This window comes from Cajanus cajan, chromosome 11 (assembly GCF_000230855.2).
Source record: "Cajanus cajan strain Asha chromosome 11, NIPB_CcT2T_4, whole genome shotgun sequence".
In the NCBI taxonomy this organism is placed as follows: domain Eukaryota; kingdom Viridiplantae; phylum Streptophyta; class Magnoliopsida; order Fabales; family Fabaceae; genus Cajanus; species Cajanus cajan.
Window position 1 is genome coordinate 43,492,676 of NC_138527.1, and position 61,015 is coordinate 43,553,690.

The window sequence follows — 61,015 nt, forward strand, 5'->3', positions numbered from 1 at the left end:
GCTTCATGTTTTTCAAAGTTGGTCATAAAGAATCAAACAATATTGCTAACATATTAAAGACTTTCGAGACTAGCTATAAACCACAAGAAATTTAAGATCTTTTTAGTAAGAACACTCCCCAATCCACCCGTCAAGTCACAATAAGCACCATTGGTGTTAAAGAATGCAACAAATTTGGGTTGTACTTGGAACTACCTTCATTGATTGGATGACAAAAAAGAGGTATCTCCTTCATCAAAAATCGCTTAAGGAAGAAAATACAGTCTTGGAACAAGAAAACCCTTTCAAAACTAGGAAAAGAAGTCATGATCAAAGCGATTCTCCAAGTTATCCCTATGCATGTGATGAGTGTATTCTTGATCCCTCGGTCAATAGGTGATGAGATTGAGAAAATACTAAACTCACATTGGTGGGGTTCTAATATGGTACATAATAAAGGTATTAAATGACTTTGTTGGAAAAAAATTTGGTTATGAAAAAATCTTTTAAAGACCTAGGGTTTGGGAGCTTAGCAACCTTCAACCTTGCTCTATTTGGAAAACAATTGTGGTGTCTTGCAACTATCCCCAAATCCCTCATAAGTTAGATCTTCAAAGGTAGGTACTATCCACACGATGACTTTTTGACTGTAACCATTGGCCACAACCCCAGCTGTGAATGGAGAAGTGAGTGGAATGCCCAACACCTAGTAAAATAAGGATCTTGTTGGGAAATTGGAACAGGTATGAATGTATTTGTTTGGAACGACCCGTGTTAAGAAAATCTACAAACAACAAATGCACCCAACCAAAAAAACTATCAAATTTACAAGAGCTCAAGGTTTGTGACCTCATTAACAGGGAAATTGGTTGTTGGAATGTTGACCTAATATACACCCTTATCAACCTTGAAGATAGAGAATCAAGCTACCATTCTCCTATTTTGAGCCTTAATAAAGAGGAGGAAATGGTTTGTGAATGGAACAATTTTGGTGAATATTTAGTAAGATCATCATATCAGGGCTATATGGATCAATCATATCATGGACATTAAGCACCTAAAAGAAGAAGGAATTTGGGAAGACTTGTGGAAAATCATTGCTCTCCAGAAAGTGAAAGCTTTTGTTTGGTGCCTGTGCAAATATTGCATTCCCACTAGATCAAGACTTTAGGCAAAAGGAATTCAATGTCCTTTCATGTGCACGTTTTGTGACACTCATTTAGAAAATGCATGGCTTCTCTTCACGGGGTGTACATTTACTCATTAGTGTTGGCAATCTACCTACTTCAAAGACAACTTGAATAACTTACTTTCCAAAGTAAATAGCATGAAGGAGTTGGTTTTCAAGGTACTTCATGATTGGGATGAAAGTCAATCTTCAAAATTCGTCATAGTGCTTTAGAGTATTTAGAGGGTAGAAATGCTAAATTTTGGAATAATACAGAGTGGAGTACCAATAATAACATTAAGAGCAAAATAATATTTTACTACATGGTCTCAGGCATGTAACTTCAAAAAACCATCCATGCGGGTCGCTCCTCTCACCTGTCATGCAGAATGGGAACCTCCTGATCAAAGATCTTTCAAGTGCAACATAGGTGTAAGGTTTTTTTTTTCCTCAAACAGATCTATAAGTATTTGGATGTGCATAAGCGATCATTACAACACTTTTGTGGAAGCTAAAACTAGCAACTTTCCATTTTCCCCTACTTTGCACATAGGTGAGGCAATAAGCTTGATGGAAGCACTTTGTTGGATCAATAACCTTAATCTTAGCAATGTTTATCTTCGAAACACATAGTTCATGTTCCATGACCAACATCTCCAAGAACATTGCAAAATCTTTCGAATATGGGGGTATCATAAAAAAAATGTAAAACATTTTTTAGTAGTTTACACAAGTGTAAGGTTAACTTAATCCAAAGACAAACAAATTAAGTTACCCTTAAATTGACAAAGGGTTCAAAATTCACTACTGGTCTTAACACCTATACTTACATAACTCCATGTATCTTACACCAACATTTATAAAATTTATATGAAATAAATTAATTTTGTTTGTACAAAAAAAAAGTATATATGCATATTATAAGGGAGAAACATATTTTAGTAACTACCTTTTAATTTTTATTTATATTAGACACTTTTACTTTTTCATATACTTTGTAATTTTAAAAATTACTTTCTCCATGGTGAATAAAAAGAAAAACCCACTCATTCTCATTTTTCAAATCTTAATCTTTTTTTCACAACCATATTCTCCTAAAACTCTTAAAAAATAAACATAGAGAAACAGAAAGTACCTTTTCCCCCTAATAGTCATTATATAAAAATAGATAAAAACAATATCCCTAAAAACTCTCTTGTAAAATAAAATCAACTAAAAATACTTTCATTAAAGAATGGTTTATAAAAACATCATCATTCAATATAATTATTTAAATTTTTTAATTAAATGACAAGGTTAAATTGGTTTTTAAATGAATTTAAAATCATTTAAATTCACTTTTGGAACTAGAAAAACAAATTATAGTTTTAGTTTTACAATTAACAAGATACTTCATCCTTTTTATATTTTTCTCCACCTTTTTCCACCTGCCACTCAAATTTCTTTTTCTCTTGTTTTTATTTGTTTGAACGTGGTAAAAAAAAAATCAAATTGTCCATCATGAGCCAAAACCCTATCTTATAATGAAATGTAGACCTTAAGCTTTAAATTTTGAGTATGGAATAAATTTAGACCTTTTAGTGAGTTTTGCCTCCAAAAGTCTTTACAAATCAAGTTTTCATTAAACTTAGACCATAATGTTTAAGTTTAAATTTAGTTTAGACTTTTTTCCTTAACCAATTGTAGCTCAAGTTTCACATCAAACCTATAATTAACCTAGCTCAAATCTCACTCAAAGAAATGTAAGATTTGATCTTTAAACTTTGAGTACAAGTGAAATATAGGTCTTTTTAACTTGATTCCATCATGATCTAGTTTGAGTTTATTTTGCAAATAACTTTATAAATTGAATTCTCATTAGAATTACTCCTTATTTCGTAGGTGTTAATTCAATACGGATTTTTTATGATGGTATGGTGTAGCTTACAACTTAAATTAGCCTTGTGATTGGTTCAACTTGAACTTGTATTGATGATAGAGGTGTTCATAACCAATTTAATCCAATGTGAACCGCATAAATCAAACCAAAAATATTGAAAATCAAAAACTAAAAAAACTTTTAAAAAAAATGGATTGGATTGATTTTTGATTCCAATGAAGACCAAATCGAACAATTTCTCTCTCTCTCCCTCGCTCTCTCTCTCTCTCTCTCTATATATATATATATGTATATATCCAACTATTACCTTTTTTGATTTTATTTGATATTCTATGTTGTGGTAAACAATGTATTAACTATCGGGTGCTTAAAAATCTAATGATTTACTTATTTTTTTTCAAATTAGTGATTTTATAATGTTATTGAATATTAATAGATTATCTCAATCTGTCATTTTGTATATTAGGACTTATATTATTATTATTATTATTATTAATTAATTAGTTAATGATATTAATAGTTATTTTTTTCATAAAAATATTGTAACTTTTTTGACCCATAAAAATATTATAACTATGTTTAAAAAATTAAAAATCTATCTAATCCAAATCGAAATATATTTAGATTGGATCGGATTAGATTTAATTAAATTTTTAAACTAAATTAATTGAATAATTAATTAATAAAATTAAAGAAATTAATCATTTATTTTTCTCCTTCAAAATCAATTTAATCCAATTTACAAACACTCCTAATTGATGAATTATTGAACTTGGACTTTTAAATTTTGAAATAAATTAAATTTAGGCCTTTTTTTTTTATTTGGGCTTAGCATGAAAAAATTGCGTGCAAATAAAACATGGAGCTTACTTTTGAATCTTAGATTGAATTTGTAAAATTATATTATAAGTGTCTTAATAAATTGTGTTTTTTTTTAAGAGGACTTTGTTAAAAGTAAATCAGTGAATTGAAAAGAAAAACTAATATTAAAAACTATAAATTTTTTTAAAAAAATTACAAAAATAAAATAATAAATACATTAATTATTAAATTATCCTCATAAAAAATAATTTAATTATCTTAATTTAAAATATAATTTATTATTATAATATTTTTTTTTATAATAGTCATGTCATTGATTTCAACACTAAACAACTTAGATATGTCAGGATTTAAGTAAATAAAATAAAATACAAACAAACTAAATAAAGTTATATTTGTAGGGACATAAATCATATATTAACTCAATAGTATATATTTTAATACAATTTTATTATTAAATATTCAATAATTTATTTAAAAAATATTAAATGATTAATTAAAAGATATAAGCAATTAAGAAAATTAAATGAGAGATAATTATTCTTAAAAGTCTTAGTATTTAATAAAAAAAATCCAAAAAGCTTATCATTGAATAATAACTACAACAACTACTTTTGTGCTTTACAAAAATATTATTCAATTAAAAGTTAAATGATAATTTCTTTTACAGCTAAATGATATAATAATTAACCACATATTATCTCAAACTTGATTTCAAAACTCGGTTGGAAAATGAAAATGTGTCTCTTTTGTATGATAAATGGTTGGACAATGGTTATCTTTATCATCTTGCCCCTTTTGTGCATATTCAAGGCACTTTTCTTCATGTTTATGACTTATACAATCATGGGTCTCAAAACATTAATATTTTGGTTAACAAGATTCTTGATGAAGCCAAAAAGGAACTCATGAACCACATGTTAAATGAAGAGGTGGAGAATACCATCATTTGGAGTCATTCTTTGAATGATATCTACTTATCAAACTCTACCATCAAATGGATCTATTTCGAGAAATCATCGCCTATCTCTTTGACAAACTGGTTTTGGGTTTGAAAATTTAAATTATCAGATAATATCCTTCACTTTTTATGACTTATCTTACATGGTAATTGGTAACCTACTCACCAACATTTTTAGTCTTTAAACATTTGTTTATGGATTTTTCTTATAACTAGTGCAACAATGGACAAAAGTCTTCAACATATGTGTTTAGAGATTGTAGTTATGCTTAGGCAACACTTAAAGTTGGACCAAAACAATAACTTCTATAATATGAACTTGCACAAGTGACTTCTTTATAATCCTCACAATGCAACAACTATAATATTTGCAGTTACATGTTGGATAATATGGAAAATAAGGAACACAACCATCTTTGAAAATATCAACTGAGATGTAAAAAATCATCAATCAAATTTGAACTATCTTTATAGATATTAATAATACTCTACGAAACCTTGAAAACAAGAAAAGTTAGAATAGTTAAATGAGAACTACCAATTTTTCTAGTCGTCAAATTAAGCATTGGTGGTAGCTCACTAGGAAACCCGGTAGGTGATGGGTTTGGAGATATAATTTATAATCAAAGTAGACAAGTAATTTCAAGTTTTTTAGACTACTGTGAAATCTCTACCAATCTCAAAAAGGAATTGTTAGATATTTTTTTATGAATTTAAAAAAGTTTGACACTATGATATTCACAACCTTATTTATAAATCAGATTTTTTTATGACCTTAAAGTTGACAAGAAAAAATGGCATTTTTCATCTATATTACACGCTTATAAAAAAGATTCAACATCTACTTCTTTAAACTAGATTGTTATCTTTAAACATATCCTCTAAAACGTTAATTTATATGCCAATTTCTTAACAAAGGATGTTATACATGATCAATTCATCCAAATTTGGACAAATAACACCCCTTAACTTGCTTCCTTTTGTTAAATGATGCCATGAGTGTCATACATTAGAGTGTATTCTTTTTTTCTTCAAAAATTGCACGGCTTTAAGGACTCGCACTGCTTGGAGTTCCTTTCCATAGTTCCCGTCCGCATAGGTCACACGTTATGCGAGTTTTACACCAATGGTTACACGTTAAAATCCAGAATGCAACAAAAAAAAAACATAGTCTAGAAACTCTTGATGGTTATGGCATTAATATTCTTGTTGACGATCATTTCAGCAAAGTGAGATTGTGGTTTGATATCGAGCGCTTAAAGGGGAATTACAAGGAACAAGGCATCGAGTTTAACTTGAGAAAATTTTCCCAAGACATTTTAGCATAATGGAGTTGTAAAAAAAGAACGAACAGTTCCATTGATGAAATAATTGGATGCCTGCTCATCTGCTCTTATAGAATTTTTCTGATAGTCTATTTCAATGAATCAATTAAAATCGAGAGTATTTTCTGCCTCTTCTTTTCTTTCTTCTACAAAATCATATACATAATGCGATAATTTCTCACATGTCCCTAATAGTTTTACCAAAGTCTTCAATCTACAATTGAATTAAATGAATCTAGCCAGAACAGAGCTTGCATCTCAACTGACACCAGGTCAAGTCTACAAAAGATGAAAATGTTGTTGCTGTTAGTAGTTTGATCTCCCATTCAGTCAATTTTCCCTTCACCTACTCTGGTGCTTATAATACCTTCAATGTAGCCACACAAAAAAAAGGTGATTCCAGTGAACAGTGTTGAAAGTTAAAAGTACAAGTATCTCTGAAAATATCCATCATGCCCAAAGACAATCACAAGAATGAAAGAAAACGTGTTTTTACTTTTACTCTCAATTCAATCAATCGCACAAAACATTGAATTACACAAACGATTTTAGTGTTTAGTGCAAGAAAAATGCAACTAATTAAACCCAATAAGTTGTGCCGTTAACAGTTTTGTTCTCAATTTTTAGGTAAAACTTAAAAGTCTGTACAGATTGTATTAGTAACCTCTGCTTATAATTACAACTGGAATAGTAGAGAAGGTACAGCTCTTCTTATCAAATCATAATGAAGCATTTACTAACTCCCCCCACTTAACTTTTTTATTAAGGTTGTAAACTAACCCTAATCAGACTGAAAGATAACATGATTAATTCCATCTAAGCTATAGAATAGAGAATGCAAATATAGGAAAATATAAAATCCATTATATTATACTGTCCACCAACCTACCTTTAATTTAGAGGTTCCAGTGATTTTTAATGCATGCCAACACCTGCAGAAAAGAGAAACCTAAAAAGAGAAAAGGTACATAAGAGTAAAAAGGAAAAGAATCACCATAGCAAGTGACTATTTTTGAGAAGTAGCAATCATATAAAGACAAAAAGAAGAAAAAAAATTGAGACTAACATTAGCAGGCTTGAAAAGTAACTTTATTAAAAGCGCCTTAATCCTTTTCTATCAGCTTCGTTTTCCTGTTGACAAAATCCAGGTACCCCTAGAAAATACCAACATATAAGTAGATGTAAACTAAACTGAATTACCTAGCTCAACATACAACCTAAAATGCAAACAAATATAAACAATGTTAACATAGTTCGGATTAAATCTCCGAGTCCCTTACAAATATAAGAGGGTCTATTCGATCAATTGTGTCCTTCAACAAATTCTATTTTTCAATTGAATCTAATTCCTAACAGAACCATGAAAACCAGACAGAAAATACTGGTGTAGCAGTACATAAATAGTCTCAGATGGCCCTAGTAGATGATGTCACCCAATAATCGCAGAGATGGAAATCACTTATTAATCAGTTCAAGGCTCTCATTGTCATACATATTCCTTATAAAGAATTGAAAAAAAAAAAAACGATTTCCTACTTCAGAAAAAAAAATGCACACATCAATTTGAGGCCTCACTGGTTTAATGGATTCTTATTATGCTTTCAGTACAATTGCAAATGAAGAAAACACATTGTCTTTACTAAAAGGACTAACATGAGAAGAGAAGTATAACAGCAGAATGGTACATTATGTCAACTGTCAAGAAGCAGGCCATAGAACTCACCTGAAGTATTCCTACTGCAGCAAACTTGTCTAGCATAGTCTTGGACAGAGATGGATGATTTAAGTTCAAAGGCTTTAGCAGCAATTCCACATTCTGCAAAACAAATTTAACTTCAGATTTTGTCTCATTATTTTGAGTTTGTTTAGCTGAATCAGATAAGTTTTCTTTCAATATACACAGGAATTACCACATAGTTCGAAAAGAAAACTTTACAAACAATGTGGCATGCAATTTCAATCCAGTTTCTCAATTTTCTTTCATTCATTAAGTTAATCTTTCTCCACTTATATTTAATCACATTAGTTTGTACAGATTCATGTAAATCTTCTTCTGCCATAAAGCAATATTCATATTTAAATTCAATATACAATACTTAGTTCACACTTCATAGATATTTAACTCTGTTGGCAGAGGTAGTCGCCAACAAGAGAAAGGTTGTAGTCATGTTGGAAAATCTGACACGAGAAAGATTTAAATTCACAAAGTTTCATAAAAGAAATCAAGTTAATTCACCTTTGACGTGAAGCACTCATTCCAATATGTATACTTTACACCTTCAAGCATTTTTGTTCTACAGAGGAGATCAATGAAGAGCTTCACTTGCACAGCCTGACAAAAGTAGAAAAACGTATTGAGTACAGAAAAAAACAGCAATACATGGTACATGGATGGTCAAAGAAATGAAACTCACATCAGCAGACAGCCGATGTTTGTCAAAAGGGATGCCAATAACAAAGCCCTTTAAGGAATATTTAGAGATCTGCATAAAAACAGCTGAAGTCATCATAACATGCTTGGGAGTACACGGTTCAAATCACTACTAGTACAGACATGAATAAGAAAGCAAACTGAAAACAGCTTCATCTTTTTTTCCCCTCAAGCAGCAACACTGGTGATGATTGGTTACATTCAAGGTAAGAGCCTCAACTCAAGTAACATATTTTACAAATATAAGTTTAAATTGGATGGAAAGGGCGGAAGAAGCTCACCAGACTCTCAAAATCAGAAGCCATTAAACAAATATTTGTCTTCTTCCTGACGAGAACGCTGAGGCATTAAACATAACAGAGCAAGCGTATTCGTTATTTACAGAAGAAAAAGAGAGAGAGAAAACAATAAAGTATTATTTTGCGTATGAGTAGCGTACCTGAAAGGTGAAGCAATTTTGTTATCAAAGTCAGAAAGAGCAAGGCCAACATATTTATCCCCGACATCCAAACCAAGCAACCTTCCGCGTTGGTTTTGGGTTGTATTCATCAAATCACGAAACAATTGCAAGGGCTTTATGTACCTCATTTCATCTGCGCATAAATAAAACCCTGGCTATGAAAATTTGAAACCTAATGTAGGGCATTTTAATGGATGAGATAAAAGAAACCTGTTGAAGATCTCTTCGTTCGGTACAGCACCGGCGTCGCACTCAACAACGAGGTCGAGTTATGTTCTATTCACCCATCATATAGCGTCTTGTTAATTAATATACGCTAAATAAGTTATTGCGTAAAAACCTATTTTGGTCCCTTATAATTTTTTTTGTTTCAATGTAGTCCAACTTTTATTTTAGGTCTCAATTTGGTCCCAAATTAATTAATTGGTATCAATTTAGTCCCAAATTAATTAATTGGTTTCAATGTGGGATTTCCGTCTAAATTATTTAAACGGAGTTAACTTTTAGCCACGTGGATGCCACGTAGATGCATACGTGGCATTCACGTGGATGAGAATTTTTCTTGAAAACACCTGAACCGGAACGGCCCGTTCTGAAATCGGAACGGGCCGTTCTGGTTGCAAAATTAAAACACCATCAGTGAAGCAGAACAGGCCGTTCTGACAACCAGACCTCCCCGTTCTGCATTCAGAACGGCCCGTTCCAAAACTGTGAATAAAATATTCTTACTTAATTGTATTTTTGATATTTTAATTATGCAATTTTGATCTCTAAAGTTTTAATTGAGTAATTTCAGTCCTTAAAAAATTATAGTTGTGTAATTTTAATCTCACAATTTTTAATTGAACAATTTTAATCTCTCAAATATCATAATTGTGCAATTTTAGTCTTTTTCATTAAAAATTTAATAATTTTAAAATTTTAATATATATATATATATATATTATTAATAAATAAATAAAATTTATATATTATTAGTATTTTAATATTACTGATAAATTAATATCAATAATATTTTTACTATATTTATAAATAAACTAATAATTTGATAAATATAACTTAATATATATTAATATATTTTTATAAAAATATAAAAATATATTAATAATATATTAATAATAATTATTGATATAATAATTTTTTCTTTTCTCTTTCTGTTTGAAGAAATATTTAAATATCACTTTATAATTTTTTTGCAACTTATTTAAGATTAAAAGAATAAAATGATAAAAATTAATAAGATAAACATAATAAAATAAAACATAAAAAAATATTAATATATTTATTTTATTAGATATAATAATATAATTAATAATATATATTTTATAAAATTATTAATATTTTTTATATAAAAATATAAAATAAAATCGGAACGGGCCGTTCTGAAACCGAAACGGGCCGTTCTGGTTGCATTTTCGGTGTGTTAATTTTGCACCTGGAACGGGCCGTTCCGGATGCAAAGTTAACACACCAAAAGTGCACCCAGAACGGCCCGTTCCGATTTCAGAACGGGCCGTTCTGGGTCCAGGTGTTTTCAAAAAAATTCTCATCCACGTGGCATCCACGTATGCATCTACGTGGCGTCCACGTGGCTAAAAGTTAACACCGTTAAAGCAATTTGGACGGAAGTCCCACATTGAAACCAATTAATTAATTTGGGACTAAATTGAAACACATTAATTAGTTTGGGACCAAATTGAGACCTAAAATAAAAGTTGGACTACATTGAAACAAAAAAAGATTATAAGGGACCAAAATAGGTTTTTAGCCTAAGTTATTTTACACCGAAAATTAATTATATATTTTAATTTTACTATATTATTATTAAAAGTAAATGTGTTTATTTTTTTTATTGGTTCGTCCTTGAAGTATCCACCGTCAATAACAATGATTAATGGACATCTCAAAAGGTAAGATAGCTGACCCCAAGATTTAACGCGACTGCATACACAAGGTAGGATTCGAACCCCTAACCTTGCTTAAACGTGGATTAACCCCTATCGCTAAACCACACGCTTGACACAATTAAAAAATATAATTAATTACCAGTATAAAAAAAACTTTACACTAATAATATACAGGTGATTAATTCGTTAATAATTACACTCATAAATCATATTTTAGAGACATTCTCTTAATACTAGTAGCAAAAAAGCCATCCCTTCCCTTCTTAAAAAAAATGAGAAAATCATAAATTTTTTGTTAATTTTTATTGTTTTAATATTTATAACAGTTTTTTTAATAACTTCTAAAGGTAAAATAGATATATAAATTATAAACACTAAAGAAGAGAATCTCTTTTATTATTGATATAGATAATATAACAATATTTTTCGTAATTCATAATATAAACAATTTTAGGGGATAGAAACAGAAAATTTGAATACGTGTGAACAAAGGAAGTTATCAAACTTTCTACAAAACTTTTAAATTGTAACCAAAAAAAGAAATAATCCTTCGACGTGGTCTTTTAAAATTTTTTGGGCCCAATAAAAGGTCACATTCTCCAAACAAAAAATTCTGGCCCATTGATTTTAGATATTTCAACCATAAAAAAATTTACCTCCTTACGAATTAAAATAGTTTCACAAGTGGGCAGAAGGTTTTTCAACCTACTGCAAACATCTCCATTCTTTTGTCTCTTTCCCTGAATTTGTTCACTGTTAAAACTCTGCACATAAGGTCAATTTTATGTTTCCTCACACAGTTTCTTTACACACAAAGCTGAAATTATTCCTATTTAGAAACACTCATCTTGTCGCTTCTTTTTCGCGGTCTTCTAAGTCTTCGGTACCGACCGAATACTATCTCCAAAGGGTGGAGAGAGTACCTGCAAAAGCACTCCAACGCTCAAGTAAGTATTCGGTATAGAGCAATAAAGACTTTTATATGAGATAAATCATACCTGCTTTATGTCCCATCACCTGTGTATTTATAGTGACGTGTTTGGGCCTGGTGGGCCTTCTATCTTGGGAGATGGGTAATCGTTCGATTAGGCTTGATCTTTCTTAATTAGGTGTGATAAGCACTGTGTAATAGATAACCTAACTTACCTTTTTCCTATGTGGGTTTACACTCTTTTGAGTTTTCAGCCAAACTTTTGGCCGAAGGGGTATTCGGTTATTTTCATCTGCTTAGGTGTTCGGCCTTCCTCAAGGTCGAAGGGGAGTTCGGTCGAGCTCGAAGCTGAAGGGGTCTTTGGTAACATTCGAAGCCGAGGGGGTCTTCGGTCACGTTTGAAACCGAGGGGTATTCGGTTTCATTCAAGGCCAAAGGAGTGACTCAAACGTTTTCCCTTGATGCTCTCTTGCCCATTTTCGGAATAGTCCTTTATCTTTCCTTGCGGGATAGGTATTCGACCATTCGTTCGGTCGAGGAGGGGGTTAGTTACCTTTCGGCTGTTGTCCTGGCCGAAAGGGTGTTTGGTTTGGATGAAGACTTGTCGGTTGAGGAGCTTCTCTCGGCCTCTTGTCAGGCCGAAGGTACCCTTCAGCCTAGGATCTAGCTGAGGGGGGTGTTTACTAGTACAGAAATCATTCATTCACGGAAGTGAAAACATTTCTCGACTTTTCAATCATCGATGATAATGTGTTGTTGTGTTGTTCTTCACTTATGCAAAACCAAAAGAAAATTTTGTTGTTTAAATTCTTCTAATCAATAAAAGGAAAAAAGAAACACGAAATATATACACAAATCATCGGTCTTGGGTAACCTCATTTTTGTTTTTGAAATTTGAATTTGAATTGGATTCAAATGAAAACCAAATAAATCCCTGTATATAACTCGACAAAATCATGTGTATTGCATGAAACCCTAACTCTGTCTGGTGTAGTTTTCCCTTTTGATTTCCTTCTGATAGTGTTTACTTACGTTATGGCTACAAACTTCAACTTCAACTCTGTTGTTGAAATTTCTCCCAAGAAAGAAAACTGCAAAATCATGGTAAGGGTGGTTTGACTTTGGATGGTTCGTGATTTTGGAGGCCAAAGATTACTAGTTTCTTTGGAATGGTGTTGCTCAAAGGTGATTATATTTACCCAATACATTTTTTGCATAAATTTTTATTGTATTTATAATTGATAAATTTATAGTTTTTTTATTTAATCTTTATTTATCATTTTAGGGGGATAAAATTCATGGTTTTATAAGAAGGACACCCATCTTCAAGTTTCGAAAAGATTTGAAGAAGAGTTTTGTATAGTATGTCCAATATTTTTTTTGTTGATAAAAATAAGGATATATATAAAACTTGCCACTATAATCACAAAACCAATTTCCTGTATTCAACTAAGGTAGCATTGGTCAATAATGATTCATTCCCTACGATAACCTACAATTTTACTACTATTTTTGATATTATTGTTGGTAATGTTGACATCGATTATTTAATAGGTAAGTTTACATGTCTTTTTCAAAGTTTATTGAACAATAAACTTTACAAATTTACCTATGTATCATATTGAATATTGGATATTTAGTTTAATTAGATGTATTAGACTATTGACCGATGTGGGAACTCAAAGAGAGCATGATACACATACTTGGAACAAGATAAATATGAATATCATTTAACTAGAGAATGGGGTGTAGAATTCAATTCCAATATTTTCTTTGTTGTTATGTATTGAACATAAAATTCTAAAAATCTCTTATTATGTGGTTTGTTTTGATTTTTTAAAAGGGATAGGATTGATAATACTTTGTCCGGGTCATATGTTGATGAACTGAATGTATTCATTGTTGTCGGAGATGTGAAAAATATAATTGTAATTATTACTTTAATAGAAGTCAAGATCTTCCAAGATCATTCATCTATTAATTTTCTTCAAAAAAAAATTTGTCTTACTAATTTGATGCACTTTTTCATTTTAAACTTAAAATGTGTGAAATTTAGTTTTAATGTGATAAAATTTAGTTTTAATGTAGGTCAAAAATTGGGCTAAAAAATAATAAGGAAAGATGAAGAAGAGGTAAAGAGAAGGAGAAAAAGTTTAAAAAGAAGAAGAAGGAAAAAAAAGTGGCACTAACACTGCCAACAACTTAAAAAGTATAACTATAATGTTAAACCATTATAATATAAGATTTTGTTTATATAATAATAATGACGTATAAATAGATATATGTTAATATAATTCTTTTAAATACCTAACACAACTAAGCATACAATTCTATCATAATTGCTATCAGTTTTTTCTCTCCCTTTTTTTAATACATTAAAATAAATTAGTACACTGAAGAACTTAAATAATCATTAATGGTTACTTTTGAAAATTAATGTGACTATTATATAACATTTGCACGAGTATTTTGAAACTTAATCAATATTCTAAAGATTGAATGAAGCTCGTAGAATCCAATCCCTAATATATGAATTGATATATTTTTGTATAAATGAAATGTATACAAATACGTTTTGTCATACACTTTCAAATAACATATGTTGTTGTAGTTGTAAATTCTTTTTATATAATCCAAAGGAGAATACGTTCTACTATGTCAATATTTTTAATTTATGATAAATTTGTACGGTTAAAAGTGATTGACTATATAATTTTTTTTAAAAAAAACGTAATTTAATTTATTAGATTAAAATAAAAAAATTTAATTTATAAACCCCAATTTTCTTGCTTGCGTTTTGAGTGGAATTCTTTTCAATTTTCTACGTTCAAAAAGTCTGATAGTTTTTACCTGTTGTTGTAAGTCACTTTGTTCAAAAGAATGAGAGATGTACAAAGAATGAGATACTTATTAATCGAGAGATCCTATAATGTATTTATAGTGGGTATATACATTAAAGTGCACCAAACTCATCACGGTTAATAAATATAATCAAGTTTTGATAAATGATAATTTGTATAAAGAAACAGAGCGTGTACGGCATTAAGTGCATCAAATGGATGTAAAGGTTAAAAATAACAAAAGAGACAAGAAAAAAAAACTAAAAAAAGTCATGTAACATATATTCATTTATTCTAAAGACTAAGTCTACCTAAATTTACTCTATTTAATAACTCATATTTTACATCAAATTTCAACGATCCAACAATTAAATTTAAAATTTTTAATACATAGATCGAATTTGCAAACTTTAAAAAAATTAAAAATCATTTAATATTTCATTTAATTAATATATAAATTAATTTAAGCAAGTATGAGTAACCCACGAACCTGAACTAATCCAAATCAATCCAATAAGTTCAGATTAATTTTTTTCGATGTTCGGAACTCATTAGAATGACTTAGATCAATTCGAGTTCACAAGTTACCCATACCCGCTTACACATCTAATGTTTAACACCTAAATTTTCTAGTGTATTATTTTAAACAAAATCTGTTAAACTCCAACTTTAATTATCATAAATTATATTAACCTCCATCTTGGAAGAGGCCAATGTTATCTTATTGACTAACGCTGTCAATATAGGTGTCATCTTAGAAACCATTGTTAAAAAATCCTAAGTTTACATTTATAAACGATAGTTTTGAAAAGGACCTTCAGATAGAATAATCTAATTTCTATATATTCGGTATAAAGAAAACTTACATTATCCACCATTCAGAAATCATCATTGATCAAATATTTATGATAATTATCATAAAAATCAGCAAATTTGCCATCCATAATAGTTTATGATTACATAACCTTAACCAAATTAGATATGTATGGTTTACAACTGATATGGATCATGGATGAATGATCCTTACCACTGTTTGTCTGTTTCAATTAATTTCCACCATAGAAACTAACTCAATTCTATCAAAACCTACCCACTTATTTCAGCTGTATAAAACTTATGCTTTCTACCGTTAATTCACTCCATCTTTATCCTTATTAAGATAAATGGTGACAAGAAAACGACAACAAATCAAAAATTTAAATTTCTCATTAAAGGTGGATTAAAAATGGCTGAGATGACATCATAAAAATCAATTGAATCAATTTAATGACCAATGACTGTCTACTATGTTTAGTTAAATCGTTGTATGCATAGAAATGGAGAAATACTTCGAAGTTCAACACGTTTCTTAACTGCTCTTCTGAAAGGCTTTCGATTTTGCCACCTTAGACATTCTATCCCACCCGAATACCTAAACTCACTATCTTCATTCCTGGTTGCGAACATGTTGCAAGTGAGACTGGGTACGTCTCTCTTCTGTTTCTTTCTAGGGTTTGAATGCCTGGGAGATGGGGTTTTAGGCTCCTCAAATTTACCACTAGTTAATCTGCAAAGCATAACAGATACTAACTAAAAATACCAATAAATAAATAGATGAAATAACAGCCTCAGGCATAAATACTAGATTTCAGCCAGCATAAACCTAACAAATTTTATTAAGAAATGTTTCTAATTCCTATAATGATGCAACAGAACGTGCTTTTCTGCTGGTAATCTGGACCTCAACTAATTATCCTTTGAAATGGCTGGCTAAAAGCCTAAAAGGTAACATTTTGATAATCTCAAGCAAAACACACCCCTAAGCCAATATACAAAGCTACTCTCAAACTAATTAGAGATGCATATGATAAACTGACCTGTCATGGTTTGAAGGAATTCCTTCTGTACACGGGTTACATGCGGGACAAATGTAGATCTCTCTTGTGCATGGCAATTTCATGCAATCAAAGTGATACCACTCATTACAATGATAACATGCAATCATCCTTTGTGGATCAAAGGGCTTTCGACAAATGCAATAAAGCATGCATCGTGCCCTTAATATCTGTTGTGATAAAAAATCAATACTTCATTAGAATCATACCAAAATCATGATGCAAATAACAATCTCTTGATTTTAATAATACAGAAATGATAATCTCTTACCCTTAGTTCCTCGTTCACATCAACCGGCAAGTTTTCACCTTCCACTATAATTTCAAAAACTTTATCCAGGCTGAGTGCCCCAGAATCGGTTGCCACCTGTTCACAATATTTAAATATTAAAAGCCAGCATGAGCAAAGAAGGACATGGAGGAATTACCCAACAAAATCAGAACCTTTTTGGCTAGTTCTGCCCATTGCGAACCCAAGCAATTCACATTTGTAAGTTTCAACATATAATGATCTTCAGGTGATATGTCCATAGCCAGTCCCTGTCACACACTTAGACATTTCAGTAGGTTCATAGTTGTTTGCATCGGCAATAAATTTTACAAAAAGAGAGAAGTGAATAAGCACTTGAAATAAATAAGGAACAAATTTATCTTGATTTTGCAATGCACCCACAAAAACAAATAAACCTAGCCAACTGTACATACCTCCTTCAGATGCTTCTGAATTTGTTGGATAGTGGGCTTAGGTACACCATTTAACAATCTATTCACTTGAGTTTTCCAAAAGTTTTTTGCTAAAGCCATCTCAAGGTCACGAGTATCATTCTGATCATAGACAACAGCCACTTTGCTAGCCTAAATTCAATAAGCAAAATTAACTCAATTGTAACAACTGTACGTGAAATAATACAATAAATAGACATATATGAATCTATACATGCCTTGACAGCAGTGGCCAATTTTTCAGAGACAACACTAATATCTTCGTCAACATTAGCTGATGCAAATTTCACAATTTCTCTCAAGCAAGATTTGCATGAAAGGGCTTTCTCAACAAGTTGACTCAAAAGATCTCTTTCATCAATCCTGCACATAAAAGATACACAAAACAGATGAATTACAATTTTTAGCAATGTTCATAAATCTACAATGAAGACTGTTAAAGGTAAAGAAAACAAGAGACAGACGATGGAGTCCATCTGTCCAAACGCACAGCACACTTCAATTATAGACCAAAAAACATAAACACACTTAACATATTTACAGTAATTACATGATTTTGTTGAGGCTATAAACATAAACACACTTGTCATATTACAGTAATTACATGATTTTGTTAGGCTATATATATCATGAACCTAAACACTATTTACATCTTCGAACAAAGATGAAGTCCATGACCCTTATAGAACACTATCCACTGGACAATATAGAAAAAAAGAGAAAACCATGAAAGAAACTGCAGAAATGTATGTAATTTCATGAGTGGCAGTTTGAAGAGCTCACTCTAATATGATCCAAAATGAATGTTGTCATGCGAACTGTTTCTGCTCTTTTTTTTTTCTTCTCTTTTATGTTAAGATTTTATAGACAACACAAGACATGGTACATAAATGACATTAATGGATGATGACCAGCGCCAATGCTTGGAAAAATGATACAACACTTACAGGTATTTCTACTTCTGACTAAAAATGGAAATTAAACTAATGGTTTGCCAGTCTTAGCATGTTACATTTAAATTAAGGGTTCATGAGAGCAATAAATCTTATGGAAGAAAATTGAGGTCATTTATACATTCTGTACATAAAAATTTAATATGAACCAGATTACCATAAACAGAAATGTTCAGCATCAGACATGAGTTCAGTAAGAACTTTCAATTCAATTCGCTTCTTTCTAAACCTCTGCAAAAAGCAAAAAAAAAAAAAAAGGTAGGCAAATGAGTTTCTGAAAATGAGAGGCACAAGCACACACTAGTTGACTACTGCTAAAATGACATAATACCCTACCAGGAGGGCACCTCCATTCTGATAATGGAAATCACCCCTCAAAATTTCACAATAGGGGCACGTGTAGTTTCCAATTTGTACGTCTTTCTCTGTTAGTCCAACACACCGCAAATGATAGCTGTCCATAAGAAAGATATTGATACACAGAACAAATAAATCAATATAAATTCTTAATAACGAAATAAAAGAACAGAACCAACAATGAAATTGGTTTCAGACCAAATGGCAATTGTTTCCTTAATCAGAAAACTAAAATTGTAAAGAGTAGAATTCAATCTTATTATTCTTTACTGTTGAAATTCTGTGGTTTTGGGATGGAGCAAGAGAGACAAAAGAGAATGAAACATTAATTGATATTACATGTACTACAATGTAATGATGTGTTTGACATGTTGATAGAACCAATAGCATGAACCCCAATTTATACTAAAATCATAATCCTAGCTAATTAGGGAAACAAATCATGACAAGATAAGGAAATACCGTAACTAATTTTAAGAAATAAAGTGGAAACAGGAAAACAAATCCCAGATGATAATTTGAGATATTTTAAGATATAATACAATATTTTCATATATTCCAACATTTCTTCTTTCCAACAATATATGGGCTCCTCTAAAGACAGAAAAGATTGTTAAAGAAACTTTGGTACGAAGACATTGGAGAGATTGGGATCAAACCACAATTGGGACAAAAGTCAGGGCCAAACTGCATCACGGACTAAAACTTATACAAAGGTCGATGTCAAATCAACTAGGATATCGACATCCAGGACCAGGGTGATACTTTGGGATTGTTTGGCTGAATCTTTGGGACAACCATTGAATGAGGACCCCCTCCTGCATCTCCGGCCTCTCCAGCCAAAACAAATACATAAAAAAAACAAAAATAAAATAGATGATATAGAAATAAGAGAAAAGTAGAGTTAAAAGAGAGATGGAGAGGGCTGGAGAGGATCCAGATCAGACAACCATCAGGCCAAGGATGATTCCTTGGACTGCCCTGGGGCTAGAGCATGTGCCAAATGGTGTCTGGGACAAAAGATATGGCTGAGCCCCTTCCACCTTTCTCCCCCTCAAAACTAGCATCTCCCATGATAGACTAGAATACAAGCCAGGTACCAAAAGAAGCCAAACAATCATTGGACACATAAATAAGTGAATGGAGCGAACAAATCATGAGATTGATTAGAATCCTTTCTTTGTAGTTGAGCTTGATGCATTAATTGCAATTGCTGTCACTAATGCAAAATGAATCTCACCAAGATGCAAAATTTAAAGATACTTGTTGAGATCCCACATTAACTAGAAATATGGCTAATATACTCCTTGGGAGCATTTGATACATACTAAGGTGCAGTATCAAAGCCTATCCTAGATCCATTATTGGGTCATATGTATCTGTCTATGCTCTAGATGTTCATTACTAGGCGTGATCAAGTGTGTTGAGATTCCATGTCGATTAGAGATATGACTAATGTATCCCTCATAAAGCTTGGTCAGTGCTCATCTTATTGAATTAGGTCTTAAGCCAAAATTCTAAGAATACTCAAATAAGAAAAATCCATGCTTACTACAATGGCTTGTGGTTATTAGTCCTGTAAAGGGGAGGACAGGATGGCCAATAAGGAAGTTGGAAGAAGTGGTCAAGAAAGATCTCATGGAAAATAACATTGTTGAAACTTTGGTCTTAAAAATAGCCAAATGGTTGTGAGATTGATGGAGACCAACAAATGCTGAATTTGAGATACATTATGGGGTTCTTATCAGAGATCCATGTTGCCAACCACACAGTGGCATAAGGCTTTTTTGTTGTACTTCAAATTTTCTTGTGGATAGGGAAGAAATTCAATATCTTTGGAGGCCAAAGACATAGCAGGATACTCCAAATGAACACAAGTAGAATGGTATAGGTCATGTGACAAAATTTGGTGACCAAACGATAGTGAGAGGCTTTCATGGCAAACAAAAAGATGGGCCAAATTAGGTTGGATGACTCATGGTATGATTGCATATGAAAAAAAATGTCGACAGAGACGGCACACACAAAAGACAAAACAGTGGAAACCAGCAGAGAGAGGAAACTCAGCAATAGCAGTAACACTATTCTGTGTGGATGGAAGGTTTGATGGACCTAAAACCACTTGTGTTGGAGCCAGCAGGAACAGGCAATCCAGATCTGAGGGATTTCCAGCCAGAAACTCACTGAACAGCAGTAGATGGTGGATGAAGAACCATTTTAGACTGCTGAAAATAAAAAGTACTTGATTGCAACTGTAGAAGCATTGAAGAAAAGAAAAGGATGAACTTGGGCAGGTTAGACGACTACATGAATTAAAGAAAAAAGATCATTGGACACATATATATACTACTTTTAGAATTGTTCCCTGATTAACTTTAGATGTGGTCATATGTAGATAAAACCTATAGCGTTGTTAACCCATATATATACTAATCATAATCCTAGCTAATCAGGGAAGCAAGTCCTAGATTATAATCTAAAAGATATGATAAGATATTTTCATATATTCTAACATTTACAAAGTGACTGGAATAATAGAAGCAACCACTTACATGAAGATTATAAGCTATTGCCTGATTTATTTTTCAGAGCTATGGAACTGCTATTTTTAGAAACAAGGCAAAGATTACTTTACCAGTCCATACAAGTGGAACAAGTAAGAAATTCCTGATCTTCAGAATCAACAAAGCAGCAGATACATAGGTGTTGTTCCTTCAGATCTTGCAATTTTTCATGTATAAACAACGATCTATCCAGAGTCTGTTTTATCTGAAAATGTCAAGCTAGGACCTGAGTATATGTAATATGCAAATGGGTTATACGAAGGAAAATAATTTAAAATCAAAACCTTCTCCAGTGCATGAAGTGGCGACTTTCCATTTTGGACTAGTGTTCCTAGTTTATCCATGCATCTTTTCTTCCAGTTTTCCACCTTCTCAACTTCAGATAAAACCAAATCCAGTTCGGGGCAACTGAAGGCAATGGTATCTCCATGTACCTGAATGTAAGCAAATAATATCAGGGTTATGCAAGTGATCAGTGATATGTCAAATGTCAAGTCCTAATATGATAAAACAAACCAATAAAGCAAATAATTGTGAAAGCTTTCACTTTTTCAATAACGATAATCACAACTAAGTCACTGACGAATGAATAAGCTTGATATTCCTTCGATCTCAAGAATATAAACAAAATTAAAACAATTGAAAGAAAATGCTTAAACAGAGAGGTTCTGTAAAATACAAGGGACAAGTTATTAATGAAATCAAAACAAACTTGAAGGCTTTAAAAGTAAACTACAGTGAGAGAAAATGAAGAAAGTAAACCACCTCACTAACAATTTGAAGAAAATACAAGAAAAAGCCTTACCACATTGACTAGTAATGTTTTTTCAAATGGCACAGCAACAAAGTCATACAGAAAAAGAATCATAGCTGTGTAAGGCAGCCTAAGTCAATCAGTTGATCAATAGTCACATACATAAAGGTCACCTACTATACATCCAGAAAATTTACCTTGAGCTGCAATATTGAAGACCAAGATCGATCTCTAGAACTTAGACCAAAAAATTGATGCACTTGCTCTTTCCACAACCTAAACAGAAATAAAATACAAATAACTAAGCACATAAAAAATTTAAACACAAATAATTGGAATGGCAAGTCTTCATTCACTCAGTCAACAGTGTCCTACATGATTAAGCAATACATTAGATGATGCAGGAAGGGAGATAGATGCAGTTCAGAAAGCAATATTACAAGGCATAGAATCAATTTGAAAATGGCAAATAAAATCATAGAAAAAAAATTCAAAAGTGTAAAACCTAAATATCTATAAATTTAATTGAAATGTTAATGAAAAAGGAAGACCTTACAAGTTACAATAATAGAAGAGACCAACATAAAAAGAACAGCAAAAGAAGGGTAAATCGCCATTCAAAAGACTAAACAAATCAAACCAACAAAAAAATATAATCTTAATTCAACAACCAACAAATAAGACATACTTATGTTTTCCAATGGCATCTTCAAGTTGACAATTTACTGCTGTAAAGGTCATATTAATAGTCTGCAGAAAGAAGTTGTAAATGTAAGCTGAATGTGCCAAAAAAATTGAAGCATATCTTCAAGTGAGCTATAATAAACTGATTTATTTTAATAATATAACTTCTCCCGAGTATTCAATGCTTCGCACAGGTACACATGCTAGTTAGGTGAAAAAGGAGTAAACAAAAAGTCTCTGATAATATTAACTCTGACATATGATTGATAAGTTGACATGTTGTTAGCTTGTTATAATGCAAAACCACTAGCACCCATTGAAATTTGGGAAAAAAAATATGATAAAGGGCCCGGTAGACAAATAAATTTAAATAAGAGAAATCTAATTATCAAGGAGCAGCACATAGAGGCCTAACAAATCAAAGGATCTCAACAAGAATCAAGCCAAGGAAAAATCAGAGTTGATAACCAGAAATACACCTCCATTTTCCTCGCAGTTCTTTTCCATCAAAAACTTAATCTAAGAAAATCCCAAGTCCCAACACCTGATTTGATTGTAAGCTTTATCCAAAACCAACTTAAAAACTAAAACCACACATTCTCCTTTTGAAATATTTCAAATCCTCATTCACTATACTATTTCTTTTTTCTACTAAAAAAGGGTAAATACATATGAAGGATACTCGCTTAGTTTTACTGTTGCATTCTAACCCTTTTCATTTTTTTTTTTATAATTTTAAAATTTGCACAAAACAAGCATTTACCCACTTTATTTAATATATCAAACAAAACAAGAAGGATAATCAATTGTTAAAATAAAAAAAATAAAACAAAGAAAATAATATAACCTAGTACCTGATAATCGGTAATAATATCTTGTACGTCAGTCAATTTGCATCTTCTAGAATTGCGAGGTCCAGAAACTGCCTCTAATGCTTTTCTAAGCCATTCAAATCCATCAATCAATACTTTCAACAGAGCACCAGAAAGAGATGAATGAGAAAGACCTTCTGCAACCTCCAAAACGTCCTACATTATAAGCAAGCATCCTTCATCAGTAAGTGCCAAGAAGAACCATTATTTATTTTTTTTCGATTAAAAAAAAAAGAATTTCAATAAAACGCAGAGGAAAAAGTTACAAGGATAACCACTGGAAAAATACAGAAATTAAATAGAGCAAAGATGCTCAATTCCTGAACATATCCTTAGTGAAATCCATCAAAAAGGTCATGTGTAATTTATTAAGAAAAGTCTTTAAGGTGAAAAAAATTATTAAGCAATGAACCATGTAAAGAAAAATTGAGATCGTAGCAACACAGCACAGTTATTCATTTGTAATTGAATGGCAACAAGAAAATAATGATATGATATGAGCATAAAACCAGGTATACTATAAGACATCCAGATTAATGAGGCTATATAACCAGTGACAAGAGATCGAGTTAATACCATACTCTTAAAATTTTGCCAAAATGAACCAATTAGGAGGACACTTAAAATTGTGTAGTGGCAAGGGTATATTTGGAAGAAGAATGTATATGATAAAGGCAGCAGTCAAACACTGAAAGGATGGGTGGAGTAACGAGGCATACGCTTATGTCAAATGAAGTCAAGAAAAGACATTTGAGAAAATGCATCACTCCAACAGAAAATGCAAGTAGATAGAAATAGTAACCTCTAAAGAAGGAGAGCAATTGCAGAAGGACAGGGCCCTTTTGCACCATTGCAGTGTAGAACAACATGCTTGGAGTTTTGAAATCTCATTGAAGTCAAAACCAAGTGATACACCAGATGTTATGGCATATTGGATTCGTGCAATCAAATCATCCACTTTACATATTAAACCATTGTTTATTTCATTTAGAAAGTCATCCAGTTCAAATAAGCACCAAGCATCATCTAATAGAGAACATGCTTTATACTCCCACATTCTGCAGTCCTTCAAAATTAATGCAAGTGACCCTCTTTCTTCCAAAGATACTTTAAGATGCTTTGATTGAGAAACCAACATCTAAAAGTAGAAAATCAAATTGTCATATTCATAGCAATCATGTTTTCAACAAATGTAAAACCACAAAACAAAAAGAACAAAACATGAACCTGCAAGTCCTCAACTTTCCGCACACAATTTGAAGCACACAGAGAAGAGACTAAATATGGCTTTGAATTCCGTAACCAGGAATTAGCTTCTGATAATGCATCTTTGACATCATTAAGTGAAGGAAGAATAACAAATATATTTTCAGAAGCTCTGTAAAAGAAGCCAAAAGCAGAAGTTATCATCAGCCAAAATAACCTTGCTGAAGTTATAAACATAAAATAAATATCTCAAGCATTGTTGAACCTGATCATGTCCTCAAAGTCCGAAATAGAAGCTTCATGTGAAAGCATCTCTCTAGCCCTTTCCTCCCAAGGCATCGCAACAGCAAGCACATGAGATAAATTGACAAATTGTTTCTCTCCCTCAATTTGAAGCCTGAAGAACCAATAACAAAAGCAAATGGTTGAAATAAATAAAAACCCAATGATGGGCCAGTTCAGATGAGGAAAGGAGTTAAAAATTACATAGTGGCCTCCTTCAACAGTTGCTGAATGAAATCCAAAGGCATCTTCAAATCATGTGCCTGTACCAATTTCACATATAAATTTTAATTGTTACAAGAATTGTCCGAGCATGTAATATGACAAAGTTGATTAGCCCCTGCATACTAAACCTTATTTTTTAATATTTAAGCAAGGCCGAGAGAGATGAAAGAACAGCTTTAGTATGAAAAAAAATAATGACTTACCTTCACAGCCCTTTCCCGACAATTAGCCTTCTTCAGCTCAATCTCAACTAATGGTAACTCATCAACTGAAAAATATAAATCAAACCTTGGGGCAGTGTAAATTAACAAGAAAATAAACAAATGCATGGTTTTTGGAGGAAAAAATTCTTAACTCTCGTAAAGATGAGATATTTGTCAATACCTTGAATTTTCAAAGATAAACCTTGTTCAAAAATGCTCCTCAATTCATCAACTGCATTATGTTGATCTTCCAGTGTGTGAACTCTCCCTAAAACATCATTAAAGTGGGAAACCCATGAAACAGCATCTGAATGATATTGCCTTAAAAGCTTCAGCTCTGCTACATCAACTGCAAAAGTGCCCCATTCCTTAAGCAGCAAACCAACATTCTGCAAGGTTCCTTAGTTAATCAAGTTATTCTTTTTAACCATCAAAGAAAATTAAAAGAGGTGAAAAAGATTCGCAAACCTTGAGATTCATAGGACCTTCTAACATATCATGACATTGAGCACTACAAGATTCAGCTTGACTTAATAGATTCTGAAGCAAATCTATCTCCGGGAGTTGAACTTGAAGATCCACAAACTATTGAAAGCATGAATTTCATATTATAACCTCTGTAACTCATGTAATGCACAATGTCTGTGTTCTGTCTGTGTATGATGTATATTACATAAATGCAAAACACATGAAATAATTTAACAATACATAACTTGTCTGTGTAATTAAATTTATCAGTCACTTCATTGTTACATTATAGAAAAACAAATGCCAGTTAATATATTAATTTAATACATAAGTAATAACAATTATATTCCTCTATTATTAATAATTGCCCTGTCACTGTCACACATGAAATTTTAAGCCTTTGCTTTTAGCATTATAAACAAACAGGGAAATTTATGTTCACAGGAACTGGGCTTGAGATACTAACAAAGCCAGATCAGTTTCCAGAGTTCTTATTACCTCTGCTTTTAACTTGTAAAGAACATCAATGTGTAGTGCAGCAGGCTGACTTGCTGAGATGCACTTTCTGACGCTATCCAGCCATGCCTGATGGGTCACAAAGAAATCATGTTAGCAACATGAAAAATAAAACAGTGCACAAAACAAGTTTAGACCCTGGAATACAGCACAACTGCTCAAAAGCACATAAATTGGGGCAGTTAAGAACATGAGCCAAACTCTAGATTGTACCCAGTAATAAACTCTTACAAAATAGCAATTACCAAGGACAAAATTCAGGTGAACTCTTTCCACATCAATTATTAGCTCCATATATTTTGAAAATAAAAAGACTACTTCAATGCGTTCATTACATGGTATTTTTTAGGGTTTAATCACATTATAGAGATTAGAAGGTAATGTTGATATTATTGCTGTCCTTTTGTTTTTACAATTTGCATGACCTGCTGTTTATGGAGGAGATTTCTGGCCCTCCTACACATAATTCTATTTTCTCTAAATAATTATTTTTTTAGATAAAAAAAATAAGACTTCAATATATTTTTAGTTCCTAAAATTTAGGATAAGTTTGTTTTTGGTCCCTCAATTTTAAAATTAATCTTTATAGTCCTTATAATTAAAAAAAATATTGTTTGAGTCCCTCACAGCTACCAATAGCATAACTAGCAATGAAAAATTGAGACAATTATACAACATCAACCGGATTTAATATGATAGTTTTAACTAACAAGAAAGAACACTAATAGGTGAATTTTGTATGATAGGTTTAAGTGAGTTTTATTACATAGGTTCACTAAGGACATTTGAGCAAAGGGATTAAAATAACATTTTTTTAAAATTACATGGACTGAAAAAAATCAATTTTAAATTTGACGGACCACAAAAACAAATTTACCTCATATTTGAGGGATTAAAGACATATTTAAGGCAAAAAAATAAATTAAACTAAAGAAAGCAGAGAATGAGATAATCATTCCCAACATGAACATAAATCCCTCTAGTCTAGAATCTTCCAAACACCTTTTTCAAAAGTGCAAAAAGTTTGATGATTGACCTAATATTTGACAAGTTCTTAAAACCAACAACTAAGGCCCCACTATAACTTGGCAAGATTTAAGAATTAAAGGGAATTTTTATGAAGGCAAAATGCAAGATCTTCAGCACAAGATTCACATCCTTAATCATTCCCTCCTAGTCCTAGGTGATTGTTAACAAAAATATGTCCAGTCACGACCCTCGTGTTTATATTTGACAGCAACCAAAACTGAAAATGCGTAAAAAATGCAATGAGTTGAGTTTATCCTAGCTCCCACTCATCACCATACTAGGGAAATCATTCCAGGACCTTGAATCTCAAGCCCCACAGGCTTCTAACCAAATCTATTGATTTCCACCAACTAGTTCCATTCACCGGATTCCCTACACTTTTGATATTCCAACTCAAAGTCATTATAATCATATTTAGCCAATCCCTCCAATCTTTCAAGGCACAATAATTCACTTAAGTTTCAAGTCATTGAAGTTTTTTCTTGAAGCTGTTTTCTCTCTCCTGTTAACATGAGAATTTGGAGACTGATAGGAACCTAGTATTATTAATAAAAGAGTGGGGAAGAACTCCACAATTTACAGAATAGAACACACTGTAGAACTTCGAGGGTTTGCACCTCCAAATGCCCAAAGGTCCCTTTTCCTAATTTATAGGCAATATGCTTTATTTCTTTTAATTATATTGTAACTAACTACTAATGGTTAATTAACATATTGTAATGGTTAACATCTCACATTGACTAGGAAAAAGACCAGTGTAAGCATTATAAGGTTTGGGTAGTTCTTGCAATCCAAGTTGATTTTGTGGGGTTAAATGACCCTGAGCAAAAATTCTGAGATGGTTTCAGGACCTATCCTAGATCTGTCATTGGGCTACCCACATTTGTTCACACTCCATGTCTAGTCCTAAGCATGAGTGGGTGTGTTGAGAATACATCAACCAAAGATATGAACAATGTAGTCTTTATAGAAATTGTTATTGGGCCACTTGCATTTGTCCATGCTCCATATGTTTATTTTTGGGCATGAGAAGACATGATGAAATTCCATATCACTAAAGATATTGCCAATGTAGTCCTCATAAAGCTTAGGTAGTGCTCAACTTATAAGTTAGTTTTATAGAGTTAAGTTAGGTCCTAAGCCCAAATTCTGAGAGTAACTAACTATTAATAGTGGTAACTTTCCAGATCCAATTTAACTTCATTCCTGAGAAATCATATCCCCCATGTTCAAGAAAATATACTTCTGTCTAATTTTCAATCTCAGAAATTTATAACAAAAATAGGAAACACCAAATGCAATCTCTTTCCTAAACCCAATCCTGGAGTGGAGGGGAAAGATAGTTTCCAGTACTATTTTAAGTTGTGACAAATAGATTCTGATCAAACTGTGTCTACAGATTCCTACTTGTAAATGAAAAAAAAAAATGCCATTTTGGAGAGAAAAAGTAGTTTCAAAATATAAACAATGTAAATGGAAGATTAAGCATTGAACCAGCAAAGTAAAAGAATGTGCCAAATTATCATGTGTAGCAACATCTACCTTGATTGAAGAAATTTTTGCTTCTAATTTCTTACTTTCTTTCACATGGATGGGTAAGCCACAAGCTTTGGAGTATAAAAGTTCCAACTCAGACATCTGGAATAAATAATTTTAGTCAAATTTAATGGACTAAAAAGAATAATCAAAAAGGTACCACGTGCCATTATAATTGGCAAGAGCATAAATTGTTACCAAATGTATGTACTATCAATAGAAAGTTATGAAGAAAAGACATATGATGAGTCTTGAAGAAAGTACATTTGAACACATTGACCAAGAAGTATCAATCTCCTGAATTAACAACCTTGCTTCCTCTGCATAGTCCTGCATCAACATAAATTAACCAAATTAAAAAAAAAGAAAAAAAAAAGCAGACAATTGCAACTACCAAAGGAACTATTAACAGTCTGTTAAGAAAAGCACCTTCAATTTATGATAAAGGGGCTCATTGCATGGTGCAGGACTAAATCTCAGTAACTCATCAACGAATTCTAAATTAACTTTCTTGACACTCAAGTCCCGACGACACAACTCAATTTTTGTAAAGCAATCTCTTATCCCTTCTGCCCATTTCTGAGCTTCAATCAAATTCTTTACCATGTCTCGAACCTACATTCCAAAAAGAAGCAGAACATAGTTAAGTATATCATAGTGTTTCTAAAGGAGTATGTTAAAAAGTAACAAAATAGAACTCACATAATCCATCTCAGAACCAGCCCAAAGAAATTGTTCAGCTTCGCTTAATGCAGTAACAAATGCAGCATGCAAAAAAACGTTTTGAAGAATAGTACGTGATTGCTGAAGCCATGCTTCAGCAAGTTGGGCAAAAGAAATGGAGCCACCTTTCACCTACATGCATCCAGTAGTCTCAGACGACAATAATGAACTTTATAAACACAAATGTATAGACAACAATACAAATGCTACATAACCATAATAACCTTTACAGTATAGCAGCACAGTCAAAGATATAGAAGCATGAGGTCATCATATGTTATGATTGTAGAAAGATAAGTAAATCTAACAATTGGAAACAATATTATAATTTGGAAAATTTGGATGATTGATAAGTAATATGTATATATGACCTTTTTGGTCAAAGCACTAAGACATGAAGACTGCCTTTTCACATTTTTACAATCAGCTTTGTCCTTGGGAGTATATTTGTCCAGACAAATTGACAAGTCATACAATTCTGCAAGTGAATGACGATAGAGAAGTCGTAGTTCTACAGTTTTGCACTCACAAAGGTGTTCCCAGTGCTGCACAAGAGAAAACTAAATTCAGTCAATCAATAAAAACATCACCGTAAGGGAACAAACCAATTGACTTCTACAAATGAATCTGTCCAATTGACTTCCAACCACAATAATATCAAAATTACAAATATTCTCTATTGACTCTAATGCCATATGCCTATTTCTACTTGATACATATATTGATCGGGAATCTTAAGCATGTGTGTATGTTCATAATGTCCAGTTCACCTTGAAAGAACAAACAATCACCAGGTACAAAAAGGCAGTGCTAGCTTAGGTAAACAAGAGACACAGGAAAAGGAGGAGAAAAATAAAAACCACAAGAAAGAAGCCAGCCACATAATACAATAAATCCATACTCAACTGACCAACTTATGCAAATCCAAACAGTCATAGTGATCCTTATATCTGTCATGTCATGCAACAATATTTATTTCCCTTGTCAGCACAAGTACAATCTTGTAAGGACACAAACACAAGTGTATAATACACATTACTTATTTTCACTTACACAAGACATAAACAGACAACCCATATCCTCTTTTCTAGGGACAGGTTGATTTTCTGATACATTCACACTGCACATAGGGCAGAACATTGAAGAGAGCCAGAGTACTTAAATTGAGTAGCCATCTTAAGAAACTAAAAACTATCGGGTACCTCCAATCTTAAGTTGAATGATTCAACTGTGAAAATGGATATAAATACACTCTCAAAGCCGGTACACACTTTCTTTCATAGTAGTCAATCCCGGATAGCGGAGCGGAGCGGTCGACCCTAAAAATGGGATAGCGGGATGACGCGGAGCGGGATAACCGCTATTTTAATATTAATTTATATATATTAAATAATGAATAATATATATATATATATATAAGCTAAAAAAACAAAAAATAACTCTAAATTCATGCATTAAACATTTTTAATAATTAAAAGTTCATGGTACTCAAACAATACATAATACAAAATGTCTTCAAAACAAAGTGTTAAAGCTCTAAGTAAAAAATTAAACATTATAGTTTAATTTTCTTCCTCATCAAGATTAAAGTCTTCCTCTCCCTCAAATAATAAATAGTGGGATACCATTATTCTATTTTTTTTTAATTTATATATATATATATATATTAAATAATTTATAATACAAATAATTAATAATATACATATAAAAATAGAAACATAACTTAATTTATACATTAAATATTTTTAATAATAAAACTTTATAATAGTTAAACAAAATAAAAAAATTTAAGAAAACAAAATATTTAAGGTCTTATATTAAATTTTTTATTACTTAAAATATTATCTGAATTAATAATAAAGAAAAGTTACTTTCTAAATAAAATAGTGAAGTAAAAGGCCCTTAATCAAATCAAAAGATAAAACAAAACTTGGCCCATCGGAGAAGACAGAGCCACCATCGAAGAAGACAGCCGCTGTCGGAGAAGACAGATCGACGGAGATCTGCCGAAAAAAGAAGAGAAGTTCCGTCACCCACCCGCGATCGCGCCGCCACGCTCCGCCGCTTTCGCAGCCGCTCCGACCGCTCCTTCAAAGCGCTCCGCAACAAACTTTTTGAAGCGGCACGGAGCCGCTCTGCTCCGACGCGCTGCAATTGCGGCCGCAACAACCGCTATTGACTACTATGCTTTCTTTAGCATTGACATTGATGCAATGAGGAAAGATGAATTAATGATGGCAATTACATATTTACATTATTTGAATATACCTCAATGGCTCAATCACATTCATTTACCTCCAAACAAACAAAAGTAGATGGCCTGCAACCACATACAACCGCAGAGAGATAGAGATATTGCTGGCAAATAATGCATGCTGGATCCTACAAAAGACATCGGTAAACACAATCAGTAAAGATGGGAACAATGAATTATGATTTTCTAATACCATAGGTTAAATAAATCATACTTCTTCAGTTCCCACATATTGGGGACATTTTCGAGGAGTCATGCGAGAAGACTTGATAATACCACTTTTCCAAAGTTTCTCTCTCCAAGATTTTTCTTTATCCGATATTCTCAACAATTCCTTCTTTAAATACGAAGACACTCTGCCATCAACATCACCATACTGAAAATGATGAAAATCAACATGAAAGAGGGTAAGCAAGAAAAGTCAACAAGTAAACTTTAAAAAAGTATTAGTGCACTTTTTGGAGTAAAAATAGAGTACTAAGAATTCCTCTTAAATAAGAAAGTCTCAAAACAACATAAACAAGGTTGCATTTTAAGGGACCATTTGGTTTGAAAAGAACATTTTCTATTTTCACTATAAATTACAAAAAAAGTCACCTAGTTTTCACTCTGTTTCCTTTTTGAAATTTTGTATAAGAAAAAGTAAAAACATTTTATTATTTTCATTGTTTCCTGCTTTCAAAAGTTTGTACAGGAAATGTTTAATTGATTGTACAGTACAGGTTTTAGAAAAGTGATCGGGGGCCCATAGTTAAGAGGGTCTATGTTAGGAGGAAAAGAGGGGACAATTAGTTATTATGTTAACTAACTGATAGCTGTTCTGTGGAGGCAGTTAAATTGTATAAATATGAGAGAATCATAGAAGTAGGTAGGAAAATAGTGGAACAAGTTTGGAGAGATAGGCAATCTCGAATTTGCCCTGTATCACTGTATTCTTCCCTTCTAGTTTGCGTTGACCAGCAAGGGTTCAAGAACAATTTTACAACAGTCTTTCGTTTCTTTCAAAATCTTCCTTAATACCCAGTTGAGATCTATCAACTGGCATCAGAGCTGGTTGCGAACCTGAGGCGATCAAGAATGGAGAAGAAAATGGAGATTCAGATGGAACAGGTGGAAAGGGGCTTGCAAGACATTCAGAAACGCGCTGCGGAAGAAACAGAGTGGCGTTGCAACATAAAAGGAGCGATGCGCGAGATGCTGGACCAATTAAAAGAGTTGCACTCGACAATGGGGACAGCGGCAAAAAATGTGCGGGAGGGAGACGAGACGTTCTCGGGGTCAAGAACTGAAAAGAACGGCTAGAAATGGCGAAACCTAGAACTTCCTCTGTTTTAGGGTGATAAAGTGTTGGGTTGGGCAGGAAAAATTCAGAGGTATTTCAAATTGAAGGGGGTGTTGGAGGAGGAGAAGGTAGAGGTTGTGATGGTGGCATTGCAAGGGAAAGCGTTGGCATGGTTTCAATGGTGGGAAGGAAGAAATCAAAACCCTTCTTGGTTGGGTTTCAAGAATGCCCTGTTAAGAAGATTCCAGCCAGCGGTGGCACAAAACCCTTTTGAGGTGTTGTTGGGTCTAAAGCAAGAAGGAAGCGTTGCTGAATATAGGGAGAAATTTGAGACAAATTCAGGACCTCTCAAGATTGGAGATACAAATTATTTGAAGGGCATTTTCTTGAATGGCCTTATAGAGGAAGTTAAAGCTGAGTTGAGGCTGCATCAGCTTAGTTCTTTGGAAGAAATTATGGATTTAGCCCTCTTGATAGAATCTAGAAATTCTATTTTGAAGAAGGAGGTGGGAGGACCATCAAATGTCTCGAACAGAGGAGGGTGGACCAGGAGCATTTATGGTAGAAGGAGGGATGAAGGAAAAAAGGGGAATGATGAGAAAGCTAAGACAAAAATGGAGAATAGTAGGAAGATAGAAGGAAAGCAGAATTGGAGAAATATGATTGATGTAGAATACCAAGAAAGGAGGAGAAAAGGAATTTGTTTCAAATGTGAAGAGAAATTCTCACCTGGGCATGTGTGTAAAAACAAGTAAATCAGAATAATGTTGCTTGAGGAAGGAGTGGAAGAGTCCGAGGAAGAAGAGGAAATTCAATGCAGTGGTAAGCATTCCACCACTACTTTAGATTTTCGGAGTATGGTAGGTGTGACTTCCAAGCACTCTTTCAAATTTTGGGGAGAGTTACGAGATAACCCAATTTTAATTTTGATTGATTGTGGAGCTTCCCACAATTTCATTGCTGAATTGCTTGTGAAGAAATTGAGGCTACCAGTGGAAAGAACATAACAATATTGGGTAAAAGTAGGAGATGGTCATAGTGTGAAGGCTCAAGGGATGTGTGCAGATTTGGAGCTGGTGGTGCAAAGGGTTCCCTTGACACAAAATTTTTATTTGTTCGCTTTGGATGGAGTTGACATGATATTGGGAATGGAATGGTTAAGAGGATTGGGGGAAATCAAGGCTAATTTTGATAAATTAACCTTGAAAGTCAAGGTAGGGGGAGAAGTCTATCAGATTAAGGGAGATTATTCTTTGAGCGTATTAGAAGCCCCATTAAAAGGTACCCTCAAACACTTGAAGGTAGAGGAGGAGATTTATTGGGTAGAGTGTTGTTTGGCTGCAATGGAACCAGAGGAGAGGATGAGAACAATTCCAGATTGCATAAGACAGATTCTGGAAGAGTTTGAGTCTGTTTTTCAAGAACCCCAAGGGCTACCTCCTTCAAGAAGGCAAGACCATGCTATCAACTTAAAGGAGGGGGCATAGATTCCGAATCTAAGGCCTTACAGGTATCCTTATTATCAAAAGAATGAGATTGAGAAATTGGTGTAAGACATGTTGAGAACTGGAATAATTAGGCCTAGTGTTAGTCCCTATGCTAGTCCTATTATTTTAGTTAAAAAGAAGGATGGGAGCTAGAGGTTTTGTGTGGATTATAGGGCTTTGAATAAGGTAACTATACTGGATAAATTTCCAATTCCAGTCATTGCTCAGTTAGAAATAGAATCTATGGTCCTTTCCAGGTGGTGGCTAAGGTCGATATAGTGACTTATAAGTTGCAGTTACCAGAGAGCAGTAGAATTCATCCGATATTTCATGTCAGCAAGTTAAAGAAGGCCATTCCACCTGAAACGCAAGTGCAGCACCTTCCGATGGAGCTTTCTGTTGAATGGTATAAGAGATAGAAAATCAATAAGAAACAGAGAATTAAGAGAGAGAGTAGGCAGAGAAGAATTTGTGTATTATTAGAGAAATAACAGTTGTAATATCTGAAGGATATCAGTTACATATATAGGGCTAACAAACCTAACCAACTTGATGAGTTGGCAGTACTAACAGAAAACAGAAAATATACAATATTAGTACAAGAATAATAAAAGTATTTATTATTCTAGTCTCTTCTCTAATACACCCCCCACAAGCTCAAGGGGGATGAAGCATGTCAGACGGATCAGCAACATTGAGCTTGGAGCGCAGAGACAGAAAACGCTTGGGAGACAGTGCCTTGGTTAATAGATCTGCATATTGGTGCTGAGAAGGAATATGCGAGACAACAAGAGCTTTGCTGATGACTTTTTCCCGAACAAAGAAGATGTCAAGTTCCATATGCTTAGATCTGGAGTGAAGAACCGGGTTGTGAGATAGTGCAACTGTGCTTTGATTATCACAGAGTACCATAGGAGTGTTGAAACGAATTTTGAGTTCTTGAAGAAGGGACTGAATCCACAAGACTTCAGTGACAGCTTGAGCTAAGGCACGATATTCAGCCTCAGTACTCGATCTGGCAACAAGCAACTGTTTCTTGGACCACCACGACACAAGATTAGGCCCAAGATAAATACAGGCTGCCGAGGTAGAACGTCGATCATTGGGATCAGCAGCCCAATCAGCATCAGTAAAGGCAGTAAGGTTGAAGGAAGAGGAGGACCGAGCAGGCGTGAACACAAGACCATGTTTGAGAGTGCCTTTGAGATATCTTAGAATCCTTTTAACTACCTTCCAGTGTTCTTCCATAGGGGAACACATGAACTGACTTACCTTATTGACACTAAAGGCAATTTCAGGCCGTGTAATGGTTGCATATTGCAGTGCACCAACTACAGACCTATACAAGGTAGGATCATTAAACAGAGTTCCGGTTTTGGCAAGTTGTTGACCTCCAATCATAGGAGTGGAGATGCCCTTAGAGTCTTCCATTTTAACCTTGGTGAGAAGATCAGAAATATATTTATGCTGAGACAACAGTAACCGGCCATTAGAAAGAGACTTGACTTCAATACCCAAGAAGTAGTCAAGTGTGCCAAGATCTTTGAGAGAGAAGGTGGCATGAAGGTGATTAATAAATTGTTGCATTAAGGAGGAGGAATTGCCAGTGAGGATGATATCATCCACATAAATGAGCATGTAGACAATGGCAGAGGGAGTAGAGAAAATAAACAAACTAGGATCACACTTGCTTTTGTGAAACCCAAGCTTGAGCAAAACCGAAGTCAACCTGTCAAACCAGGCACGAGGGGCCTGTTTGAGACCATAAAGGGACTTGTGGAGTTTACAGACAAGATGTTTGCTATTGGGTTCAATAAAGCCAGGCGGCTGAGACATGTAAATGTCTTCCTCAAGCATTCCATTTAGGAATGCATTATTAATGTCAAGTTGGCGAAGTGGCCATTGAAAGGTTACAGCAAGAGAGAGCACAATCCGGATGGTGACAGGCTTGACAACAGGAGAAAAAGTTTCAGAGAAATCAACACCCGGTTGCTGATGGAAACCCTTGGCAACAAGTCGGGCTTTGTACTTGTTGATAGAGCCATCAGGATTTTCTTTAAGACGAAAAACCCACTTACAACCAATGGATTTTCTACCAGGAGGTAAATCAACTAAAGTCCAGGTGTGATTGTCATGTAAGGCCGTGAGTTCAGCTTGCATGGCAAAGAGCCAATGAGGATCCGTGAGAGCAGACTTGACAGTTTTGGGTTCAACATTAGACAGCAAGAGGGTGGGGTTAAGTCGAGGTTGTAGAATGCCATTTTTTGAGCGAGTGATCATGGGATGAATATTAAGAGGAGGAGCAGAGAGTGAAGGTGATGAGGATGAAGCCGGAGGAGAATTTGTAGAACTGTTGTCAGGCATGGAGGGGAGAGAGAAATTGGATTCAGAGGATCCAGAATTGGTGGGAACAGTAGGTGATACAAGGGTAGAGGAAGATGGATTGTGGGAGCAGACAAGGGAGGGAAGTGTGGAGACAGAGGTGGCAGGGATAGAATCAGAAGTTGCGGTAACAAAGAGATCATGATAAGGAAATCTCCCTTCATTGAAGATCACATCCTTGCTGATGTATATACGGCCAGATTTGCTTAAACATTTGTAGCCTTTATGAAGAGGAGAATATCCCAAGAATACACATTCTTCAGACCTAGGTTGAAGCTTGTGTTGATTGTAAGGTCTTAATAAGGGAAAACAAGAGCAACCAAAGACTTTTAGAAATGTATAATCGGGATCCTTGTGATGAATTAGTTTGTAGGGCGACTGAAAACCAACAGAGGAGGAGGGAAGTCTGTTGATTAAGTAGGTAGCAGTTAGAAATGCATGATCCCAAAAGTTTAGTGGTAAGGTCGAATGATGAAGCATGGCTAAGCCAAGTTCAACTATGTGTCGGTGTCGTCGTTCAACAGTTCCATTTTGATGATGTGTATAGGGACAAGTGAGTCTGTGAAGGATGCCTTCTTGTTGGAAGAAGGATATTAAGGCGCGAAATTCACCTCCACCATCTGTTTGAACAGATTTGAGAGGCAGTTGAAATTGTTTCTCAGCCAGGGCTTTAAAATTTTGGAAGTTGGAGAAGACGTCCGACTTTCTACGAAGAAGATAAATCCATACGTATTTGGTGCAAGCATCAACACACGTTAGAAAATACAAATAACCGCAGCTAGATTCTAAAGATGCTGGTCCCCAAACATCAAGAAAAACAAGTTCAAGTGGTTTGGAGTAAATCGTAGTGGAAGGGTGAGAGGGAAGCCTATGAGACTTTGCAATACAGCATGAGTCACAAAAGTCAGAAATTTTATTTACTGTAGGAAGACGAATATTACAAGTTTGTAGAGCTCTAGTTAGGGAATCATGATGAGGATGCCCTAACCGTAAATGCCATTGTTTATATGTATTGGGAACAACAGAATTACATTTTTCAGAAAGGAAAATACACGGGTCAGGTTTAGAAAAGATTAAATTCTGCTCAATGTTAGTATTAGAAGAGGTCTTCGTCGCCAAATGCGGATGAAAGTGATAGAGACCATCTTCACCAAGGTGCCCTTCAAGAAGAGTCTCGTTCAAATCCTGTGATTTGACAAAACATGAATGAGGATGGAAAACGAAGTAGACATTGTTGTCTTTGGCAAATTTTGAAACACTTATAAGATTTTTGGTTAAAGAGGGAACAAGTAATAAGTCTTTGAGAGATAAAATTGTGGAGGGATGCATGGGGGACCGAAACATATTAGAACCTACTGAGGTAATGGAGGTACCTTGGCCATTGGCCATTGCAATGTGCTCGGCACCAGTGAATTGAGCACTCTGCAGGAGATACTGAGGGTCCGGGGTTGCATGATGTGAGGCACCAGAATCTGGAATCCAAGCAGTGGCAGTGTTTAGTGTAGGAGCAGCAGGTGGTGCAGCAGATGCAGATGCAGTACGTGGTCGAGGTGGTGGATTAGCTGGTGCTGTAGGATAAGTGAACCCAGGAGGATGAAAAACAGAGCCAGGAAGGGAGCCACCCAAGGAATAGGGAGACCACGAGGCTAGACCAGGATGGCCAAGCATGTTAACTGTTCCATGATAGGGAACAGCAGAGCCAGGGTGCTGAGACACATACGCATGTTGAGAGTTGGGGCCATAGGCGGGGTAAGGAGTAAACAATGAATGAAAGGGTAACTGAAAACCTCCCAAGGCAAGACTATTAGAAAGCTGATAACACGTGGAGGCTTCATGGCCACGTTTGTGACAAATCTGACATTGAACCTGAGACCCACGATTTCTTCCTCCACGAGATCCACGACCACGACCTCCATGATTATTAAAGCCAGCTTGAGGTTGAGGCGAAAAATTCTGAACAGGATTAGGCTGAGAGTTTGTCATCAGAGGCGGCTGAAAAGCCAAATTGACATTGGGGACATTGGTTGGAACAGAAGAGGCTTGAGCAAGGTTGATGGAGAGGGGTTCTTGAATAGCAGCAGTCTTTGCTTGGTCCAGTCTTGCTTCCTGAGCAAGAATCATGGTCTCAAGTTCGGCAGGGGAAAAATGATCATCACGGCTGACAAATGCAGTGACAGTGGAGATTAGGGAATCATATTCTGGTGGAAGACCCCCAAGAATACACTCAGCATGTTCACGAGGTGAAATGGGACTGCCAATAGAGGCAAGGGTCTCAACGATGGTGCTAATGCGAAGGAGGTAGTCAGAACACGATCTTGTTCCTTTCTTGATGGTGCGAAGCTCTAGTCGTAATTGCGTGGCTTTGATCTTGGTGAGGGACTGAAAATGCTGAAAAACTAAATCCCAAATCTGGTAGGAATGACGGCACGAGACAACACGGGCTTGGATGGATTCAGATAGGGTTGCAAGAAGCCAAGAAACCAACAGCGAATCTTTGCGGTCCCAGGCAGTATACTCCGGATTAACAAGATTAGCATCACGATCCTCAGGGGTAAGGAACTTCAAGGGAATTTTGGGGTTGACGACAAAGCGTTCAAGATCATGGGCACGGATGACAGCTGTAACTTGTTGCTGCCAAGTCATAAAATTTCTTTCATCCAGTTTACATGTGACGGATTGGGAGAAGGTGTGGGAAACAGAATTGCTGGACATTGCGGAAGCGGAGGCCAGACAGAGAAATTAAACACTACGAACAGGATTAGCACAAGGAAAGACAGGGTTACCCAGAAAAGTGCGCAGGAAGCAAGCCACACGAAGAATCAAGATTACGGGCGCAGAAACAGAATCGCAGAAGGAATCACAAGCGCGGATAGCAGAATCGCGCAAGGTGAGGGAGGGCGCACGAAGCAAGCCACACGAATCAATCAACCAGACAAGGAATTAGGATCGTACCGAGCTCACGATGATACCATATAAGAGATAGAAAATCAATAAGAAACAGAGAATTAAGAGAGAGAGTAGGCAGAGAAGAATTTGTGTATTATTAGAGAAATAACAGTTGTAATATCTGAAGGATATCAGTTACATATATAGGGCTAACAAACCTAACCAACTTGATGAGTTGGCAGTACTAACAGAAAACAGAAAATATACAATATTAGTACAAGAATAATAAAAGTATTTATTATTCTAGTCTCTTCTCTAATAAATGGGAATTGCAGCCACAGCCAGCACAAATTTTATCCTACAGGTATAGCAGAGCAGGGGAACTAGAAGTTCTTGTCCAATGGCACAACCTACCAAAATTTGAGAACTCGTGGGAGACAGCTGCAAAGATGATTACCACATTTCCACAATTCCACCTTGAGGACAAGGTGATTGCGCTAGGGGGGAGTATTGATAGGGAGCCCATAGTTAAGAGGGTCTATGTTAGGAGGAAAAGGGGGGACAATTAGTTATTATGTTTACTAACTGATAGTTGTTTTGTGGAGGCAGCTAAATTGTATAAATATGAGAGAATCATAGAAGTAGGTAGGATTGTAGGAAAATAGTGGAATAAGTCTTGAGAGATAGGCACTCTCGAATTTGCCCTGTATCATTGTATTCTTCCCTTCTGGTTTGCGTTGACCAGCAAGGGTTCAAGAACAATTTTATAACAGTCTTTCGTTTCTTTCAAAATCTTCCTTAATACCGAGTTGAGATCTATCAAAAAGTTTTTATTCTTTTCACTGTTTCCTATACAAACTTTTGAAATTGAAAATAAGGTGAAAAGAAAGTGACATTTTTGCAATGGAAAAATGAAAACAATAAATGTTTTGTCAAACCAAATGACCCCTTGGTAACAAAGTCAAGAAATCACTACTTAAACAAATGTAACAAAGTCAGAACAATGTGCAAACCTGGGCAACTACACAAAGAAGCTCGTCATGAGACAAGACAGCAGTTTTATGATACCGTTGATAGAGATCAGCTCCAAAAGCACCATATGGTAGCCAGTCAGCAGGAGCAAAATTGACTGCTTCTGCACAATTCAAACCTGAGAACACAAACAAATCATACAAAGCAAAGCATGAAATACTTCAGATTGTATTTAAGCTGGTAATTTTTTATGGAGACAGAAATAAAACTGCTTACCAAGATTGAAACCTCCATGATAAGATCTGGGGAAGGTAATAACAAAATTCCCAGGCTCCTGGCAAAAATCAAAATGAAAACCATGTCAAAGATTAATTATGTAAAAGGATAAGCAAATAACAAGCAAAAGCAGTAATACTAAAATGGAAGACAAACAGAAATTCTTTACTGGTCGATTTTTCCCTGGATATTCGAGAGATCTAGGTCTCTCCGTAGTCCATATTCTATTTTACCAAATGACTGTCTTTTCTCAAACCCTCTTCCTATTTATCAGCTGCTACTTGTATGCCATATGCTAACATAAGTCGATCCTTAATGGGCATATTCTATTGAAGACCCTTTCCACTAATTACTAATATAAAACCTATCAATACCCCCTCCCCCCCTAAACATTCACCTTGTCCTCAAGGTGAATAGCTATGGAAGCTATAGATAAAGCTCCCACGTCAATGTTCTAGTTGTTTGAAGAGTGAAGGACCAAGCCAACCAAACAATTGCAGACCAAAATGAACTTTGGATCCTCCTGGAGTCCTGGATCAAACACAATTATGTGATTGCCTCCATTCTTCTTTAATGCTCTGTTTCTTGCAGTATTTTTGCCTATAAAATAAAGTGGCAATGCTGATGCAATGTTGATGAGGTCCTATTGCTCCATTCCATTCTCGTAATCTTAGAAAAAAAAATCACTTCCTTTTCAGATTCCTTATTCTTCTCTTTAATCAATTGGGATTGATCCATGAATTAAGAAAACGATTTCAACCCCTTCTGTTTTCTATAATCCTTCATCCATATATCTGACTCTAGCTTGATACTAGCCACCATATGAGCACCAAAGTTTGGCAGTTCAAACAGTGGGAGCTTGGACAACATGTGTAAAACCTCAAACTCCGTCACTGCTGATGACCAACTGCTCCCATGGCTCTAATGGTGGTGATGGTCAACTGAATTTGGTTCTGGTTCACTGAAGGTCGTTTCTTCTCCAAAGTGGTTCTTGTTTTCCACCTTCCAATAGTCATTTTTGCTTCTGTTTTCAAATTCTTGATCAAGAATGTTGGGTGGTTGTTGTTTTCTAGCTTCTCCGCGGTCAATTCTCCCTCTTCACGTTTCTTTCGATCTTTTTGATCTTGCATCTCTACTTGTTGGGTTTCTCCTTCTTGGGATGCTTCCTTTTTCAAGATTTCCGCTCCTCCCAATTCTTGCTTCTTTTTTGTATCTATTTCTGACTTCCTTTTGTCATCAGCTTCTGCCCCCTGCTCCATTGATTCATAGAAGTCCTCTTAGATACAAAATATCTGAATCAAATTCTGGCTGGAACTCTTTGAGCAAAGGCTTCATGCATTGCCACCATGATGCACTTGGATGGTTCTCTTTCCACACATACCACCCAAAATGAAAGCACGTCCTCGCATAGCCTTCCCAACAATTTTTATCTGACTCTAGCTTGATACTAGCCACCATATGAGCACCAAAGTTTGGCAGTTCAAACAGTGGGAGCTTGGACAACATGTGTAAAACCTCAAACTCCGTCATTGCTGATGACCAACTGCTCCCATGGCTCTAATGGTGGTGATGGTCAACTGAATTTGGTTCTGGTTCACTGAAGGTCGCTTCTTCTCCAAAGTGGTTCTTGTTTTCCACCTTTCAACGGTCATTTTTGCTTCTGTTTTCAGATTCTTGATCAAGAATGTTGGGTGGTTGCTGTTTTCTAGCTTCTCCGCCGTCAATTCTCCCTCTTCATGTTTCTTTCGATCTTCTTGATCTTGCATCTCTACTTGTTGGGTTTCTCCTTCTTGGGATGCTTCCTTTTTCAAGATTTCTGCTCCTCCCAATTCTTGCTTCTTTTTTGTATCTATTTTTGACTTCCTTTTGTCATCAGCTTCTGCCCCCTGCTCCATTGGTTCATAGAAGTCCTCTTAGATACAAAATATCTGAATCAAATTCTGGCTGGAACTCTTTGAGCAAAGGCTTCATGCATTGCCACCATGATGCACTTGGATGGTTCTCTTTCCACACATACCACCCAAAATGAAAGCACGTCCTCGCATAGCCTTCCCAACAATTTTTATCTATTCTTGCTTAGTTATGCCTAAGGCATCAAAATGCTGCTCGGTGTTAATCAGCCACCAATAGGTTTCTTTACCTTCAAATTCTGGAATCATCATCAAGAATTGATACCCACAGCTCCAAGATCAGAGCTCTGACACCAGTCAACAGAAACTGGATCAAAAATGGAAGACAAACAGAATTTCTTTATTGCTTGATTGTATCTCTACAAAGAATTCCCTGAATACTCATGAAATCCAGGCCTATCCCTAATCCCAATTCTATTTTACCAAATGACTGACTCTTCTTCTCAACTCCTCTTCCTATTTATAGGCTGCTAATGATATGCTAGCATAAACCCACCCTTAATGGGCTTAATGAGTTGCAGGCCCATTCCACTAATTATTATTATAACTAACTGACCTATCATACTGCTGTATAGATTTCCTGATATGCTAGCATAAACCCATCCCTTAGTTGGCCTAATGTGTTGCAGGCCCATTCCACTAATTATTATTATAACTAACTGACCTATCATACTGCTGTATAGATTTCCTGGAATATATTGAGTGGAGATACAGTAAAAAAGACCTATCATATGTTTGGACGACATATGAACTCATGTAAGAGTGGGGGGCAGCTGCCCCCACTTATTTCTTTTGTCTTTTGTAAATATAATATACTTATAATTATAAATTATGTATATAATTTATATTATAAATATCGGTCCCACTAATTTATTTTAGTCTAGATATTTCATTTTTTAATTAGATATTCTTAATATTATTTCTCTTTTTCTTTAAATATGAATTTTACACATTAATTTTGTAACTAAAAAAAATTCTCTTTCAATTATGTCAAATTATATTTCCTTTAACTTTATGTGTATAAATAAATTTTTTATTTGTCTAACCTTTCAATTTATTATATTTTATCTCTTTTTTAATTATTTTAATATTTTTTTAAAAAACTGTCAATAATTAAAAATAATTTATATCGAAACTTAAATTACTGAATTATATATTCAAAACTTAGTTTATATATTTAAATATATTTATTTAATATTTTAATTATAATATAATTTAAACATTAAAAATATTTGTTAAATTTTAGTTATAAAAATGATTTTTGCTTATCATATATAATGTATGATTAAAATACTAATTTATATATATATATATATATATATATATAAATATTGCTCCCACCACTTAAAATTCCTAGATCTGTCCCTATGTTATATAGGCTTTTATTGTAAAAGAACTGCAACCAACAATATTCCACAAAATTAAATTACAAGTATCCACTTACTCAGGAGCGGGCTTATTTATCTTGGATATAATATCATTTGCAAAAATTTAACACATTTGTCTTCTGATTTTACCATTTCAATGAAGTCATGCATTTACAATAGCAAACTATTAAGAAAAAAGTTCACCAATGATAAGCCAGCTAAATGAAACCTGAAGTATGCTGTAGACAGGAACTCCATTTTCTTGCAAGACAGATGGGTTTAGCATAGTGACAAGCTGAAAAAGCAGATCAGGTTGTGCATCAAAAAGATCAGGAAGACTGCTTCTCATCACCTACAAGGAAGTAGATCATTTTACTGACATTGTCAATAAATATTTCTCCACTAACAGTTAGAACTATGAATTCTTAAAATAACAATTTATGAAATGTTTGAATTGTGGGCTTTGGCGGTAACGGAAGGAAGAGTTAGTGTTTCAACTTTCAATTTTCGATTGAGAGTGATAAAAAAAATTTTTGAAAAAGAATAATGGATGATTGGATGGTTACATGGTAATACTTCCTTTTAAAAAATGTACAAAATTTCAAATAATAAAATATAAATTCAAATTGAAAGATTAACTCTACCTTTCCTTCCTATAAGTGCCTCCATCTAAAAATTAATTTTAGAAAACCACCATTTTAAGTGATTAATACAAATAAATATAACCCAACGGTATATATTTTTTTTTTCTTCAGATTTTAGATTTCAATATGGGAGATTAAAAACATAACATGTAATAAACAAATAAATTCACATAAAACGAAATGTGATCAATACTACCAAACCTTAAATAAAAATCATAATGATCTCATAAATTCTAGCAATAATAATTAACAGAGTTATCTAATTGAAAAATCATTTTCTAAAAATTCCTAATGTTTAAGAGTTTACACTTAGCATAACTGTATTTTATTTCACGGGAGACCACTGGATAACATTTTGATAATATATTATATAGCTGCCCAAATGTAATAATCTCATTACATGAGTATTAGTTTGTTTATATAATTGAAACTTCAATAACATAGTAAAAATTATGCAAAAATAAAACAACAAATTCCAATCATCACTTGAAAGCTATTAATTAAAAAATTCCTCTACATAGAAACGCTATTTACAAGTATCCATTATTTGGAAAAGGTAGCCAAGAATTTTATGGTTTTATTAGTATTCCACCTATTCTCTTGTTTGTTTGTTTTTTCATTTTAGACAAAAAATAACATGATTTTTTAATAAATGAGTAGAATCAATTTGAGCTATTCCCTCTTTTTTTGTTTATCAAAAAGAATGTTGCTTCATTGTCATGAACATACATCATTTTCACCCACAGTTACAGTGTGCATGCAAATGTTTAAGTGCAAAGACACTACAATACACAGGTAAATAAGCAGGCTTCATTAGCAAGTATAACAAAATAATTTTAGCTGATTCTGCTGGAAATCTTTAATACCACAAGTGCAAGGTTCGAAGAAGCAACAGAATAAAAAGTCCATTAAATATTTTGTTTTTAAAAAAGATAGAAAAAGTAATAGTGTAAAGATATAACAAGAAACCGAAACCTACCTTCTCAAAAGTACTGGCCTGATTACCAGGCACACTGTACCAGCACTTTGCCTCTCCCCTAGAACAAAATAGAAATCAGAACCAAAATTGCAGGAAGAAAAAATAAAGTGAGGCACCTAGCACTTATGAATCCAAATATATATTTAAAAAAATAGATAAGATAATAAAACAATTGCAAATTCTAGCAGTTGAGGTTTCACACTATGGCCCGAGGATAAGCAAAACCAAAGAAATGTGGAGAAAATAAAAGAAAAGAAGAGAGAATAAAATGCCAAATTCATGAATTCTTTGATCTGCAAATAAATGTTGTTAGCCAAATTTAAGTCTTGAGCAAACCAAAGGTCCAAGGCTGAGTATACCACAATTTTCTGAGCTTTCCAAAGAAAAAAAAAAGGTGGCTTAGTCTAAACGATTAGAATTTCACATTCGAATGTAGAAGCCATACAAAATTAAACAAGAATCATATATTTCTGCAGGAGGAGAATTTGAAACTAAAATGGATATAAAGATATCATCGAAAAACTGCTTCTTTTCTTTTTTCGAACTAAACATCAACATTAATTCAATGAAGGTAAAAGTTGATGATTTACTTTCCCATTGCTACAAAATTTTGGCGAGTTGTATCTTCTGTATGTAACAAACTATGCTCAGAAAAAATGTGGGATAGTCTAAATGATTATAATTTCATATTAGAATGTAGAAGAACTACAAAGTTAAACAATAATCATATATTTCATTAGGAGGAAAGACTATCCAATAGAAAATCTGAAACTAAAATGGATACGAGGATATTATAGAAAAACCATTTGTTTTTTCTTCGTTTTTAGAGCTAAACATCAACATTAATTGATCAAAGGCAACAATTCATGATTAAAATTGTTTGCTTTCCTGTTGCTATAAAATTTTGGCAGTTTATATTTTCTGAATGTATTAAGTTATGCTCAGAAAAAATGAGGCATGGTCTAAACGATTGGCATTTCCCATTTTAATGTAGAAGCAATACAAAATTAAACAAGAATGATATATTTCTGCAGGAAGAGCAGACTGCCCAAGAGAAAGTTTGAAATTAAAACATAAGTGTAGATCGTCTAAAGTAAAATGGTGAAGTATTTGGTAAAGTAACAAAACAATTGGCCCAATAACAGTTACACTACAGAACGTGTCACACCTAATCTTTTCTTTATATAAATTTATATTGTTTTTATTTTATTTAGGTAAAGCATAACTCTAATATTTTACTTTACAAGATCTACTCACTGTTTAAAATTATAAATTCCAGTATTCTATTTTTAATTAAAACATGGAAATATTTAATTCGTTGTAAAGTAAATATATTTAAGTATTAAAACTGAATTAAAAAAATAAGAAAAAAAATAAATGTATATACACACTTGCAGATATTTAAAACATATATTTTTATTATTATATCTGTAATATTATGTATATATACTAAGTATATATACTTATATAATAAATAAATAAAATGTGTGTGTATGTGTGGTTGTGAGTAACATATATATATACATATTATTTTCAAATATACACACACACATTAAAGATTTAAAAAAAAACGAGAATATTTGAAAATATAATTTATAAAATATTAATTAGAGTTATGATTTATAAACCCTAAACCCTAAATTTGCATAAAGAAAATATTAGGTGTGGTAAGTTTTATAGTGCAACTGTTATATGAACCAATTATGTTGTTACTCTACCAAATACTTTACTATTTTACTTTAGTGGATCTGCACTCTCAAAACACATACAACAATATTATAGAAAAACTATTTGTTCTTTTTTTTTTTTTAAAACTAAACATAAATTTTAATTGAATGAAGGTAACAGTAGTTGATGTTTTAGTATCCTGTTGCCACAATATTTTGGCAGTTGTATGAAGGTAATAGTCATGCTCAGAAAAATAAATGTTAAGTAATTGCTCCAATCCCATGCAAATGAGAATGGGATTCAGGTAGACAATTTGTAGGACTGTTACTGGTTTTTGGTATAAGAGACTTTGGCTTGAACTAATATGGAATGCAAAGAGCACTTCTGTAGTTCTTCTGATATCATATTTTGCTATGTAAGTTTCTGTGTTCTCAAATAGATGATATTATAAAATCACTAGGATCGAGCTAGTGGTAAGGGGTTTGGATAATTTGCTACAGTTCATAACTTCATTATCACTATTGTACTGCAAAAAAATAGAAGATATTGCATTTGTAGACCTTTTTTGAACTCTTCATGATTCTTTTCATAATAATTTTAACATCAAAAGTGCACATGATTAGTAACAAGTTTGATACAGTTAAATCTTCCCTAATACAACCAATTCTTGCTCCTTTGATCATGTTATTATTCATTGAACATGTTAGCTTAATAAATTGCTGAGATTCCAACTCTATATGGCCATAAACTATCCTATTAACATACAAAAAACACATAACTCATCAAAGAAAGGGTTTTATTTCGTTTGAAAACAAACAAGAGTTGATAAATTGATGGCATTCATGATTAATATATATTACAGAAAAAAATACAATAGTATACGGACAGCACAAACAAATAAAAGTAAGGCATACCAGTGTAGATAATTCATTGAGTAAAAGCAGTGATCTTCAAAATGCCAGCAAAAAGATGAGAATAGCATCCCAATATATAGCCAGGGTACCATGACACCAGTGATATTGTGATGAACAGCTCGTAGCATTGAGCCTTTCAACTTAGGCAAGTTATTAAGATTCCATGGGTTAGTTGAGTATTCTTGCCATACTTTGTCATCAATAGATTGTGGTTTCTGGTCAGTTTCACGTGGGAAACCACTCCCATAAACAGACGTATCCAAATCATTTCCATACATAACCTCAACCTCACCAACCAATCCCTCCACAATATCCCAAAATTTTTTCTCTATTTGCACCCTTGAAACAGGTCCTGATCCAAACCATCTCCTCCTTGAGCGATCCGCTATGCGTCTAAAAGCTTCCAATGAATATTGCTTCCCAGGCACAAAACCAAAGCTGTCCCTGTCAGAATTCAAGCAGTTGAAACAATACCAATTCCCCGGAGGAACTTGCTTCAGTGGTGGGGAAAGACAATAAGTATGCCAGCCCTTATCACACCTGTCACACAAAAGCATGACTTCCCCGTGCAAACCACTTTTACATTGCTCACAAATCTGATCATGCTCCTCTTGCACTTTGCTATCCTTCCGTTTTGAACCATCCACACTCTTGTGATTCCTCTTGGATACCACAGCTTGCACTCCATGATCACTCTTGTGGTGGTCCTCATGCACGCCTTTCTTACAACTCTGAGCCGTCCCTTGATTCATCCTATTAATAAAATTCTCATAATCATACAAATGCTCCCTGTACAACTGACACAACACATGCTTAGCACAATCCGAAATCTTCCCAGACCTCACAAACCGAGCAACATCCCCCCATTTCTTCCCATCAACAACCTTATCATACCCGCCAAAGCGCTTCACGGCATTGAACAGCTTACACAAGTCCAGCTCCTCGCCCTCGAACACAACCCTCTTCCTGGACTTCTTACCACACTGCTCCCTCAAAAACCTAGAGTACTCCAAGTCAAAGGTCTTGGAGTCTGAGGCAGCAGGGCGTGCCTGGAGCTTGTGAATGGCCTGAGACTTGGTAGGGAAAGTGAAAGTGTCGAGATCCAAAGCAAAAGGGGGTTTCCAACCCTTGGGAGGCACAATCTTACAAATTCCATAAGGCTCAGCATCGGGTCTAATCTTGTAAATATACTCTAAAGGATCCTTGAATTCGTCCTCAGTAGGGTAATACACAGGTCCCGCAGGTATAGTGGAGGACGTAACACTCAAACTAGGTCCTACCACACCTTTCTCCACTGCCCTAGGTTTTCCCTTCCCCATCTATGAGCACCGCGAGTTCATGAATGTGCACACTTGGAATATAACTAACTTAGTAACTAACTAAGCACGAAGCAATAGCGAAGAGCAGAGAGACGACGAAGTTGAGTTTACCTTTTTGGCGAGGTGCGGTGCAGTGCAGTGAAGTAAGGATGATGGAGTTGAGTCTTGTCTTTGTGTACAGTGCTATGGTTTGGTTTCGTCAGATATTAAATAGCTTCTTACTGTGTCGTATCGCACGGGAAAGCTTCTTTGGAAAGATAACTGATCATCTAGATAGTTTGGTTTGGGTTGGTTAGGTTAGGTTCTCTCATTAGTGATCCACTGAGGCCCAAACTTCTTTCTTGGCCCAATTTTGTCAAGCCGGGATATATAAATTTTGGATCCTCACGTCAACCGGGCCGCGTGCTGTTTAGTTTTAAATTATTAATAATTTCTTTTAAACATAATAAAATTTAATTTAAAAATAAAGATTAAAACAGTATATTAAGGAAGACAATAAATTTAAAATATCTTAAAAATACTCTAATTAGTAAAATTTCAATTTTGTTATTTTAAATTACTACATTCAAGACAACTATTCTAGTTTAATTAATAAACTTTCCATTTTTTATGACCAATAATTTTAATTTGTGCAATACATAAAATATGTTTTATTTCATTTAACTAAAATTTATAGAAAAGATGTATTTCTGAATATAAAATTTATGTTGTATTTAAGAATTTTACCGAATTATATTTTAGACTTGTGATAAATATTTTTTATCATAATAAAAAAATTTAATATTGATAAATTATTTTTAAAATATATATAATTTATAAAAAAAAAATAATAATAAAAAAGAGAGATATAGAGGCGACGTGAAGAGTTATCCCGATAGCCGATAGGAGAGGAACATAACACTTGTCGACCAAATTACATGAGATAAGCAGAGTCATCAAAGTGAGGTGCCCCTATCATGACACGTGTAACTCAACGGCAAAGCTGTACCATTTATATACATTGCTTATTTCAAAGTAATGGCAACAAGTTTCCTTCACTTTTCCCTCTTGTGTTGGTTAGGCGAAATGGGAGTCCTAAATGGGTGGGGATGGATGGTTTTGGGGTCAGGGTCAGGGTCAGGGTCAGGCAATGATGAGTTAGTGTACAAAGATAGAGGCAGGAGACGAGGGCAAAGAGTAATCGTTGGTACGGGACCAGCTGTTGATCATCTTCCTCCACTCGCCACAGAGGCTCCCTTGACAAAAGATGATCTTATTAACTTCTTCCTATCTGGTTGCAAGCCCAAACAAGACTGGAGGTTACCTACATAATTCTATCCTATTTTATCTATAATAACCCCCATTATTTTTTTATATATAAATTTTAACTTTTTTAAGTGGATCATAATTCAACAATTTTTTTATACTAATTAACAAGTCATAATTATTTATACATGTCTGACTCAATACAATTAGATTAAATTTTAAAAAAATAATTTAAATAAAAAGATATAACTTAATACTAATGATAATTTTAAAAAATAAATTAAAATTTAATACATTTCTAATAGAAATTAAAATTTTTCTAATAGAAAAATTAAAATTTAATATATCGACATATAAGTTTTGCATTTGTAATATTATTTTTTTTTTGTCTTTTGTCATCTTTGAAATCTTATAGATGAAAAGAAAAAGAAGGAAAATAAGTTAAATTTTATTTTTATTCATAACTAAATATAATAGAACAAAAAAAACTATATATAATAAAAAAAATCAGTTAAATTTCATTCTTTATTTCATTTATATAACATATAAATATATATAATATAATAGGACCAAATATATATATATATATATATAAATGAAATAAGAATGAAATATATATAACATAATATATATATATATATATAATATAAGTTAAAATTTCATTCTTTATTTCATTTATATAATATATTGCTTCTTTATTTCATTTATAGAATATATATAACTATATATAATAGAAAAAAAAAGTAAAATAAATTAAATTTCATTCTTATTTCATTTATATAATATATAACTATATATAGTTTTTCTTTATCTTCTTTATTTTAATTTATTTACTCTTATCTTGTCCCTTATTAATAGAATAATTGCTAACGTGTCAAATTCAAAAATTCAAAAAATATATTTTTTCACTAAAACTGAACAATAATAAATTTTAACCAGTTAAAAAAACTTATTTAGGAAAATGATATAAAATAATTTATAATTTTTTATTATATATTTTCAATTTAGGCTAATTTAATTTAACGGTTATATAAAATAATTTCCTTTTTATATATTTTTAATTTAGAGTAATTTGGTTCGATATTTAGAACAAAAAATAAAATTCAAAATAATATAAGTTAGTTTGGCCAAACTTAAAATTATCATCTGATGTGTGCAAATCGACTAATCCAAATCATTTGACAGTTCTAACTAGTACAAAATGACAATACAGTGTGTTGTATTTTTGTACTTCATTTAAGGTTCAATGCCACGTGTATGTATAGAAGATCTTTGTTTATCTTTATTTTATTTTTCTTTAACGAGAAAGGGTTATTTAACATGGAGTGAGTGAACAATGTGTTCTGCTTATTGGCTGAAGGGCAAATTATTCTTTATAATGTTTCAATCTCCAAGCCTCCTGCCATAAAATTTTTTCATTATATCATATTAGTTTATTATATTATGTACGATACTTTGAAATTGACAACGTATTCATATCATGTTCGTGCCGGATAATTATATGTCTATCTTACTTTTTAACTTCTTAATACGTAGATATAATGATATGGCTGTCTTAATTTTGAACTTATTGACATGCATTTTTTAATAATAAAGGAATTATTATCATAAAATAACATTTTTATTTGAATTTAATTACATTTATACTATTTCGAAATAACTGTTTCAAGATATTAATTAAAGACGAAAAATAATTCCATAGTAACAATAGATAATTTTCTTTCTTAAACAATTGATTGGGAGTTAATTCTTATGTTAATTCCAATCTCAGTACTTATAAGAATTAATTTTTAGCTTTTGATCAAAATTTTGTTTTTATTTTGGTTTAAGTTGGCTCTTTCATCAAATTTTTATACTAACAGTTTAATTTTACTTAATTTAACTTGATATTGCATTTCACAACTTGCTAATGTCACTAAATTAATGTGATAAATTGATAATAAAAAATCAATTTGATCTAACACATACTATAAGAGATTAATATGAAACTTTTTAAACTAAGGATCAAAAAGTTATATTATAGCTAAAAAAATGTAAACAATAAATATAATCGAACTCACATATACATATTATACTCAATTATACATATGTATCTGTGTATTGTACTCCATTATACATGTGTATAAACTTTTTAAACTGTGTTGTACTCAATTATACATGTGTATATCCTTTTTAAACTAAGGATCAAAATTATAGTATAGCTAAAAAATATGTAAACAATAAATATAATCGAACTCACATATAGATATCATACTCAATTATACATGTGTATCCGTGTATTGTACTCAATTATACATGTGTAATGCATGGTTTATTTGTCGCAGACTCGCAGTTATTTCTTTATGGCTACCTTCGAAACATTTTATTGAATAACTTATGCAAGATATGTTTCTAAAGTTTATGAAAACTAGTAAACGGAAATGATTCAGCTCTAGTCATAGATCAATCCATTTCTTTGACAGTCCAATTTTACTGCATGGCCTCGGTACTGGCCTTGTCCAATTATTTTATAATTTCATGGTCTATTTCTTCGTGTGTTCAATTCAACTCGAGATCTCTGAGTTTCCTAATTTACATCGGTTAAGATATCTGATTTTACTGATTGGTATGCTTGTTTGGTGGTTTCAATTTATCATGTTCTTCTCTTTCTTACACAAAGACAAACAACAAATGTTGTATATTTCTAAGTGATTTACCTAACTTGCACATGATTTTTGCAGAATAGGTACAGAGCACGAGAAGTTTGGTTTTGAGTTTAAAACTTTACACCCAATTAAATACAAACAAATATCAGCTTTACTCAATTCCATTGCTGTGAGATTTGATTGGGATAAGATAATGGAAGGTGACAACATCATAGGACTCAAACAAGTAAGTCTTTCAATAACTATTCAATATATTTATCTTTATGAACTTTCATATTTAAATGCTTATTTGAAACAGTTTTATTTGTTATGAGCTTAATGAATTAAATGGAATGTGTGACATTTATATGTGGAAATTTCTACCGCAGGGCAAGCAAAGCATATCATTAGAACCTGGTGGTCAATTAGAGCTTAGTGGTGCGCCTGTGAAAACATTGTATCAAACGTGTGATGAGATTGATTCACATCTCTACCAAGTCAGTATATTCAATTTCAGAATTTTTACATAGTGTAATTCATAGTTTTTATTTTATTTTATTGCTGAAACGTGCAATGTGTTACTTAATGTTACCATACTACGGACTACAAAATCTTTATTCTGAAGGCAATTTTGGCTATGGGACTCACAACTACACAACAATTTATGAACATGTCATGTGACAAATTTATATGCTTTATAGGCTAAAACTGTTGCAGAGGAAATGGGAATTGGATTTGTGGGATTAGGTTTTCAACCAAAATGGAGACTAGGAGACATACCCAGAGTGCCTAAGGTAATATTTACCTACACCAAACTTTTGAATTAAGAGTGGGATGTTAATACATTGACTTATTTCAGGGACGGTATAATGTTATGCAAAAGTACTTGCATAAATTTAACTCATCTGGAATTGAATCATTTTTCATGACATGCTCGGTTCAGGTGAGAAATTTTGTACATCAATGACTAGTTATACCCATGAAATTATTCTTAAAAGCTAAATCTTTTGGCAAATTTATCATTTTCTTAGTTTTCAACACGACAAATTTTCCCATTTAAAATCCTTTTAGTGTCTAAATAAAATAACAAACAAAAATTAACCATGGATTTAGGTCAACTTGGACTTCAGTTCTGAAGCAGACATGATCAAGAAAATGCGTGCCAGTATTGCTTTGCAGCCTGTAAGAAATTTTGGTGGTTCATTGTAATTTATAACGTTGTTCAAAGTTTCAAATTCATTCCTATTGTAAATAACTTTTATAACAATTATATTAAACTAGTTAGCAGCAGCCTTATTTGCTAATTCACCTTTTAAGGAAGGGGTTCCAAATGGTTACCTCAGCATAAGAAGGTTTGTATGATTGTTTTAAATTATTGCTCACTTTAAGATCAAAATATTTGTTTTCAATTTAATACTGCATTGAACTTTGTTAACATGTTGAGAACAGCCTTAAGGTGGGTCAGCTTGACAAACGTCGCACAGGCATGCTCCCTTTTGTTTTTTATGACACTTTTGGGTATGTTTACTTATTTCTATTTTTACCTTTTGTTTTTATGGCATTTCTAATTTTATTGTCTTTTTTTTTTTTGTCTATTACTCTTGTATAGGTTTGAGCAATATGTTGATTATGTTCTTGATGTGCCAATGGTGTTTGTTTATCGAAACAACAAGTACATAGACTGTGGTGGCATGTCATTCCGGGTTATTTTCTTTTTTTATTTCTCAAATGTCTCATTATCCTTCCATGCCACTTCATATTATTTATTTTCCAATGTTTTTGTGCAGTATATTTGTATTTAGTTGATGCTTTGTTATGTAGGACTTCATGGCAGGTAAACTGCCTAACATTCCAGGTCAGATGCCAACACTCGCTGATTGGGAAAATCATCTAACAACCATATTTCCTGAGGTTATACTGTGCAACACTAAGCATGCTAAGGATTTTGAATTTCTCTAAATTTTGTACTCTAAGTTGGCCTATTATTAAATTTTGTGCAGGTCAGGTTAAAGAGATACATGGAAATAAGGGGTGCTGATGGTGGCCCTTTGGACATGTTATGTGCTCTGCCAGCTTTTTGGGTAATTAATTTGTCTATGCACAACATAATTTAATGATTGGCAACATCTTGCAGATTAAGAATTTTGTCTCTAAATTTGTATGTTATTTTTGGATTGATAGAAAAAGATAGAATAGAGAAAAGGCTCAAAATAGAGAGGATATTGAGTCCTAATAATACTATAACGTATTATTTAAAATGTTTAAAATATTTCCTCTAATTTGGGAGCATGAAATTAAATCTACTTTTTTTTAATCTTATTTTATGGTAAAAATATCCAAAAAGAAGAACCTTATATATACCAAAAATGATTGTCTGTCACCTAGTCACTTTTTCATTTGATGATTAGTCCTAATTAATTTCATCAGTCATATATGTCGCATGCAGTCAAAGCTAGTATTTTGATCTGACATTGGTTTATTGTGATTAATTTTCTTGTGTCTGATAGGCTTATTGTATGATGATGTTTCACTACAAAATGTTTTAGATATGATTGTTGATTGGACACCTGAAGACATACAAAATTTAAGGAATAAGGTAATGAATACCCCAACTAAACATTTATCTCGCGGAGAAAATGTAGTTGTTTTTCTTGTCTGAATTAGGACTTAATTTATGAAATTTATTTGTTTATTGTTTAGGTTCCCATAACCGGTTTAAGAACTCCATTTCAAGGTAGATTGTTGCTGCATATCGCAGAAGACGTGTTAAAGTGGGCAAAGGTGTCTTAAATTAATTGTTGATTCTTATTACTTTTCTGATTTACAATCTTGAAGTTTGGAACTTGGTTAAGTATCTATATGTATTGTTTTGCAGGATGGCTTGGATAGAAGATGTTTAAATGAATCTATTTTCTTGAATCCATTGAAAGAAATAGCTACAACAGGTATCTAAGTATATATTCATTTCATTTATCATTCATATAAGTCTAGGCTCATGTCTTCAAATCTTGTATCAACACCTTACAACTCATTTTCTAGACAAGTAAAACACATGTTGAAAATGGTACTTGGGAATTTAATTAATTGTGCTACATATTAGTAGAGTAGCACATAAATTGGCTTAGCAAGGGGTTGAGGTATATATTTTTTTGATATAGTTCTTAAAAAGAAAAAAATAACGGTCAGTTTTCTTATTTTTTTTTTAATCCTAGTTGGATGTTATCAAAGTATCTCATGTAGTGATGCTCAATTGCTCATGACTCTAGTTTTGTGTCCAGGTTTCAATTATGATTTTTAGCCATGTACCCTATAGAGTGAATCGTTCAAATTTAAGGGATTTTTCATGCTAACATGCAAGATGAGATGTTTATTGACTTTTGACTTAATTTTTCAAACATTTGACATTACCATTGCATGATATGGACAGGTTTGACCCAAGCAGACAAGCTATTGGAGATGTATAATAACAAGTGGGGAAACAACGTAGATGCTGTGTTTAGAGAGCGCTGCTATTAACTATTAAGTCCACTTAAATTCTCGTATGCTTTAAGAAGAAGAGAAGGAATGAAATGCATACAAAAAATAATGTTTATAGTTTAGACACTGGATAGTTAGTAGTGTTCAATACATATCTATTCATTTATCGTTAAGGTTGGAGGAATGTAGAACAGTCATACAATGTATGAAAAAATCTAGCACGAATAGAATTTTCTTCTAAAATTCAGGAATGTGATAGAGATCATGTCATATTTTTTAAGGTTTTATATTTAAAATTTATAAAAATAAATATTTTTAATATAAATTATTTTAAAAAAAATTTAGTAAATAATTTATATTATGATATAATTTTTTTAATTATTGAAAATTTTTATTAAAATATTAAAATTTAATTTATAAAAAAATATGATATTAAGATATTTATTTTAAAATATCTTTTCGCCCAAGATAGTTAATCTAGGGGTAGACTTTTTTTAGGTTAAAATCAAAATTGGAACTTCAAAAAATATATAAGTTGTTTTATCAAAATGAGGTTAGATAAATTATAACATGTAAAGATTTTGTTATGAATTGTTTGAGGTGTTTATAAATTATTTTGGGCCCAGAACTTTTTGGTACATGGAGTAAAGATAAAAAAAAAATTAAAAAATTAAAATACAAACGTTGCTTATCAGTTTTTAATGGCGAAAAAGAGTTTTGAGATAAGTTATAACATGCTAAATATTTTGTTACGAATTGTTAGAATAAGATTTTAAAGATCCAAGACTTCTGGGAATGCTGGAAGAAAGTTTTAGTTGAAGTATTGTCTTTATTTTGTTGAACTGTCAATTTTATTCTTGAACATAAGAGATGAGGGTTGCTCATAAGTTAAAGTGAGGTGAGTTTGGACAAACAGGATCATGATTAAGGAATATGTTGTGAGCGGTTGGAAAGGGTAAAGAAGTCGAGTGAACCTTGAGCAAGTGCAAAAGAGTATAGTTGATCAACGTTGGTCTCTTTTTTCATGTTATTTCTTATGCAATATCAGCGTCTCACACTGCACTATCATTGAGAATACAAACCAAGGCAACCTCTCACACCAATGACCCTCTCATGCTCTCTTTGGCTGCCTTCTATGGACACCTTTGGAGAGGCCACCGGAGTACCACCTGACCCTTCTCTAATGACTTACCAAAGGTTTGTTATGTTTTTTCTTTTCCTATTTCACTTTTGCACCTAGGCTTACCATTTGGTTTTCTGTATGCTTAGTTATCTATCCTTGTGCTTCAATGCTTTGTTATGTTTTGGTTCAGAAGTTGTCTTTTTAATAATTTAATTTGATGGCTTGAGCCAGCATGTATGTAGAGCAATATGATCTATATATCTTATGTATTATTGGAATTATAATCTTATCAAAATTACCTAAGGGCTATATTTCATCTTTGTAATCAAAATTGATGCTTTGTTGACCACTGTGATATTTTATGGGACCAATTTTAATTAGAGAGTAGTAACATTGTTCTATATTAGTTGTGGTATGGTTCAAGCTTCATATTAACAATCCAATATGTGAAACTACGTGATGGTTGAAGCAATGTTTTCTTGTACTTCTGTATGTCAATCTTTTCTGCATAGGTTTCAATATGGTTTAGTTTATAAGGCGTTGTTCTTACTTGCCACATCCATATGGTATATTGTTGAAGAATTAATGTAATTTGTTAGAATCAAAAAAACATGAGATAGCTCCACATTTTTTCAGTTGCATTTATTTGGGTTTGTTTGAATATCAACCCTGAACATCATTGACTGCTCTACAGATGCGAAACAGTTCTTCAACCTGACTCTAATTCAACCATACGATTGAGAAAAATAAATTGAAGGTCAGGCATATAAGCGCAAGAAGACTGATAACATCGCTCAAAACAACATAGTGTACAAGTGCCACCCTAAGGGACACGTAAAATGAATTTGTTCCATCAAATGATAAATCATTGTTAGAGTCAACACCTTCATCAAAATATATCACAAATGAGTCTTGTAAAATTAAATTAGAGAAAGGCACTGTAAGAAAAGATGAAGTGAATGAGATAAATGTGTTTCCTTCACAAGTTGTGGCTAGGATCTCACTCTCATGGACTGTTTAGCTACTCCATCGAGTACAAATACAACAACGTTGTTAGAAGGAGAGAAGAGAACTAGAGATAGTTTCTTGTCCAAGAACACTATTAAAACTACAAACATGTCTGCAAAAGAAGTATCAAATTTTGCGAGTGCATCCAACAAAAGACCAAGAAAATGTTGGACTAGTTTAAAGAAAATTACTAGGAGCAACCAGCATACGAATTGTCAAATCACAAATCTAACAATCCAATTTTTTTTTTTTTATAAGCAGGGAGTTTTTCTATTGAAACCATATTTTTGTAAGCTGTGAGGAGTTTTTTTGAAAGGGAATTGTTGCTCTGGAGTTTTGTTCTCTTGTATGGATATCAATATTTTTTTTTTCTGTTTTCTTTTTGTAATTTTATTTTTTCTCTATGACCAAATAGTTTGGTTGTCTCATTGATTTTTTTTTTTTTTTATATTATTATTTCTTTTCTGATTCTCAGTAAAAGGTGTAATCACTATTGAGCCTTTGATTGGATTCAACGAAGCGAATTCATGTTCATAAATCTAATAATAATATAAAGGGATATAAAGGGAAGAAGCTGTAAAACAATTCTCCTTCCTCCAATTTTTTTTATATATAAATCTTATTATTATAAAAAAATAAAATAATAAAAAAATTAATCAATTTATAAAATAAAAAAAAATTACAAACAAATATGTACAAAAATATATTAAAATGATAAAAAAATAAAATTTAGATAAAAATATTTTAATAATTTCTAATCATTATTAAATTTTTGTACTGAAAATAAATAAATATATCAAAATTATAAAAAAAATTAGATAAAAATATTTAATAATTAAAACAAACATAAATATATAAAACAAATATATTTTTGGTCAATGCATGATAATTTATTAAAATAAATAAATATATTTTATTTATTTTAATCAATTAACGATTTGTTAATTTTGGTTTGTTTTGATAATCCCAAAATTCTTATTGAAAAAATCCTTAATTTTGGTTTATTTTAATAATGCCAAGATTCTTCTTATTTTAGTATGTACAATACATAACTAAAATATTTATTATATATAATTAAAATTTATAACAAGTTATAAAAATAAATATTATATTTAAATATATAAATTTCATTTAAAATTTATATCAATAAATATTTTTAAACATATAAATTATATGTTAGATTTATAATAAATAATTTATTTTATAATTTAATAGTATTTTTATTTATTAATAATTTATTTTAAAATATTAAAATTTAATTCATAAATAATCATGATAAATAAAATTAATTTATATAAAAAATTTTAAAAAAAATCTCTAAAATTCTGTCATCAAATAAAAACTCTTAAAAATGTCTCGTGAGATAAAATTTATGTTTAATATATCATATTACACATAAAAAAAATAGAATACACAACTTTTTTTTTATATATTTGTTTTCATATTAATAATAATTACTAATTATTTACATTATTTATAATATAATATAATTACTAAAACTATTTAATTATGATGATAAAATTAAA

The 61,015-nt window shown here is 32.8% G+C and overlaps 3 protein-coding genes and 1 pseudogene across 9 annotated transcripts; 2 read left to right on the plus strand and 2 right to left on the minus strand.

The window, feature by feature from the left end:
* Positions 1-6,142: 6,142 nt before the first annotated feature.
* LOC109800870 (Polynucleotidyl transferase, ribonuclease H-like superfamily protein) lies at positions 6,143-9,369 on the minus strand. 4 transcript variants are annotated; one of them, XM_020361783.3, is made up of 9 exons: positions 9,236-9,369; positions 9,005-9,158; positions 8,847-8,904; positions 8,549-8,617; positions 8,371-8,466; positions 7,858-7,950; positions 7,201-7,288; positions 7,024-7,083; positions 6,143-6,413 (listed from the first exon to the last, which is right to left on the minus strand). In XM_020361783.3, exons 2-7 carry the CDS (start codon positions 9,151-9,153, stop codon positions 7,238-7,240), a joined length of 516 nt encoding a protein of 171 aa, XP_020217372.1. In that variant the 5' UTR covers positions 9,154-9,158; positions 9,236-9,369; the 3' UTR covers positions 6,143-6,413; positions 7,024-7,083; positions 7,201-7,237. The 4 variants fall into 4 exon arrangements, with proteins under 4 accessions (XP_020217372.1, XP_020217371.1, XP_020217370.1 ...); XM_020361782.3 differs by having other exon boundaries at positions 6,143-6,501; XM_020361781.3 differs by lacking the exon at positions 7,201-7,288.
* A 6,520-nt stretch (positions 9,370-15,889) lies between these two features.
* LOC109801296 (transcription factor jumonji (jmjC) domain-containing protein) lies at positions 15,890-50,241 on the minus strand. The gene is made up of 33 exons (XM_083066851.1): positions 48,694-50,241; positions 46,112-46,169; positions 44,718-44,840; positions 41,212-41,269; positions 40,977-41,113; positions 32,141-32,302; positions 31,968-32,054; positions 30,044-30,217; positions 29,652-29,804; positions 29,379-29,564; positions 29,214-29,279; positions 28,956-29,051; positions 26,367-26,453; positions 25,869-25,985; positions 25,582-25,789; positions 25,401-25,465; positions 25,177-25,235; positions 24,956-25,087; positions 24,712-24,862; positions 24,287-24,622; positions 23,467-23,640; positions 22,617-22,678; positions 22,126-22,204; positions 21,459-21,608; positions 21,246-21,379; positions 18,590-18,707; positions 18,411-18,484; positions 17,519-17,663; positions 17,283-17,432; positions 17,022-17,117; positions 16,849-16,944; positions 16,560-16,747; positions 15,890-16,249 (listed from the first exon to the last, which is right to left on the minus strand). Exons 1-33 carry the CDS (start codon positions 50,010-50,012, stop codon positions 15,994-15,996), a joined length of 5,496 nt encoding a protein of 1,831 aa, XP_082922977.1. The 5' UTR covers positions 50,013-50,241; the 3' UTR covers positions 15,890-15,993.
* Positions 50,242-51,053: 812 nt separating this feature from the next.
* Positions 51,054-57,601, plus strand: LOC109801602 (glutamate--cysteine ligase, chloroplastic). 3 transcript variants are annotated; one of them, XM_020362715.3, is made up of 15 exons: positions 51,054-51,310; positions 53,978-54,128; positions 54,271-54,378; positions 54,583-54,675; positions 54,741-54,824; positions 54,995-55,063; positions 55,163-55,233; positions 55,331-55,399; positions 55,491-55,584; positions 55,703-55,792; positions 55,882-55,963; positions 56,386-56,477; positions 56,582-56,662; positions 56,757-56,826; positions 57,309-57,601. In XM_020362715.3, exons 1-15 carry the CDS (start codon positions 51,078-51,080, stop codon positions 57,395-57,397), a joined length of 1,476 nt encoding a protein of 491 aa, XP_020218304.2. In that variant the 5' UTR covers positions 51,054-51,077; the 3' UTR covers positions 57,398-57,601. The 3 variants fall into 3 exon arrangements, 2 of the variants coding, with proteins under 2 accessions (XP_020218304.2, XP_082922979.1); XR_014430700.1 differs by lacking the exons at positions 56,757-56,826; positions 57,309-57,601 and having other exon boundaries at positions 55,882-55,962; positions 56,389-56,477; positions 56,582-56,667; XM_083066853.1 differs by lacking the exons at positions 56,757-56,826; positions 57,309-57,601 and having other exon boundaries at positions 55,882-55,962; positions 56,428-56,477; positions 56,582-56,663.
* Positions 57,602-57,693: 92 nt separating this feature from the next.
* Positions 57,694-59,917, plus strand: LOC114916007 (uncharacterized; annotated as a pseudogene). The gene is made up of 2 exons (XR_014430701.1): positions 57,694-58,555; positions 59,176-59,917. The product of XR_014430701.1 is annotated as an uncharacterized LOC114916007 (transcript).
* Positions 59,918-61,015: the final 1,098 nt, after the last annotated feature.

Excerpts from the sequence above, each read along its gene's own strand:
- LOC109801296 (XM_083066851.1), bottom strand. The coding sequence starts at position 50,012 with ATGGGGAAGGGAAAACCTAGGGCAGTGGAGAAAGGTGTGGTAGGACCT. Across the intron at positions 23,641-24,286 it reads ATTGCTCTCCTTCTTTAGAG|GACGTTTTGGAGGTTGCAGA; the intron begins GTTACTATTTCT and ends CTTATAATGTAG. Across the intron at positions 21,609-22,125 it reads CTTCAATATTGCAGCTCAAG|GTACATGGAGATACCATTGC; the intron begins GTAAATTTTCTG and ends GCTTACATTCAG.
- LOC109801602 (XM_020362715.3), top strand. The coding sequence starts at position 51,078 with ATGGGAGTCCTAAATGGGTGGGGATGGATGGTTTTGGGGTCAGGGTCA. Across the intron at positions 56,478-56,581 it reads TACAAAATTTAAGGAATAAG|GTTCCCATAACCGGTTTAAG; the intron begins GTAATGAATACC and ends TTTATTGTTTAG. Across the intron at positions 56,827-57,308 it reads GAAAGAAATAGCTACAACAG|GTTTGACCCAAGCAGACAAG; the intron begins GTATCTAAGTAT and ends TGATATGGACAG.
- LOC109800870 (XM_020361780.3), bottom strand. The coding sequence starts at position 9,153 with ATGAGGTACATAAAGCCCTTGCAATTGTTTCGTGATTTGATGAATACA. Across the intron at positions 8,467-8,548 it reads AACATCGGCTGTCTGCTGAT|GCTGTGCAAGTGAAGCTCTT; the intron begins GTGAGTTTCATT and ends TACTTTTGTCAG. Across the intron at positions 7,951-8,370 it reads ATGAGTGCTTCACGTCAAAG|AATGTGGAATTGCTGCTAAA; the intron begins GTGAATTAACTT and ends TTTGTTTTGCAG.